General features: G+C 37.7%; 1 pseudogene; it reads left to right on the forward strand.

Annotated features, from left to right (window-relative positions):
- The first annotated feature begins 18,007 nt into the window (after positions 1 to 18,007).
- LOC114051486 lies at positions 18,008 to 41,759 on the forward strand (annotated as a pseudogene).
- Positions 41,760 to 71,332: the final 29,573 nt, after the last annotated feature.

Raw genomic sequence — 71,332 nt, forward strand, 5'->3', positions numbered from 1 at the left:
CTCTCTCTCTCTCTCTCTCTCTCTCTCTCTCTCTCTCTCTCTCTCTCTCTCTCTCTCTCTCTCGTGTGCACACACACACACACACACACTTTTCAGATATACGTGGATTCAGAAAGGAATTCATGTGAGGCTAGGAGCAGTTTGAAGGAAAGTGACTTGAGAAAGCAGAAAAGAACTCTGCCTATGGGCTTAAGAGAGAGCTTGCCCTGGCAATTGAGAGTTGAGCTTTTTGACAGTTTCACTAGGAAAGAAAGGACTTTGACATTCTGTGATACCAGAGGAGTGAGCAGTTTTGGCCACATGTTTCTTATGTGTATTTTTCACTACTATTGTTCTTTATGTTTGTGTGAGTCTTCCCACAGATTCTGTGTATGTCTGTAGTAAACCAAAGTTTATTTCTTCCTACTCTTTTTACTCTGCCATCTTGTTAAAGGGGAAATATTTTGTTGCTATTATTTTTACTATGTCTCAGTAAATATCTTTGCTATGAGCCAATTATGTCTATTGGCAGATAATTAAAGGGAAGCATAATGGCGTGGGTTCATGAGTTATAATTTTAGGAGTACAGATCCACAGAGTATCTTAGAACCAAAAATTATTGATTTTCTGGGGACCAGACAACAAAACTTTGAGTGCTGAATTGAGAAAGTAGTCCAGAGGGTTACACTTGATCTTGTTATTTTCAATGCAACCTTACTTTTCAATCTTTAAGTAGAATCCAACTGAAAAAAAAAAACCAAAAACCTGTAAGTAGTCACCTGGGCACATGGTAGGTGGTTAATATATTATTCCCAATTGCTTATTGGAGTTATATATTTTTTCTTCACAACATAGTTTATGGAACCATGATTTCATTGATGCGGCTTCTCTCTGATAGGTGCTGATTGCAGTCCAACTATACTTTCTCATTTTGTGCAGTGCTTGTGCATATCCTTTGATTTTATGATCTTTCCACAAATCTTCCATAGAAAAAGATTTTCAGAAGCCATTCTCTGGGTTCTTTGAATTATATTTTGTGGTTACATTGAGCTGATGGATTGGTTGATTGGTTTGTTGAATTGATTAAACCCCCGCAAGGTTAAAGATATAAAGGGCCACTACATACTAAAATACATTTAGCAGCAGTTTTTATGGTACCAAAGAAAAGTATTTATATATATAATATATATGTGTGTGTAGATATGTATATATGTATGTTTGAGTATACATGCATCTATGCACATGTATGTGCACATATACATACATGCTCACAATACACATGTGTATGCACATGCGTGTGTATAAATAGGTGTGTGTATTGTATGTGCATGCATGCATATGTGTATGTATATGTATAACTATATACATACACATAGACATATTGTATTTGCACATATATGCATGTGTACATATATACACATACATATATACACACCATATAGACATATACATTCAGATGTACATTTTCATATAAGCATATATGCAGATGCACCATTCATATATATACACATATACATATATACAAATATGCACATAAACACATATATACATAAACACACATATACACACATACATGCATACACATGTAATAGAATACTCTTACGTGGTAAAAAAAATTACATATATAAGGAATTCAGAGCAAAATAAGAAGACTTATGAATTGATGTAGATCAAAGTAAACAAAACCATACCTATATATTGAGTGAATACAGTAATGTAAAAACAATGCTAAAAGGTAGCCAGGCTCAGATTAATTATAATGACTGATTTTAGACTCAGATAACAAATATTTAAACACATTTCTGACTCCATGGGTTGCTATGGGTGCTCAGTGCTGTGCTCCCTATCGGATGTTGTCATTTTACTAGTCAATTTTGCTTTACTATTTTTCTTTGTTATAAGAGAAGGTTTAATGGTGGTATATCTTGAAATGATTGTGGCGTAAAACATGAAAAGATGTATAAAACAAGAAACACACACACATATCCATGTGCGTGTGCGTGTGCATTTGCATTGTATTTGTGAATTGAATTGTAGATATACATGCATATGTGGACTATATGCAAATGCACACGTGTATACTCATGTATATGTTCAGCTATGTGTGTTTATGCACATGTACATCTATGCATTGTGAATATCTACAACCCATAATATGTGTATGCATATAAGATATGCATGCATATCTATTTGTATGGATATTTGTAAACACATATACATATAAGCGCATATATACATATATACACATGCACTCACACTCTACCTACACATGTGAGAGTATGTATATGTATGTGTATACATACACACATACATATACACATCCATCCATCCATCCATACATACATACATACATACATACGTGGTTATATACATATCCCCAAACATGCATGTATGTGGATGTGTGAATGGCCACATACATATATGTATGTCTATTATGTATAAATCTATTTCTCTATATATTCTTGGTATCAGTATACTGGTTAAACACTCAGACTATCCAACTGGCATTTCTCATTTTTTATTTATGACTAGTTAGTTCACACATTTTTCTGGCTATATATAATACACACACACACATACACACACACATAATATGTGTATACACACATATGCAGGTTTGTATACACAGACAGACGTGTGTGTGTGTGTGTGTGTGTGTGTATTCATACATCTATATTGGTTGGTTTGGGGTTGTCCTTTGTTCTTGAAAAGGACCAAAATGATATCTCAATCAATCAATCTATCCAGCACTTAGCACAGTGCCTGACACATAGTAGGCATTTAATAAATGTTTATTGATTGATTGATTGATTGATTGATTGATAGGTGAAGCCATTCATGGAAAGATTCCTTCCATTGGTTCAGACCACAACCAACCCATCCTGTGTGTGTTGTTTTTCTGATGTTCTCCCATTTATCTTCCAGAGAGGATCTACTTAACATGATCCTCTAAGTATTTTTATTTTTTGTGAGTACCTGTGCAGTACCCGGACTGGCCATCTGTCCTTCCTTGTTCTACCTCTACTTCTTGATTGATGTATAACTTGGGGGTTTACAGCCATGTGGAAGCTCATGGCCTGACCTTTATTCATCAAGGTCATTTTCACTTCTCCAGGACTCAGTTTCCTCAGCTGTACAATAAAGTTGGAATAGATGATTTATGAAACCCTTTCCATTTCTAACATTCTATCATCCTATAATGAGAGTGCCGAGATTACTATTCCCTTTTTATACATAAAGAAACAGGTTCAGCCAAAGAGAAACGATTTGTCTTTTACCACAGCTAGTAAGTTTTAGAAGCAGGATTTATTTTTAAGTGAGGTTGTGGATAATACATGGTATTATTTTTTTTTCCAATTTGAGTGGACATTTATGAAGCTGTAAGACTGAACAGAGATATGATGCAAAAATGAGAGATCAATATATCGACTTATGCTGAAATAAATATAACTTTGACGATTGGTAACTTCAAGCCACCTAGAATGCTGTAAATGGAAGATGTCAGTAATAAGAGATGAGGAAAATCATATTAACCATTTAAAGTGTTACTTTAGCAAATGGAACATCTCAATTGTGTCTGGCTCTGAAAGCAAATATTCTTGTCATGAAAAAAAAATATCAAGCACATTGGATACAGAGTAATTGTCAGTAAAATGCTGCAATACTATTACGAACTGATAGACTTTCACCCAGAGCATCTCATGCCAGGAGGCATGAAGCATGGCGTTCACTTGGTAGCCATTATAAGAATGATGAACGAATGCTATTTCTCAATTGTGGAATCCACAAATGAGGGTTATGGCCTTCAGTTCTGCCTAAGACACAATCACTTAGCATCTTTCCTAAAAGACACACCCACTTAACACCCATACTACAAGTTACATTTACGCTATCTTCCTCCTCTCCGCCGTTCTAGTGCCCCCATACAGCTCCACCCAATTTCCCCTCTCTACCCTTGGTCCTCGTCCTCATTCTCCTCCTGTAACAAACACATCTAGAACCGTAAGTAGGGCAGGGTAAATGAGCTGTATCTCAGGCCACTAGACTTTAAAAGATACTTGTAACAAACATTTAGAATCCTTCAGCACTGGAGAAATACTTGAGCTTAGAGACTAGTCAGCAAAAAATAATTAAAATGGGAGGTTTCCAGATGAAACTTTTGTGTTATCGTCTGATCCTCTACAGGCCCACCTTGGTAAATTCCTCCCTGACCTTGTCCTGTACAGATCTACCCACCCAACCCTCATGGTAAACCTCATCCCCCCAAAATCACTTCATGGTATTATGAGGCCATTCCTCACTGCCCCCCTCCCCCAACACAAATTAATTTCTTTAAAAACTCTGATTAGAAAGGCCCTTGTATGTTTCCTGCCATGAATGCACTTAGTGAAGTTTGCTCTATGTACCCAAATTCCTAGTTTAAGAATTCATTAACTCATTCCCCCGGGTTTCTTCTTCCCTAGCAGCGTGACAGAAGCAGTGATCCAAACTGCTGAACATCTGGATAAATTATTTCTAAGTCTATAATCAGAGAATATGGGTTCAAATCTTGGCTCTGTTATTTGCTGTGTAACCTTGGGCACCCTTTCTGGAGATCAGTTTCCCTCATTTGTAAAATGAGGGAGTGGGACAAGATGGAGTCTAGGGCTAAATTGATGATCCTATCACTGTTTGCTCTACTTCTACAACCCCCCACCCCCACCCCAGTACCTAGAGATCAGTCAGTTTGGCCAAGTAGGGCCAAGAATCATGGTTCTGGAGTTGTTCAAAATATTAATCGGGATCAAGGTTGCCTTTTAATTAAATGGTGTCTGACTCCCTGTTACTCTTACTCTCACCTCCAGTTAGTCAGTTAGTCAGTCAGTCAACAAGCATTTATTAAGTGCTTACTATGTTCCAAGCACGATGCTAAGTGCTGTGGATACAAAGAAAAACAAAACTGGTCCCTTCCCTCAAGGAGTTTATATACCAGTGGGGGGACAACATGTAAATAAAAAGGTGCACGCAACATACGAACATAATAGGTGGAAGGTAATCTGAGAAGGAAAGATGCTAGTAGCTAGGGTGACTGTAAAAAGTCTACCGCAGAAGACTGAATGAGAGAGTGAGAAGGAGAGGGAGGGAGGCAGAAAGAAGGAGAGAGAGAGAGAAAGGGAGAGAGAGAGAGAGAGAGAGAAAGAGAGAGAGAGAGAGAGAGAGAGAGAGAGAGAGGCAAAGAGAGACAGAGACAGACAGAGACAGACAGGCAGATAGAGACAGAGAAAAACAGAGACACAGAAAGACATGGACATAGAGAGACAGAGACAGAGAGACAGAGACAGAGACAAAGAAAGACAGAGAGAGAGAAAGACAGAGCCATAGAGAGACAGAGACAGAGAGAGACAGAGACAGAGAAAAACAGAGACACAGAAAGACATAGACATAGAGAGACAGAGACAGAGACAGAGAGACAGAGACATAGAGAGACAAAGCCACAGAAAGACAGAGACAGAGAGAGACATAAAGAGAGTCAGACAGACAGAGAGTCAGACTTGCACTTTAGATAAATAACTTGGACAGCTGAAAGGAGGATGGTTTGGAGTAGGTTGAGAATAGTTGAAAAGTTAAACAGTTTCCAGCTCAAAATCTTCTGGTTCTCTCCATCCCTAAGAGAGGTATTTAGGCATTGAAACTTGGCCTTAAAGTAATTAGCTCTACCACCTTAGACAAGTAACTTCCCCTTTTGGTGCCTCGGTTTGCTCATCTGTAATATCAGAGGGTTTGACTAAATTATCTCATAGGTAACTAAAATTCAATGGTTCTACCATTGACCAGGGGAGTCTTGGTCCTAGCAAATGAGGTGGTACTATTGTAAATTCACCATGTTGAATTTTCATAGTCCAGTTTCTACAGATTTGTGATTTGTTTTTATTGGTGTAGCTACTACTCCCAGTGATGCCAATCAAAAATCTTTTACACCTTCTCATCCCATATGCTTCTGTGAGTGTTTTTTTTTCTTAAAACATCTGTGTAGGAAATACTCAGCAGGTTGGAGACAATCATGGGATCATAGATTGATAGGATTAATACAGTAGAACTAGAAAGAACCTTTGAGATCATGTACTCTAACAGACTCATTTTACAGATCAGAACACTGAGGCCAAGGGAGATTAAGTGACTTGACCATGGTCTCACATCTTGTTGGAGGTGTGATTTGAACTCAGGTGTTCCTAACTCCTAGTACAGCACTATGACCCATGTAGCCCACAACACTGAGTGTGGCCTGGACCAGATCAAAATGTAATTCTTATCTGCTTTTAGTGAGTTGATATATTAATAAAAAGGAAATATATAAATATATGTAATTTTCTAAGTCAATATGCAGCCCATAGGGATCCTTATGTACAATTTAATGGCCCCTGTTTCTGTTAGAGCTAATGCCACTGGACCCCACCATGCTCTCCATCTTCCTCTGTTATCTCCAGAGTAGCACTCAAGCTGCCTTTCTTTGATTGACCAGCCTACTTCTTTTTTTAACCATAAGAATATGTATCCTTAATAATTCTTATAGCAGTTTTCATGGGCAAATTGTCACTTATAATTTGTTTAGTCATTTTTCAGTCATGTGTTACTCTTCATGACCTCATTTGGGATTTTCTTGGCAAAGATACTGGAGTGGTTTGCCATTTCCTTCTCCAGCTCATTTGACAGATGAAGAAACTGAGGCACGCAGAGTTAAATGACTTACCCAGAGTCCACAGTCTGAGGCCAAATTTGAACTCAGGAAGATGAGTCTTCCTGACTTCAGACCTTGTTCTCTATCCACTGCACCACATAGCCCGCCACGGATTTCTCTTTTGTTGAGTTGTTTTTTTTTTTTTTAATTCTTCTGGAGAGTTAGTTAGGTGTAGTAGTAGTAGCAGTAGTAGTAGTAGTAGTAGTAACTTGTATTTATATAGTGCTTTGAGGTTTGCAAAGTGCTTTACACCTGTTATCTTATTTACAATGTAGTGCATTAAACAGAGAGCTGGCTTCAGGGGCAGAGACACCTGAATGTAAGTCTTGCCTCTGACACATACTGTCTGTATGACTATAGGTAAGTCACTTAACCTCTAAGTGCCTAAGCAATTTTCTCAGACTATAGATTTCAGAGAAAATGCCAACCTTCCTTGGCAGAGGTAGTTTTTGCAGCTTGCAATTTGCTATTCCAATAAAAAAAATCACAGATCCAGTTCTTATCTTTTTCATGTTTTTCTAATAGTAGAGTTCAACGATTGACATGCATCAAGCATCTTAGGGAAAATATTGAAAGGCAGGAAATAAGCATTTATTAAGCATCTACTATGTACTAGATATGGATTCAAATCTGACCTCAGACACTTACTAGCTGTGTGATCCTGGGCAAGTCACTTAAGCCAGTTTGCCTCAGTTTCCTTATTTGTAAAATGAGCTGGCGAAGGAAATGGCAAGCCATTCCAGTATCTTTTCCAAGAAAGTCCCAAATGGGATGACAAAGATTATATATGACTGAAACGACTGAACAACAGCAAATGTGCTAGATACTGTGCTAAATTATTTACAAATGTCTCATTCAATCCTCACAACAACTCAGGAAGGCAGGTGATATTATTATTACCATTTTTCAGTTGAGGAAACTGAGGTTAAGTGACTGGCCCAGGATCACACAGCTAGTGAGCATCTGAGAGCCATAGTTGAACTCAAGGGATTCTTGACCCCTGAGTCCAGGCCCAGTGTTCTAGCCCCCGCACCATCCGACTGCCTTTAATCTTGACTGATTAATGACAGACTACATCTCTCATCTCAGCAGAGAGGTGCTAGGCTATAGGGGTAGGGTGAGGCCTTTGTTGTCAGACATAGCCAAAGGTGTCTGTTTGTTTTGCTTAACTGTACTTCTTTATCTTAAGAGAAGGTTCTAATGGAAGGCAGTTCTTGGAAATAACATGCATGATAAAAGAAAATCCATGAATTATTTTAAATAAAAGAAAATACTAGTATTAAAGAAATAGGATTTTGTAGCAACAAGGAGTTGGTGATTATTGAAAGCACGGCAACATCTTACAAATGTAGTACAGGTTGGTCTCCTCAATTCTAGGCTCATCATCAGTGCTTGTATATACACATATACAAACACACACATACACACATGCACATAGACATACATACTCACATGCATGCACATGGATGTACATGATATATGTCTACATAATATTTGTGTTTAAATAATACACATCACATACAAACTATGCATATGTAAACTATATATTCCATAGTATATGTAAATATGCATATATGCACATATATATTCTATAGCATGTATGTACTATATATTCCATAATGTACATGTGAACATATATTATATACAATGTGAAATCATAGTCTGAGCAGTATATGTTTTTCATATGCTTTGTTCTTTCCCAATACGTGTGGTTAGAATGATCTCATTTACCACACTGTTGATTTCACTGAGGATGGCTTTGTTAAGTTCTGGAGTTTAGTAAAATTATTGTACTTATACCCACAAACAGGGGCATTTAAAGAACTTCACTATCAAGAAAGAATCCCGCCCCCCTTTTTTTGTTCTGACATTGTACAAGTCTTCTTCTATGAAACTGGAGAACCCACTGTGTGAAAAACCCTACTGGTTCCTTTGTTGTCAATATTTCAGTGAAGCAATGGTCAGAGCTATCTTCATAATCACATCTGTCATGTGGCTCCTATAATTTTACATCAGCATTGAATGTCTGGCCTGAGAAAAGACATAACATTTTGTTCTTGGAGTCAAATGTTTAAAAAACAAGAATAACAGACAATAACCCTGGTGAGATCATTTGTTTTTCTGCATTCACAGTAAGTTGTAGCATGTAAATGTTTCTTCCCTTATCTTCTTCATGGAAGGCTACACCTATCACGTATTTAAAGGACAATCTCATAAGTTGTACATCATGCCAAGCTCTCTGAAAGTTCGTTTTCTCAGCTCCTTTTCAAAGCTTGTAGTCTTTCATCATCTTATTTCCTGAAGTTTTGTAACAGAGCTTCTACCCTAAATTTATGTAGCCCTTGGCTGCCACATCTGTTTGGCAAGGAGATTAAGAACACACTGAAAGAGGTGAGTGCTCTGCAATCTTCGGCTTTTTCTTTCTTGGCCTTAGAGCCCCACCGACATTTAAAAATATCTCATAAAAATTCTCCTAAGAATGAGCTACTGTATGCAAATATTCAAGTACAAAGCATATAAATTTTCAGCACCAAATGCAAGCAAACAGAAACACAACATACACAAACCCAGTAACTATATTACGTAGCACCCATCTTATTAAATAAAGTCCACTACAGTTGGAGAAATGATGGAGCATTTTAAAAAGCTGCAAGAAAAAACTGGGATAATTTTCAGAAGATGCTGTAGTAGGACTCTCATGTTACAAATGAGATGGTTATTTTCAGAGTGAATTAAAATATCCTACGATCCTCTGATAGCTCACATTTGTCTCAGGGAATGAAAATACAGTCCACATCACCAATGTTCCACATGATAATGAGAAAGGTCCTATCTATATCACAGCATGGGAGTGGGGTGTGTGACTGGAAGGGGCCATGATTTGATCCAGAGTATTAATGTAAAGTTATATGTTATGGGGTTGCTGGCTAGAGCCCGGTGCTAATAGGCGCTTGTAACACCGCTTTATTCTATCCGTAGGCTATAGGCATTACTGTTCCTACTTAACCTTACTCAAAGTACCTGCCCAGGGTCTCAAGGGCAAGAGAGCACGTAGGGCTCATTACATTCTACCATCATCAGGGTCTACTTTAGGTAATAAGAGGTAGGGAGGCTTATCTTAGTTATCATCCCTCACTTTTTGCATCCTACCCTCCTTCCTAAAACTCTTCTCCTCCCCTCTCATGCTGTCTTCCTCCTGCTTCATCAAAACCTGTTATCAGGAGCCTTTCAATACTTCCGTGGTTGTTTCCTCTTATCACTGTGAATACTTCCTGCAGTGATACAGGTCACAACCCATCCATATTTGCCCAACCCTGAGTGATACTTGTCCATGTCCTTTTAAATACTCTCTACATGGAGTCAACCCAATGGCTGGGGGACTCTCAGGAAAGGATCTTATGAATACATTCATATTAATATGTAAATGACTGAGAGTTTACTGTAACTAAGAAAAAGAGCCATGACAGATCTGGAAAGGACATTAGAGGTCATATACTCCAACTCCTTCATTTTATAAATAAGGAAACTGAGGCCCAGAGAGAAGTGACCCACCCAAGGTCATAAGATAAAGGAGTAGGAGACCAGGATTAAAACCTTGATATGTTGCCTGACTCCTAGTGCAGTCTGCCTTACAATCTCTCTGGACATGTTTTTAACAGGGGAACAAACAGAATAAATTTCTAACAATGTGATTTCAAGCTCTAACTCCCTTCATGATTGTGGGGGAGGTTTGGGACCAGGAGCAGGAAGAGAAAGAGTGCTTCCCAATTCTTTTGAAATCATACAATCTAGACACAGTCCTCCTGATAGGACAGCCCTGATAATCATTACTGAAAACAAACAGACATAGAAGGCTAATGCACACTGCCAGCAAGCTTTGGGGACCATCTTCCCATAGAATAATAGCATGTATGTAGCTCTTTACAGTTTGAAAAGCATTTAACATGTATTGCCTCATTTGATCACAGCAGTTCTGTGAGTGAGGTGCTAGTATTATAGATATTTTACAAATGAGGAAAATGAGGCATAAAGAGAAGTTAAGTGACTTGCCCAGGGTCATATAGCTAGTAAGTATCTAAAGTCGGATTCACACTCAGGTGTTAGACTCCAAGTGCTTCACTCTATCCATGCACCGCCCAGCTACCTCTGAAAATATTGGATTTAGACCACACAATCACTAGCAGTGAAGATGGTTCCTTGAGGGTCAGGATTGTATCTTTTATTTTATTTTTATCTTCTAATAATACTCAATGCTCCTATTGAGTGGGAACTCAATAGATGCTTATTAACTAACTAGGAAAAAAAATATCCATAGAAAATTACTCTTTGAAATTCAATCATAGAATAATGGAAAAATGGTCTCACAGGTGGAAGTGACCCCAGTGGCCATCAAGTACAACTCATATCTGACCCATAATTCTGTCTACGATATTTCTCACAATGATCATGGGGAATTCATTACATCATATTAAAGAGTCCATTCCAGTCTTGGAAAATTCTGATTGTCAGAAGATTTTTCCTAGCATCTACTATGTGCCAAGCATAGTGCTAAGTGCTTTACACTCATTTGTTCCTCACAATAACCCCGGGAAGTAGGAACTATTATTATCCCATTTTACAGTTGAGGAAACCGAGGAAGACAGAGGTTAAGTGATTTGCCCAGGTTCACACAGCTAATAAATGTCTGAGGCTGGATTTGAACTGAGAATTTGACGCCAGGTCCAGCACTATCCTCTGAGTCATCTAGCTGCTGCTAGCTTGAAATTTAATTTTTTCTTTTATATCTTCTGACCATAGCTCCACTTGGGATGATAAACCTAATGTTGAAAGGAAACTCAGAGGCAGTCTAGTGCAATCTGCTAATTCAATAGATTTGGAAACTGACAACTAGGAAAAGTAAGTGATTTGCTCAAGATCATACAGGTAGAAAATGTCAGAGGCAAAATTTGAACCCAGATTCTGTAATTCCAGAGCTAGTGGCTTTTCCAGTGCCAAACTTTCATGCAATTATCACATACCCTATAAGTTTTCACTTATACGGGCTAAGTCAATCAGTCAACAATCAATTATTAAGCATTTACAATGTGCCAAGTATTGTGCTAAGTATTGAGATATAAAGGAAGGCAAAAACTGTCACTGACTCAGGCACTTAAATTTTATTGGAGAGAAGACATGTAACTCTCTCTCTCTCTCTCTCTCTCTCTCTCCATATATATATATATATATATATATATGGAGAGAGAGACACACAGAGAGACAGTGAGACAGTGAGAGACAGAGAGACAGAGAGAAAATGGAAGATAATGTCAGAAGGGAAGATACTAGTAGCTGAGGGAACTGGAAAAAGCTTTAGTTCTTTCACCTGATTCCCAGAGGACAGCTGCTACCTCCTCTCCTCACAGTTCTAGGGGATCTTGAAGGGTTGGGGATGGTGTCTTTTCTAATGCTGTAGCTTGGGAGCCCCCACTGTTGGATTTCCCTCGTGATTATTGACTGACAGCAACTTAATTAGCAGACTTAATTAGCTAGTAAAAATGGATACTTACTATGGTTTATAGTTGGTACAATTGGTATAAAACCTTTCCCATAAAATGTCTGTGATATCCTCTCCCATCATTATATGCAGGGTCCAAGAGAGGTGGGCTCAAGATTGGAAAACACAAGTGGCCAAGGGGTAATTGACAGATCCTGGTTGCTGGATGTCCTTTTATCTTCTTTGAGGCTCTATACATGAAGTCCCACTTGGACATGGGTGTAACTTTTATATTGGGTTTCCTGTGAAGTCTTAAAACTGCCTTTTTTCAGTATATCTGGTTTGTCCTCAGTTGCTAATATAGACACTCTGTTGGATATATCCCAGGGTCGCTGTGAAGACAAGGACACCAATGAAGAAGTCCAAATTCTCTGGTCCTGTAAAGTTCACAAGGTTCTCCTCTAGTTAAATGGTGGAGGCCAGGGTTCTGCTCTACTTTTCAAGGAATCTCTTCTCAAGAGAATGGCAGGAACTCATCTCTTTTGGCTTACCAATGTCATCTTACTTTTTTTTTTAATTCCAAACTAGCTTCCTGGTTTTATAAAATCTCCACAGGGCATGACCAATTCCCTCAACCAATATGAATAGACCTCCTGTTGCACTTAGTTCATACATCTGATTGATTGATTCATTTGAAATGTGTTTAAATAAAGATATCAGAGCTAAATGAGGTAAGGTGATTGATTGATTGATTGATTGACTCATTCCACCCTCATTCTGATATTACTTATCCATCTCTCCTTACCACCCTGGCTGTTGTTATTATGACACCCTCCAGCTCCTTGCTATCTGTTTGAAAACGTTCCTCCTTAAAAAGGAACAGGGTCCTTCCGATGTGGTCTGTCCAAGGCAAAGTAAAGGTGAACCACTGGGCACTCTAAGACAGTGGTTTTTGACTGTCTGGCTGTGGCCTCACTGTTAAGCTTGCCATCGGAAAGCTCTGATCTAGGCCAGTGAGTTAAAACAGTTCCTTTTCCTTCCCATTCCCAGCTATGCCTCACATCAATAAGCAAGGGCAGGATATTGTCCCTCCCACCCTTTGGAGAACGAGAATTCATTTCCTAAGAAAAATACAGAGTCCAAAAAAAAAATGATTTCAACACTGAAACACAGATCATGGCGTGCATTCGCAGGAGCCTTTGTGAACCGCTACTGTGGAGAATGGCTTGTATAATTGTATTTGGGGACTGCTCTTGTAGTAAGAGATTTATAGTTTTTTTACTTGTAAAAACCTATTTCTTTCTGTTTTAAAATATAGACTCTCAGCAAGTGTCACCCTGAAGAATTGGGCCCGGCAGAATATTTTGTTACATTTTAGAAGAAAAAAATGCGTCAGGCTGTTAGACTATTAAGGCACACCAATGGAGCTGCCACTCTCCACCTCATTATTCAAGCCTCTCTTTAGTTCAATTATACACCTCTCCAGCTAAGGAAGATAGATGAAGGTCATTTGGGAGCTGTAAACCACAATGCCTTGAATGCAGAACTCTGTTCTTAAACTGATTTACACCTTGTTCTCCACTGTTCTACAGCAGGGGCTTCGATTGAAAGGCAGGGACCATGATTGAAAAGCTCTTTTTCCGGTCTTAGCCTTCTTGCATCCGGGTGACCGGCAATTATTATGTTGATTAAATGGCTGAAGACAATGAAGGCCTCCTTCATTATCTGGGAGGCAACAAGAAAACAAGACGGTAATCTTGTGTGTGTGCCCTTCACCAACCCCAACAACAACAACAAAAAAGAGAGAAATGGGAGGGGGTCAGTAACAGTAGTTGGTCAGAATGCACTTCAGGGAGGCTCTGAGACATTTCCGTTTCCTCTAAGTTAAACCTTGATTTTGTAGATGGGTCTGGGAAGGAAAACTCGGTGTAATTGAAAGAAGCAATTTGCTTTGCCAGAATACAGACAAAGCGCTAGCATGCTGCTCAGATTTAACTCCCATATATCTCACAGTGTGAAGGATGTAATGTGGGCTAAAGAAAGTTAATTAAACAATGCAAATCCACAGGAAAATTCTCACCCAAGAAAACAAAGATCTATCTTTAAAAAAAAATGAAATAAGCTTATTTTATTACCCTTTGGCTATTCGGGCTTCAGTTTCTATAACTTGATGCCAAGCAGATGATGATTTTCCCAGTTTGGGTTTTTTTTTTTCATTCCCTTGGAATTGTTTCAGAAGGTTGTCACTGTGAGCTAACAGCAAATCATGAAGAACATAAGCAATAAAAGAAACCCTGGGGCTGAGGCAATGGGGGCCCAGGATCCTGGGTGGGGTGGGATTTCACAAAATCATATATTTATAGCTGGAAAAAAACTCAAAGGCCTTGTAGTCCAACTATCTTATTTTACAGATAAAAAAAAAATAAACCTGAGGCTGAATTTAAGTGACTTGCCCAGGGTGACAAAGCTGGTGTTTTGTTTTTTTTTTAATAGTATTTTATTTTTACCCAATTACATGTCAAGGCAATTTTTAGCATTCATTTTTACAAGATTTTGAGTTACACATTTTCTACCTCCCTGCCTCCTCTCCCCTCTTCCTAAAATAGTAGGCAATTTGATATAGGTTATACATGTGCTATCATATAAAACACATTTCCATATTGGTCACACTTGTGAAAGAAGAAACAAATCAAAAGAAAAAAAAACTCAAAAAGAGTAAAGTAAGTGAAAAAAGTCTGCTTCACTCTACAGTCAGAGTCCATCAGTTCTTTATCTAGATGTGGATAGCATGTTCTTTCATAAGTCTTTTGTATTTGTCTAGGGTCATCATGTTGCTGAGAAGAGCTGAGTTATTCACAATCATCACACAATGTTGGTGATACTGGGTGTAATGTTTTCCTGGTTCTGCTCATATCACTTTGCATCAGTCTGTACAAGTCTTTCCAGGATTTTCTGAAATCTGCTTGCTTATCATTTCTTATTGCACAATAGTGTTCCATTACATTGATATACCACAGCTTGTTCAGCCATTTCCTAACTGATGGGCGTCCCCTTAATTTTCAATATTTTGCCACCACTAAAAGGGCTGTTAAAAATATTTTTGCACATGTAGGTCCTCTTCCTTTTTTTATGATCTCTTTGGGATACAGACCTAGTAGTGGTATTGCTGGATCAAAGAGTATGTACAGTTTGGCTGCCCTTTGCACATAGTTCCAAATTGCTCTCCAGAATGGTTGTATCAGTTTGCAATTCCACCAATACTGCATTAGTGTCCAAATTTTCCCATATTCCCTCCAACATTTATCATTTTCCTTTTTTTGTCATATTAGCCAATCTGATAGGCATGAGGTGGTACTCAGAGTTGTTTTAATTTGCATTTCTCCAATCAAAAGTGATTTAGAGCACTTCTTCATATGCCTATAGATACTTTGGTTTCTTCATCTGAAAACTGCTTGTTCATATCCTTTGACCATTTCACAATTATGGAATGGCTTGTATTCTTATACATTTGACTTAGTTCTCTATAGATTTGGGAAATGAGTCTTTTATCAGAGACCATTGCTGTAAAGATTATTTCCCAGCTTTCTGCTTTGCTTCTAATCTTGGTAGCATTGCTTTTGTATGTGCAAAAACTTTTTAATTTAATATAATCAAAATTATCTATTTTGCATTTTATAATACTCTCTGCTTCTTGTTTCTTCCCCTCTCCATAAATCTGACAGGTAGACCATTCCTTTCTCTTCCTAATTTGCTTATGGTGTCACCCTTTATGTCTAAATCATGTACCTGTTTTGACCTTATCTTGGTATATGGTGTGAAATGTTAGTCTACATACCTAGTTTGTACCCTATTGTTTTCCAGTTTTCTCAGCAGTTTTTTGTCAAATAGTGAGTTGTATCTACTTCTGTTTTGTGGGAGAGTTCATCCCATTCACATTTACAGTTATGATTACTAACTGTGTATTTCCCTCCATCCTATTTTTCCTCCTCTTTGTCTTCTCTTTCCTTTCACCCTTTCCCATCTCAACAGTGTTTTGCTTCTGTCTACCAGCTCCCCTGGTTGGCCCTCTCTTATGTCAGTACCCTCACTTTGACCAATTTCCTCCCCTCCTGCTTTCCTGTTGGACAAGACAGATTTCTATATTCAATTGATTGTGTATACTGATAAGAGTAAGGTCCAAGCAATGCCCATCGACCACCCTTCCATCTTTCCCTCCACCATAATAGTGTTTTGCACCTCTTCATGTGAAATAATTTACTCCATTCTACCTCTCCCTCCCTTCTGCACCCAGTGTATTCCTCTTTCTCATCCCTTAATTATTTGTATGTCATTCCCTCAAATTCACTTTATAGCTGTACCCTCTGTCTATGTTTATTACTTCTAGCTGTACTATTAGTGGTACAATTTTTAAGAATTACAAGCATCATCTCCCCATGTAGTGATGTAAACAGTTCAGCTCCATTGAATCCTTTATGTTTTCTTTTCTCTTTTTATATTTTTAAAGGCTTCTCTTGGGTGTTGATATTAGAGATAAACTTTATTGTTCAGTTCTGGTCTTCTCCTTATGAAAACTTGAAATCCTTCTATTTCACTGAATGACCATTTTTTTTCCCTTGAAGTATTATGCTTAATTTTGTCAAGTAGGTGATTTTTGGTTGTAGTCCTAGCTCCTTTACCTTCTGGAATGTTATGTTCTATGACCTCTGATCCTTTAATGTTGCAGCTGCTAAATCCTGTGTAATCCTGATTGTAGCTCCTGATACCTGAATTGTTTCTTTCTAGCCACTTGCACTATTTTTTACTTGACCCAATAGTCTTAAATTTGACTATAATGCTCCTTGTAGTTTTTGTTTTGGTATCTCTTTCCTGAAGGGATCAGTAGATTCTTTCAATGGCCGTTTTGCCCTGGTTCCAGGATATGGTAGTTTTCCTTGATTACTTCAAAGATGTTGTCCAGGTCCTCCTTTTTTTTTTTTTTTTTTTTGGTTAGGCAATGGGGTTAAGTGACTTGCCCAGGGTCACACAGCTTTTAAGTGTTATGTGTCTGAGGCCGGATTTGAACTCAGGACCTCCTGACTCCAAGGCCAGTGCTCTATCCACTGCACCACTTAGCTGCCCCCAAAGGTCGTCCATTTGATTATGGCTTTCAGGTAGTCCAATGATTCTGACATTATCTCTTCTGTATCTATTTTTCAGGTCAATTGTTTTTCCAATGTAGTATTTTATCTTTTTTCTACTTTTCATTTTTTAAAAAAAATTTATTTGATTGATTCTTGGTATCTCATAGAGTCATTAGCTTCCACTTGCCCAATTCTAACTTTTAAGGAGTTGTTTTCCTCATTTAACTTTTGCACATTTCCTCAGTTAACTTTTGCATTTACTTTTCCACTTGGCTAATTCTGCTTTTTAAGCAGTTGTGTTTTTGTTTTTGTTTTTGTTTTTCCCCAAGCTGTTGACTCTTTTCTCATAATTCTCTTACATCACTCTTACTTCTTTTTCTGATTTTTCTTCTACCTCTCTTATATAATTTTTAAGCTCCTTTTTGAGCTCTTCCATGAGTTCTTTCTGGGCTTGAGACCATTTCTGGTTTTTCTTTGGGGCTTTGCCCATAGGTGTTTTGACATTGTTGTGCTTCTAGTTTTGTGTCTTGATCTTTCCTGTCACCGTAACTTTCTATGGTCAGATTCTTTTTTTGTTGTTTTTTTGCTCATATTTTTTGGTCTTTCTCCTTTCTTTTACATTTGAGCTATGATTCCGGGGTGGAAGGGACATTGTCTCAGGTTTCTTGTGCCAGAAGCTACAGAGCCTGGCTATTTACCTAGTGCTACACTGAGGTTACCATGAGGCCCACAAAGGGACCCTCATATCTGGTGGGATGGGGGGTGGCAGATGCTGCTGGAGGCTGGAGGGCTCTGGCAGCTTACCTGATGCTGAGCAGGTGTCCTAGTGTTGGTATTTGGCATGTGCTGAGGCTGAAGTGGTGTTTCTGCATTTCTCCAGGCTACACCAAAATACATGGAGGTCTGGCCAATGGAAGCTGCCTGTTTGCCTGGGGCTATGCTGAAACACATGGAGATCTGAGTACTGGAGGTTGTCTGTTTGGAGGGGGTCTTGATGTTGGCATTTACCTGCATTTACCTGCTCCACCACACTGGGGCTCAGGATCTCCCATTGGTTTGCTGAGGTGAGGCTTGCTGCTGGCTTGCTGGGATGCTTCCTGTCCTATCAATCCAGTCATCCTAGACTGGGGTCCCCTTTTACCCAAGTGAGACAGATCTTTCCTGCCTATCTTCCAAGTTTCTTGGGCTAAAAAATTGTTTCAGCCCATCTTTTTGCTGCTTCTGCTGCTCTAGGATTTGTTTTAGGATACTATTTTATGGTTGTTTGAAGGTGAATATGGGAGAGTTATGGTGATTAACTGCTTACTCTGTCATCTTGGCTCTTGAAAGTGGAAAACCAAAGCCAGTGTTTTGAAGTTGGGTTTGAACCCAGGTCTTCTGGACTCCAGGCTTAACTCTCTATCTACTGTGCAACTTATCTGCCTTTATTGTCATGTATATTCTTATCTATTTATCTATTTAGTTTCACTCCTAGCCTCTGGTAGAAGATGAGCTACTTGAAGTCAGTGTTTTCTATGTTGTATTTGTATCTGTGTGCCTAGCACACTATTTCATATGTATTAGATCATTAATAAATACTTGTTAGATTGGATTGGAAGAGCTAGAGGAGTCTTCCATTGCTTCCCCTACTGTGGTACTGCCTTTCCTCCACCTCCTTATATTTTGGCCTTATGCCACATGTCCCCTTCCTTATCTCCTTCAATCCACCTAATGAAAGTCACATGTCCATGTGTATAAGATGGAGTGAAGGGAGACCTCATGATCTGGTCACTCTGATTTACTGCTGTCTCTGGCTAATGTTAAGTGAGTGTGGTGGGGTCTCACAACTCAATAGTCTATCTGAAGGAACCACAGGCAATCCAGCATGCTGTCCCTTCTTCATTTCTGATTTCATTATAAATATAACATTCAATGCCAAAGAGACACCCCAGGCTTTGCCCCTGAGATGCAACTTTTGGGGGCTTTTATTTCTCCGTCAATGTTTTCATTTGGACAAAAATGTCATCCTTTTCAAGCCCTCCCAGCTGAGACTAATGCAATCCCATTTACTTTTTAAGAAGAAAATGAAGACGATATTTGAATATGTAAACCAGGTCTTTGTGCAACTGGGCCTTTCTGCCCCTCTAAATTAACACTGCAAAGTATCCTGTGGTCAGAATCCCTTTTTATTAAGTAGGATTTGAGAAGTTGCTTCAACTCTGAAGGAATGTTAAAAAAAATCACTGGACTCATTAAATATAGGGCTGAGAGATGGAGTCTTTATTAACATTTAAAGTCCTCCCAGACAGACTGCTAAGCTACAGAAGGTATTTTTAAAGACTGAATATTTTACAACTGCCCTAATTGTGGAACATAAAAGGGATCTGAAACATTTTCAGGATCAATTCAGTCTTTGGATGCCAGGCAGCTGAACTGTCTCATGGAATGTGATAAATTCATATAGATTGGAATTAGAAACCATTTCAGTATTACAAATAGGAGCTGGGGTTTTATCTTCAGGATTTTATTATTGATTAAAATAAAATACATTGAATCAATCCATTAACAAGTATTTATTGATCACCTACTGGATGCTCAGCATTATCAGAACCATCCTTTGAAAAGGGTTTAGGTAGAGCATGGGCCTGGGGCAAATCTATGGTACTAATCCTTACAAGTTTTATGTCTACCTCCATAGACTTAAAGTTGGAACAGACTTCTGAGGTCATCCAGCTCAATTCCTTTATTTTACAGATGATGATACAGAGGCTCAAAAAAAGAAAGTGATGTTCCCAAGGTCAAAAAGATAATAAACAAAAGAACCAGTATTTGAACCCAGGCCCTCTGACTTCAGATCCAGTACTCTTTCCATTGTTCTGAGCTACCTCGATTTGTCCTAGAACTTGGTCTGATTTTACCTGGCACCATCACTCCAGGCCTTATGTTATACTCCAACAATCACTGAAGTATTTTGATCTCTCCTTTTCCTTATCACTCCCTACCTTGTCTGTGTACATGTCTCATTCTTGGTCTCTAGCAATTGCCCCACACAAGAATGTAAGCTCTTTGAAGTCAGGGGTTGTGTTTAGTTGTTATTTTTAGCATCCCCTGTATCCATGATGCCATCTTGCAAACAGTAGGCACTTAAATGCTTTTAGAGTTTTCTTGAATGGAAATTTAGAAACAAACAAACAATCAAACAAACAAAAAAAACCCCCTACATTAAACACCAGAAGAGGAGTCAATGTCTGTGGAAGAAGAATAGAATAGTTATCAGATTGCTGCCCTACAGATTTGACTCACAGTACTGTGGATGAGTGTCTCATATTTTTCTTTTTTAACCATGAACTGGAAGTCTTGCCTCCATTCCTCTCTCCCCATTCCTTATCCCTTCCAACTCCCATAAACCAAAAACTACACAAAGCAAGGGGACCAAAGGAATTGTCCTAATTTACAATATTCTATGAATACTTTTGAACACTCTACTAGACTCAGTGTGGCATACATAAAAAAAACATAAGGCATTGTTGAGAAGCTTACAATCCAATTAAACAAGTGCTCTATGGTTAAGATGCCTATTAATTAATAAGGAGCCATTATTAGTAATACAATGTATGCACATGAAACAACAGTGAATAATGCAAGAAAGAATGTAATTTGAGGATCAATTATATGGTAGACACTGGAAAAGATGGAGGTGTTCATAGGACAGGAAGAGCAAGGAGGACAAGATGGCTCCAGGAAGACTCTGTATCCCAAAAAAGAACCACTGATCTCAGGCATCTAGCCCAGGTCCCCAGTTTTACAAATGAGGAAGCTGAGTGCCTGTAAAGCCAAGCTGTTTGTCCATGAACACATAACTAGTTTGTGGTGCGACAGGAACTGGAAGCCAACTCTCTTGATTCCTAATGTTCTCTGCACTATTCCATACTTCCTCCTAAATCATCAGTCTTATCCAGATCCCAGATCCAATGAACACAGAATGAATTGATTTCTGCTTGTTAGCTATTTCCATCTCTATGTAAATAGCTATATCCCTGACTCTTTACTTCTTAATTTTCAGCCTGCATAAGGGAGGGAGGAAGGGGAGCTTCTGAGCTCACAAGTTGCAATACCTTTAGCTGAGTCAGATGGGGCAATAGCCAGGCACAGAGCTATCCTACAAAGTGCTGCCTCAAGCTGGTTCTTTGAATGAGTCAAATCATCAGTAGCTGATGTTCCCAGACTTACACAGAACCCTTGCTCCTCCCCCACCTTCTAACATATAGACATTTACCTTGCTTTGGACCTATTGTTCCTGGACTCAGTTCACAGAGCACCCTGCTTCTGCCATAGTCCTACCACCATCCCCAGGGTATTTGTCAGAGATAGATAATCAGATTCAGATAGATAGATAGATAGATAGATAGATAGATAGATAGACAGACAGACAGACAGACAGACAGACAGATAGATAGATAGATAGATAGACAGATAAATAGATAGACAGACAGACATAGATGGATAGACAGAGACAGACCTATAGATAGATAGGTGGATGTATAGATACATGATAGACAAAGATAGATAGATGATAAATAGAAATAGAGATGAGACAGCTATAGAAAGATAATAGCAATATATCAACATAAATGATAGAGTAATAGAGATAGCTATAGAGATAGATATAGATAGATGTAGATAGATAGTAATTGACAGGTACAGAATAAATAGATATAGAAAATGGAAATGCAACTTTGGCATTGTGGCTAGAGAAATGATATCAAAGCCAGAAAGCTATAGGTCCAAGTCTTATCTCTGATGCATATTTGCTGTGTGTCCCCGGGCAAGTCATTTAAACTTTTGGTGCCCTAGGTGACTTTCTAAGACTTTTTAAGGTGACTTTCTAAGTTGCAGAGAAGATGTCTATGGACATTTTAGAGTGAGTTTCCTCATCCAGAAGGTCTCTGTGCTGTTGGATAATGGAATCACAGGTCCTATCCCAAGCCCTTTTGATAATTCAAGGTCATCACTTTTGACATCAGTTACTGACTGTGCTGAAAAGTGAATGAGTTGAGTATCAAAAGATTTGAAAGAACTGGAGAGTTTTATAGCTTTTGCACTTACCTCAGAGCGTTGTTGTGAAAAGCAAATGAAATTATGTATGTATACATGGTGTATGGCCAACCTTAACACAGTAGAGAAATAGAAATTATCTTTTTTCAAAGAGTAAAAAATGTCATATAAATGCTTATTCCAAACTGAAAAATAGAGAACCTTATAGTTGTCATGCTATAGTGAAAAGTATTCTGGATTCAGCATCAGAAGATTTTGGTTCAAATTCTGGTACTGCTATCTGTGTAATCTTGGGTAAATCACTTAACTTTTCCGGGATTCAATTCCTCATCTGTATGCTGAGGGGAATGGTGGGATTAGAGTGAGAGCCTCTTAGGTCCCTCCTAGCACTCAATCTCTGATTCTATGCTCTCATGACCTCTCTTCAGAGGTCATCTAGGGTAATCCATACCAGAGCAGAAATCTCTTCTTACATAGCCACAACAAGTGGTTGTTCAGCACCCATCTGATGAGCTACAGTGATTGAGATTGTTGACCTTTTTGAAAATTGTGTAAGAGAAAACAAAAAATAGAGCTGGTAATGATGTAGACTGAAGATGATTCTCTACTTGAACAATCTTGTTTTGGAAGAAAGAATGGAGTACTTCTAAGAGGAAATTCTTTCCCTCTTGAATACACAGTATTATGTGCTTCAGATAGTTAGGGTAAATAAGATAGTAGACATTCAGAGGAGCTATTGATATTCATAAAATAATGAGAGGAATCATGTTCAATCAATAGAATACTCATCCATATTTTTAGTGTAACCCAAGGCTCAGAATGCCAAAATTCTGCCCCTTCTCCCACCCTTTGTCCCCAGCTGGGCTTCCATGGCCTAAGTTCAATGTTGGAGTTTAGCCCCTAAATACAATTTCCTATTGCCCCCCTCCCCACAGTGTTGCCTTGGAAAATATTAGAATAAAGCTAAAATATTGTCTAGGTCCTCCAGAGAGATGTGAATATAAAAGGTCCCCGATCCTAATAAAGTACTCAAGGTAATGAATGAATGTATTGGTATATAGAACAGTCTCTATTCCATCCCAAAGAAAATTCAGCAAACACAAAAGTTCTTTGTATAAACATTTAATGCAATTCTCCTCTCTCCTCTCTCCTCTCTCTCTGTCTCTCTCTCTCTCTCTCTCTCTCTCTCTCTCCTCTTTCTCTCTCTCTCTCTCTTTCTGTCTCTATTTCTCTCTGTCTCTGTCTGTCTCCATACCTCTCTGTCTCTGTCTCTGTCTCTGTCTCTCTCTTTCTCTCTCTATACCTATTTTCAGAGTCCTAAAGTTCTGCAAACTTATAACACCACCCTATAGTTTGGACTCCTCTTGTAAGAGAAACAAACATGGGGTTAGAAAAGTAACCCTGTCGATAGTTAGTAACTCATACTTGTACCTCAGAGACTCATACAAGCATCCTGCCTTGTGGTATTATCCAGAGGGAATGGATTCCCACTGAAAGAAAAAAACATATTTGAGGCTACTAGACAGGCAATCTGTTTCTCCTCTCATTAGAAGGCTGACCCTCTGAACTCAAATTTGAATTTGCTGTATAAAACTCCAAGGATATCATTGCCCTGGCATTTTATTGCCCTTAAAGGAAGGATGAATTCAATATTGCGATGCTGAGGAAACACCACCCCTACCCCCACAAACACACACCTTTCCATAAGAATGGGTTTCAGGAACTCTCACCACACCTGCAGGAAGCTCATACTTACGAACTTCACAGATCTCATGATTCTCTCAATGGCTGGCATTTCTTCAGTTTAAGAGTCATGTCCCTGTTCTCTAAGGATGGGGCAAGGAACTTTGTCTTATCTCTTCTTTGTTCCTGTCACTTTCTACTTCATATGTTACATACCTATGTAGATGTCATATTCTCCCTAGTAGACTAGAAGCTCCTTGAAGTCAGGGACCTTATTGTTTGTCATGTCTGTATCCCCAATATGTACTCTAGTATCTTGCATGTAGTAGGAATTTTAAAAATGTTTTTCTTTTTTTTTCTTTTTTCTTTTATTTGTTTTAGGCAGTTGGGGTTAAGTGACTTGCCCAGGGTCACACAGCTAGTAAGTGCGTTAAGTGTTTGGTCTGAGGCCAGATTTGAATTCAGGTCCTCCTGACTCCAGGGCTGGTGCTCTATCCACTGTGCCACCTAGCTGCCCCCTAAAAATGTTTTTCAAATTAAATTTGAACATAAATTTGAAAAGCAATAAGCTGAAAGGTTGGAAATGACTTGTCCACAATCTGCTGGCTAGTAAGCATTAAGGCAGACCTCTAGCCATTGCCCTCTGATTCCAAATTTACTATTTTGTCCTATGTGTCTTGTGGGCAGCTAGGTGGTGCAGTGGATAGAGCAGGGGCCTGGAGTCAGGAAGACTCATCTCCCTGAGTTCAAATCCAACCTTAGAAACTTACTAGCTAAGTGACCCTGGGCAAGTCACTTAACTCTATTTGCCTTTGTCTCCTCATCTGTAAAATGAGCGGAAGAAGAAAATGTCTTTGCCAAAAAAACTCCAAATGGAGTCACGGAGAGTTGTACAGGAATGAGATAGCTCAACAACAACAATCTGTGTGCCCTGCGATGGGGCCTTAATGGATAGAAAGGATAAATAATAATAATAATAACAATAATGCCTTCACAGCATTCATAATCTAATAGAGATCATTCTGGGAGGGTCTGAGATTGTATTTTCTATCAAAAAAAATTTATGCAGCACATTCCTGGGCTTCATTCTGTAATTGTCAGTCCCTTCTAGGCAACTCAGAATGGCAGGGTAGTGAGCAGAGAAGCATTTAGTAGAGATAATCTACAGATAAAGAATAGTTAAATGCTACTTAATCACAATAGAATGATAAAATACGAATATTATTCAAGCCCAATGAGGCATTGTCAAATTATTGGCTTCTCCATTTAGGGTCCTACATAATTATCCTTCTTATCATTGCAAGGATTTCAGTGCCTTTTTATTAATCTGTATCATTCCATACCACTCAGGAATATTTAGCCAATCAGACTTCTCAGTTATGGTTCTTGAACAGTCCTGACCTTGGGAATATGAATAGAGGATGAACACAACAGAGTAGTGCTTTTAATGACGATGGAACTGCCATGAGAAAAGAAGGAAGCTATGGACTTAAAAAAAATAATTAAAGTTGAAATGAGAAAAATCATAATTAGCTAAGGGGTTACCCCCATTGGTTGGAATGTTTCTCATTTGCCCTTTGAACAATGAGGTATAGCTAGTCATTTCCTCTACATCTGGTTGTCCCAGCTGCTAACAGCAGGCTCAGCTTTCAATTTAAATGTTACAGGGATGTATTTAAAATATTTGGAAAATAGCTGCAGAAGGGGAAAGCTTCGAAGTGTATTTTCAGGTAGCAATAAAACTTAACGAACACCTCCTCAAAGTGTCACAGGGCCAAACAGTAATCCAAAAGATGCCTAGCCAAGCATTTGGTCCACGAAGCAATTAAAAAAAGAAATATGCAGGGGTGGAGGGAAGAGAAAATATCAAGAAACTATGATAATTTATGAAATCTGGTGTCAAGTAGGTATCCAGAGAGGTGCTGGGGAAAAGAGACAAAATGAGCAAGACCAGAATGACAGACACTGACTGATCAGTACTTTTCAGGAAAAGGTAACAGAAGGTCTTAAAATGTGAGTATAGACTTAAAGGGAATCCAGGTGAGATTTGAGTTAGGCTGGTTGTCTATCTCAAGGAACCAAAGTTTAGTCACAAACTACTCTAATCTAAGTATAGTGGATATTGATGATATACAGGTTCACACGAAACCACATGCTTCTATTACACCTTCACCCTCAGATACAACTCTTGTTCTGGCTCTATTAAATAAAGCTATATGAGTAACCACACACTCAGGATTGACTCAGTCCAAAAATACAGACTAATTTGGAGTTGCCTGAGGTTGGGTAAGGTCTATGAAGTTTTTGATACTGAGATAGACTAAGAAAGGCTGGAGCCTTTAATGAAAGCAACCATCTAGAGTGAACAATGGCGGCTAGGTGGCACAGTGGGTAGAGCACTGGGCTTGGAAACAAGAAGATTCATCCTCATGAATACAAATCTAGTCTCAGACATTTACTAGGTGTGTGAACCTAGGCAAGTCACTTAACCCTGTTTGCCTCAGTTTCCTCATCTGTAAAATGAGCTGGAGAAGGAAATGGCAAACCACTCCAGTATCTCTGCCAAGAAAACCTCAAATGGGGTCACAAAGAGTTGGACATGACTGGAATGAATCAATAACAACAATAAAGGGTGAACACATTTCAGGCAACTTTGAATTGACCTATCGTAAGTAGACCAGAATGATAAACACAGAGGTTGACATCAATCAGCCAATGAATTAAGAAGTGATTTATTCCTTTACTATATATCAAACATTATGCTTGATACTGAAGCTTCAAGACAAAAACAAACAATTCCTACCCTCAAGGAGTTTTCATTCTATCAACAGTCCCTTGGCAGAATTTTTTTTTGTCACTTTCAGATTCTGATATTATGGATTCAGCTATTTTAGCTACTTCAGTTTATGTGTTTCCCTCTTTTCCTCAAGAAAAGAGGACCTATTGAACCAGCCTGCATTAGACCCTGAGGAAGCTTGGAACGCTGACAGAATCAAAGTCAGGTTCTGTTACTAAGCAGGTAAATGGAAAATTTGAATGAGATTAAAGCCAAGTTTTCATAAAGACCACAATAGCAGGTGAGGAGGAGGGGGGAGAGAAGTGGTAGATAGGAAGTTATTAGTTGAGTCTGAGAGCAAAAGAGTCAACGTTGAAAGTCTTGGATGAGGGGAAGAGGAACATCATGGTCAAGGAAACACCAAGGTAGGAGTATGGGAAAGCATGGAACAAAAACTGATGACAAAGTTGACCTCAAGCAAAGAAGTAGTCTAAGGACATATCCTTAAAAAATAAACAAACCAAAAAAAAAAGAAAGAAAAAAAGGAAAAAACAAACAAACAAAATCATTTTGTTTTGACACAAGAGGCATTTCCTAAAGAAGAATTAAAGTAGTACACCATCAAAGGATATGAACAGTCAGTTCTCAGATGAAGAAATTAAAGCCATCTATAGTCACATGAAAAAATGCTCTAAATCACTACTGATTAGACAAATGCAAATCAAAACAACTCTGAGGTACCACATCACACCTACCAGATTGGCCAAATTGACAAAACAGGAAAATGATAAACGTTGGAGAAGATGTGGGAAAATTAAAACACTGATGCATTGTTGGTGGAGTTATGAAATGATCCAACCATTTTGGAGAGCGATTTGGAGCTATGCCCAAAGGCCTATAAAAATGTGCATACTCTTTGACCCAGCAATAGCACTTCCAGGGCTGTATCCCAGAGAGATCATACAAATGGGAAAAGGACCTACATGTACAAAAATATTTATAGCAGCTCTTTTTGTGTTGGCAAAGAATTGGAAATTGAGAGAATGCCCATCCATTGGGGAATGACTGAACAAATTGTGGTATATGAATGTAATGGAATACAATTGTTCTATAAGAAATGATGAACAGGCAGACTTCAGATAAACCTGGAAAGACTTGTATAGTCTGATGCTGAGTGAAATGAGTAGAACCAGGAGAACGTTGTACGCAGTACCAGCCACGTTGTCAGATGACTAATATTGATGGACTTAACCCTTCTCAGCAATACAAGGATCTAAGACATCTCCAAAGGCCTCATGAGGGAAAATGCTATCCACATCCAAAGAAAGAACTATGGGGTTTGAATGCAGATCGAAGCATACTATTTGCTATTTTTTTTCTTGTGTTTTGTTTCCTCTTTCTAGTGGTTCCTCCCGTTGGTTCTAATTCTTACCTACAACATGACTAATGTGAAAATATGTTTAATAGGAATGTATGTGTATAGCCTATATCAGATTGCATGCCGTCTTGGAGAGGGAGTGGAGAGGAAGGAGGAGAAAGATTTAAAACTCAAAAGTTTATGGAAGTGATTGTTGATAATTCAAAATAAATTAATTAAAAATTAAAGAAAAGTAAAGTAGTACACCATCCTTGCCTCCCAAGTGCATTTCTTAAACCCAGTTAAGTATGAATACCCAACAGGTGATAGAGATTTATAATACTTGGAAATTTCTATTATGTAAATTTGTCAATTGTTAATTGAAAGTAATGATGTATCCTTTAACTTGGAAGGGATGCTAGCAACTGATGACCCTTATATTTCATTAAAATCTTGTTTCTGCATAATGTTATCTTTACCTACTTTGTGTAGTCACTGTGCATATTGTTCTTTGGGCTCTGCTTTACTTCACACAAGTCATCTCATGTTTTTCTGAATTCTTCCTATTTGTCGTTCTTTACAATATAGTAATAATCCACTACATTCATATACCATTGTTTGGTGAGCCATTTTAATTACTGGAAACAAATTTTATTTCCAGCTTTTTTAAAATCACAAGTAATGTTGATTTGAATATTTTTATACATGTTATTTTTTCCCCACTGTCAATAACCTTGGGGGCGTAATACCAGTTGTCATATTTCTGGGCACAGGGTATAAAAATCTTAGTAACTTTTCTTGCATAATTCTAATCTATTATTCAGAGTGGTTGAACCAATTCACAAATACATTAGCAGTGAATTAACATGGTTGTCTTCCCACAGCCCCTTCAGAAATGAATCTTCTCAGCTTTTACTATCTTTGTTAATTTGATGAGTGTGATGTGATATCTCAAGGTTATTTTAATTTGCATTTCTCTGATTATTAATGATTTTTAACAATTTTTCAAATAATTGTTGAGAGCTGGCATTTCATTTTACTAAAATGCTTGTTCATATCCTTTAACTATTTGTTTATGAGGGAAAGTCTCAATTCTTATAAAATTTTGGAAGTTCCCTATAGATTTTGGATTTCAGATTCATTAGATAGCCCCCGATTTATGATGATATCCACAACTCATACATAGATAGGGCTTCAAATTTATGAAGTACTTTCCCCAAAATAGCCCTATGGTGATAGTATGATTTTCATTATCATTTACTCTTGGGGAAACTGAGCCTCAATTAACAACTTCTTACAAACTCCCTAGGAATTGGTTGCCTTTATGAATGCTTGGCTTTAAACTTAGTCCAATTTTCCATTTTCCATTTGCTTCCATTTCCATTTACCATTTAATGTTGGTTTGGAGATAAGCTTTGGAGCTGGCATTCACACCCAGGCATCCTGACATCAGAACCAGTGTTTTCACCATGTTGTTTTGGGTGGCATGTGAGGCAGACCTGATTCTCCCATAGCTGTAACCTTTAAGGCAGGTGTTCTCAAATGTAGGAGATAAAGGTCTGCCCTCTGTGCTAACTGGAATTCTAAGAGAGTAGATTAAATAGTCTTGTCTTGTCAGAAGCAAAGGAAATAGATAATAACATTATGAAGTGTGTTCCACACAGAAGATTGTGTTTATTATCAGTGCAGTATTTTGACATGGAGCCATGTGGAACATAATGAAGAGAATGTGAAAGTTAAGGGAAGGACTTGAGTAGCCACCTGAGTGGCTCATCGAGATCCGAGTTGAATAGCTACCCATGTCATAGTTTCATTCTAGCGTACTAACATCATTAAAGCAGTTTCAAATTCCAGTTCTACTATTTTCCACTTACATGAACTTAGGTAAATCATTTGCCATCTCTGGTCCATTGCTTACTTTTTTGTAAAATGAAAGGGTTATGCTTAGATATCTTTGTGACTACTTTACAACGTTAACATCTTATGAAAGAATTCTGTCATTTGCTAAATCAAATGGTTAAATATTTTGAAATATAATTGGTATTTTACTAGGTCACATGATTTACAAATAAACAGAAACTTTCCTCCCTTTTGAACAGAAAAAAATGAAAAAGAAAAAAGGAGATAAAAAGAAATTTACACAAGTTTATTATATATTTAAAAGAAATAAGTTGTACATGATTTGCTGTTTCATGTGCAATCATTTTAAAAATTATACTGTGTTGTAGAAATGCTTGTTTTATTCCATAAATTAGAAACAAAATTAATAAAAATGTAAAAAAGGAAAAAAAATAGGTAGCCTCTTTCGCTGTCTGGTTTTATAAACCAGAATGTATCTGGAGGTATTAGTTTTAAACTTCTTCATTTTATGAGGCATTGATCCTGCTTTAGGAGTTTTTACAAGTGTTTTCTTATTCAACAAATTAAATATATTTTTATTAAGCTTCTACAATATAGAGGATGCTGTACCAAGCCCTATATGAGATACAGAGAAAAATAAAACATATTCCTTGCTCTCAAGGAATTTACAATCCAGCAAGTGGAGACAATGTGTACACAAATCACAAAAATGCAAAACAGAATTTTAAAGTTCAGTAAAAGAGGTACAAAACTTTTATGGAGTTTAGAGGACAAAGAGAGGGAAAACCTGGCAGAACCACCATTAGAAGCTTCATGGAGGAGTTGGTATTTGTACTGGTACTTGTATTAATAGAGATTGGTGAAACTGAGGGCAAAGAATTAGGGGACAAAGGAGGACATTCTAGACAATGGGAACAACATAGTTAATAAATAAACACTTATTAAGCACCTACTATATGCCAGGAACTCTGGTGGGTGCTGGGGATTCACAGACAAAAATGAAACAATCCATGCCCACAGGGCACTTACACTGGAAAATTGGCATATCAGAAAGCAGCCCAACAATAACTCAATGATTATATGCTCAGGAAACACTTTCCTGTAGTATAGACATTTAGAATGGAATTAATTTGAGATAGAGTAGGCAGGAAGTAAAGAATTAAGAAGCTTCTTGATGAGGGGGGAAAGAGGAGAGTGTAAAAGCTGGCTTGAAGCCTAACATCAAAAAAACCTAAAATCTTGGCAACTGGTCTCATCACTTCCTGGCAAATAGAGGGAGAAGAAATGGAAGCAGTGACAGATTTTATATTCTTGGGCTCAAAGATCACTGCAGATGCAATGTAGCCACTGTAGCCATGGAACTAAAGATGCTTGCTCCTTGGAAGGAAAGCCATGGCAAATCTGGATGGTACACTAAAAAAACAAAGACATCACCTTGCTAAAAAAAAAAAAAGGTCTATATAGTCAAAACTATGTTTATTTCTAGTAGCAATGTATGGCTGTGATAATTTGACTGTAAGGAAAGCTTAGTGCTGCCAAATCAATGCTTTTGAGTTGTGGTGCTGGAGAAGACTTTGGAGAGTCCCTTGGAGAGCAAGGAGGTCAAATCAGTCAATACTTAAAGAAATTAATCCAAGCTATTCATTGGAAGGTCAAATACTGAAGCTGAAGTTTACTTTGGCCACATAATGAGAAGATGGGACTCATTGGAAAAGATGCTGATCATGGGAAAGATTGAAGTCAAAAGGAAAAGGGGACAGCAGAGGATGAGATGTATGGACAATGTCATGGAAACAATGAACATGAACTTAGACTTTAGAGATAATGGAGGATACAAGGGCCTGGCATGCCATGGTCCATGGGGTCGCAAAGAGTCGGACACCACTGAACAGCAATGACAAAAGTGTGGGCAAGTTGAATTGGGATCAAATTGTGAAAGGTCTTGAATATTGGGTGAAGGAGTTTGAACTTTATTTTGCATAAGAAGGTGGGAATTACTAAAAGTTTTTGAGGAGTCGTATGCTATAATCAGAGCTGATTTAGGACACATAAACTTTCAGTATTGTATATGTATATAGATTAGTGAAGAGAGTCTGCAAGCAGGCAGACTGGTAAGGACGTTCTTAAACACAGGATGTCCCAAAAGTATTAGTGCAGTTTTGAGCTATTAAAGCTCCCTAATTGCCTCCTTGTAATCTTATAGAAATTTTATTATTTTATAATATGAAATAAGATTTTGTTAATTTATCATATTATTATTGCATTCCAGATGAGAGGTTAACAATCGCAGTGAAAATAGAATTGATTCAGTCATCATAGCCATATCATTTATGCTCTTTATTTCTACCACACACTTTGAAGATAAATGACTGTTTTTACAAAATCTAAGGATAAGATGATTTTCATTTAAGAAATTTTATTTATTTAACAGATAATTAATGTGTTAAAAGAAAGCTAATGTGGGCATAATACAAAAAGTGATGAGCTGGAGTGTGCTTTTGTAGGTTTTTCACATCAGTCATGCTTCAGACATGCTTTTGGACAAAAGATATTAATCTTCTCTTCACTGAGATGCTATCAAACACCTGGGTCTGAGATTTACTACTGCTAATATGTCCTTCAGTTATGCTAAACTCAAGAATGAAAGGCTTAGGAGACTCTCTGTGACAGAAAACTCTGATATGTTCCTGTGGATATCATCATAAATATCTCTTGTTAGGGGGGAGCTGAACCAGCAGGTCCCTGAGTGGGTGCTCCTGCCATGAAGCAAAAAGCTTTCTCTTTTATTGTGATGTTAAGAGAAGAGTGCTCTCAATGCAGATCTCATTCTTCATTGGGGCTTTCATCCTTGAGCATCTGAGTCTGTGAAGGATAAGAGCACTGGTGTCCGTGGGGTTCTTTGTAGTCATCCTGCAGATGACTTGCAATTATCTAACAGGAAAGTGAGAAATACCCCCCTTTTGTGGAACATTTGCTGGGTCAATTAATTAATCCAGTGCAGATGCCTTAGAGTGAGAGACTCAGAGGAAAGTATGACAGTCTTTTGAGAGCAAATTCTTCAAGTAACTTAAGTTCACAATTTCCCCCCCCCAGGCAGGTGGCCCAGGAAAGAGCAAAGTCTTATCTTTAATGAGGAAAAAAGAAAAGTAAAGGCGATTACCATGGGCGAGGGAAAAAAGAATAAAATTTTCGGCTTTATTCTGCTTTACACACACACACACACACACACACACACACACACACACACAGAGCAAAAAAGTTGTTCTAAAACCAAACTAGTCTGGTCAAGCTGAACCTTAGTGCTGTCCTTCCTCAATCTCCATATCCAATCAGGTATAAAGTTTTTATTGATTTTACTTCTACTACATCTCTTGAATCCGTCCTATCTCCAGAGTCATGAAACCTCTACCCTAGCTCAAATTCTTTTTACTCCTCTCCTGGGCTAAAGTGATTGCCTCCTGAATGGTCTCAAATTTCTTCCTATTCCCATCTGACTTAATATTCTAAAACATAAATTTGCCCTTATTAAAAATCTTTAATGAATTTCTTTTTCCTCTAGGATATAATGCAAACACCTCAACCTGACACAATCTTGCTCTCACTTGTCTTTCTAGGATTATCTCCTATTACTGACTCGCTAGCTGTTTCTTTTCTCCAGAACCTCTAAATTGCTTACCAGAATGGATGGACTAAATCAATGCTCCTCTAATAATATATTAGTGTACTTGTATTCCCATGCCCCCTCAAACAAGAGAGTGTTTCCATTTTTGTCATCTTTCTCAACTTGTTGGGTGGGAGGTGAAACCTCAGCATTGTTTTTTTTTTGTTTGTTTGTTTCTTTTTTTTTTGTTTTTTTTTTGTTTTGTTTTGTTTTGTTTTGTTTTGTTTTGTTTTTTGGCAAGGCAATGGGTTAAGTAACTTGCCCAGAGTCACACAGCTAGTAAGTATTATGTGTCTGAGACTGGATTTGAAGTCAGGTCCTCCTGAATCCAGGGCCAGTGCTCTATGCACTGCCCCACCTAACTGCCCCCTTATCATTGTTTTGATCTGCATTTCTCATACTATTAGTGACTTGGAATAGTTTTTCATATAGTTGATACTAGTCAATAATTCTTTTAGGAACTATTTGTTCATATCTCTTGGCTACTTATTGATTGGAGGATGATTCTTGATCTTGTATATTTGTATCAATTCCTTACATATGTAGAATATCAGACATTTAGAAATATTTAATACAAAGGGTTTCCACCCCCCTATTGACAGTTTCTCATCTTATCCTAGCTGCATTGATTTTATTTATACAAAAAGTTTTCAATTAAATGTAACTGAAATTTCCTACTTTATCATTTTGTGATCTTTTATCTCTTGTTTGATTAAGAATTAGTTGTTATGGAAATATGTTTAACATGATTGTTCATGTATAACCCATATCACATTGCTTGCTGAATTGGGGAGGGGAGGGGGGAGGGAGAGAGAGAAAAAAAAGTTAAAACTCAAAATTTTACGAAAAAAGAGTGTTGAAAATTATTTTTATATGTAATTGGAAAAAATCAAATATTTTAAAATTAAAATCATTATTATTAAGAAAAAATAATTAGTTGTGAAAAGCACCTAATCTCTATCATTTTTTCTAATGTTTTAAATGCTGTAATGTTTAATATTGATGCCACCTGTCCTTTATGAGCCCATGCTAGAATGAAAGACAGAACACACAACAACCTGTGAGATATAAAGTGATGCTCTAAATCTGATTTCTGTCAGACTGCTTTCAGGTTTTCTCACAAGTTCTTGTCAAATAGGAAGTTCTCACTTAAGTAACTTATGTTCTTGGGTTTATCAAACTTTATTTAAATTGTTTCTGATTCTCCCATATCTAGTATGCTGATTGTTCAACTTTTGTGTTTTTAATCAGCACCAAATAGTTTTAATGATCACTGTTTTATAGTATAATTTGATACCTAGGAATTCAATTTTCACTTCATTACTATTTTTTTCCATTATTTTCCTTGAGATTATAGAGAGTTTGGTGCTTCAAATGAATTTTGTTATTATTTTGTCTAACTTTATAAAATAGTATGTTAGTAGTTTAGTATGACAATAAATCTGTATATTAGTATCTGTAGTGTCATTGCTATTATATTTATGGGGATTTCATAGCAATGAATATCATTCTAATTACTGTTATTCTTTATTTCTTTAAAAGGATGCTTATAATTATAGTTATCAAAGTATGGAGTATGTCTAAGTAGATCAACTCCCAGTTGTTTGAACTCATTTTGTAGTTATTTTGAATAAGATTTTCCTTTCTGTTTTTCTCTCTGGATTTTGTTATTGCTGTTGCAGAAACACTGAAAAGTTTGGGGATTTAGTTTGTACTTTAATGAAGTTGGTAATTATTTCATCAGTTTCTTTACTGATTCTCTAGGTTTTTTTTAAGTAAACCACCACATCCTATGCAAATAGGGATAATTTCATCTGTTCTTTGGCAATGTGCATGTCTATAATTTCTTTGTCTTGTCTTATGACTGCTACCAGCATTTCCAGAATTATACCAAATAATCCTAGGGTAAAAGGAAATTCTTGCTTTACCCCTTGCATTTATTGAAAAAGCTTCTAGTGTTTCACCATCATAAATGATATGAATTTGATTTAAAATTTTTATGATATTTTAAAAATGGCCCTTCTGTATTTATATTTTTGAGGTCCATTTGATTTAGCATAAATTAGTGTTGCACCTTGCCAGGCAATAAGTATTCATTAAGTGCTTACTATGTGCTAGGGTTACGAAGAAAAGCAAAAGCAATTCCTGCTATTTAGGAGTTCATATTCCCATGGAGGAGATAACATGGGTACCACTATGTACAAACAAAATTTATGCAGGGTAAGTTGGAGGTCATCTCAGAGGCAAAACACTAGTATTAAGGGGGACTGGGAAAGGATTCTTGCAGGAAGTGGAGTTTTAGCTGAGCCTAGAAGGGAGCCAGATAAGCAAGGAGGAAGAGTTGAGGAGGGGGGACATCCAGGTAGGGGGGATAGCCAATGAAAATCCATGGATTTGGGAGCTAGAGTATCTTGTGCCGGGAATGGCAAGAAGGACAGTGTTGCTGGATTGTAGAGTAAAGAGAGGGGAATAAAGCATTAGAGGATTGTAAAGGCAGGAAAGGGTGAGGTTCTACAGGGTTTTAAAAACCAAACAGGATTTTATGTTTGATCCTGAAGGGAATAGGTGGCCATTGGAATTTATTGAATAGGAAGATGACATGATCAGACATATGCTTTTGAAAAATCACTTAGTAGCCGAGTTGAGGATGGACCAGAGTAGGAAGAGTCAGTCTTTTCCCACGTTTATCGGTATAATCATGGGGTTTTGGTTGTTTTTGTTTTGAATATAATGTTCATCATTTTCCAAATGTTGAAGCATCACTGAATCCCTGGTCAATATCTAGCTTGGTCATCATGAATGTTTTGAATCTTTTGTTGTAATCTTTTTTTTTTACGATTTTATGAAACTTTCATCAATATTCATTACTGATATTGATCAATAGTTATTTTTCTCTAATTTATCCCTACTTTGGATATTAAGAACATATTTTTCCCTAAACTGAATTTAGCAAAGTGTCTTTTCTTATTTTTTTTGAAAATAACTTTTGTATCACATATTCTAATTACTCTTTAAATATTAGATCTAATTCACCTATTATTCTATCTGAACAAGTTTTTAACTCTTTTGATTGTTCCCTTATGGTCAGTTTAAATTCATGAAGTGTTATTGGAGTTGTACCAAATTCAAATGTTAAAAAACACACTTAAATAGGATATATAATTTTTAACCTAAAGATAGAACTTTTTAACACAGACTTGTTGCCAAGTTGTGTGCGGGGATAGGAGTGGAGGTAGGGGTAGATAGCAAAAGGTACAACCCTCCAACTATGAGTCTTATAGCTCCTATGTGAACATTTCCTCCCTTCATTCAGTGCTTCAAGGCCACATTTAACACCTTGAATAAACCAAGTCTGCTAAAAAAAGTTACTGGAAACAAATTATAAGACTGTTCAGCCAATTCTTTCCTATAGCTAAGTATAAACCAGAGAGGAGAGAATCAAACAAAGGAATAAACAAGGGATTTATTCTCTTTGTGCTTATGAAATAGGCATTCCTTGAAAAGGTAAATAGGGAAAATGAAGTGCTATGAATAACTTGATATAGGACTTAAGTGGTGAACAATTTTTTTTCTATAATTGGTATATAGAGGACAATTCAAAGACTCACAAACACATATATTGATCATTTGACTTTTTTTTTCTCCTTTACTCCCAGTTTTTATGATTTCCCAGAAAGGACCAATGGAAATATAAGCATTGAAATCAATGCTTAATCAATTTTTATTCTTTCTAATTAAAGAACTACATTTAACAGTTCTTCCTGAAATACTAGAAATTAATTTCAATAAAGGAAATAAATATATCTGACCCCTCTTGGAATATTTTTTCCTCTTTCTCTCTAAGAAATATTGAAAACACTAACCTTAAGAGCTTTTCACCATTATGTTGCTGGATTATGCTGGGAAGGTGAGCAATCCCTTTTCATCTTCACTTGCCAGTTTCTGAAGAGTTATCTAATGCAGACTGGGGTAACTCGGAAGACATTAGCTAGTCAAGAGCAAAGGTGAATTCTTTCTGGGATCATATCATCTCAGTGTAATAGGGGTTTGAAGACTGACTAGAGTTCTGAGATTTTGGGACAAGTCTCCCCTCTCATTCCTGAGAACAATTTGTACTATTATAACGAGAAGGTAGATTTGATCCATGCCCCAGAGTTTCTTAGGGGAAAAAAAGATGCACCCTTCTAAACACAGTTGGGAAAGGGTGAGTATGGGGAGAAAAATAGGAGAAATAATGTCCTTGTCGTAGATTATAATTTTGCATTACAGAATGAAATGCTTTCCCATAAATAAAAACAATAACTACAGTTGGCTCTTCTGTTCTCTACATTTTTAATCAAATTTTGAAATAGTAAAAATATGGCCCCTGGTTGACTTTTACTTGCAAATGTCTAATTGTTCCTTACTAATATTCTCATGAAAATGTGTTATTTTCCCTTCCTCCAGACACCTTGTATATTGATCTCTCATTGGCTTCACGATTATGTCGAGTACAGCAAAATCTCCTCTGTGTACACTTGGTTCAATATGATTACTTTTCTGATCTCTGTCCTGTTTAGTGCTATTTCTGCTTTCTCTATAAGCACAACTAAAATTGGAATGCTAGGTTCCAATTGTTGTGGTTCTACTGTCCTTGAAGGAAAAAAAAAGTTTGTCATAATATGTTTTACAGATCTTTTCCTTTTTTTCTTCTGTTTGTTGTCCTCATTCCATTTTCATCTTTAAGTGCCCTTGAGATGACTTTGCTTGGTTGAATGTCTTGCCAAACTTTCTTTAAGTATTTTTACCACTTCTCTGTTCTATGAGACAATACTACTCATAATCACCTATTACACTTCTTCATGGGGTTTTACAAATGACTTCATATTCTAATATGATCTAATCTTTGACAGCTGCCTCTCTTTGGCAAGTATGTTAGAAGTTTGATGACCATGCTGTTTTCTTGATTTTTTTGTTCTCCTTTTGGGACAATTAATTTTCATTGGTTAAAATAGAATATGAAATAATTACAATCAGTGTCAATTTCTTTCTATTGTCCATTTCCCATTTTTGATAGATAATTATTTGTTTAAATAGTCCAGGATTGAGTTGTTTCAATTGCATTCCATACTTTTTAATCATTGTTATTCTTTCTTCTTGGTTTTTATTTATTCTAACCTTAGCTCTGATAAGTAGATGGTTTGATTGCACAGTCAGATGATTTAGATATGACTACTATATCAAAAGCAAATCTTTTCTTGTCTATTATAACTTAATCTATTTTTTATGATGTTATTTGGATTTTTGTCACCTCCACTGTCTATAAACTTTTTTTTCAAATATAGTGCTCATAACAGTGTTCTGTGTAATATAAAAGACTTTGATGACTCTCATTCCATCTTTCTGGTCCATCAACACCTGCAGAACCATGGCAGGCAATTATACAATGACTAGTTAAAAGTAGACGTATTGCTGAAAGTCATGTAGTCCTGGAGATCAGGTAGTCCGTTTTCTCATATTTTATAGAAGAGAAAACTGAAACTTAATGATATGAAGTGATTGGTTCATGGTCACATAGGTAGCAAAGTCATGAACTTAAGACTTCTGACTCTATTGCACTAGAGTTGCTCTGTGCAAAATCATGAAGCCTATTTAAAAACTGAGTCTGTGTTTGATACATGTTTATACATATGCAATACATATGCATACTCATATTTATACACATATACATATATATTCATAGAGACACTATCCATACAGATAGACACACTATGTATATGCATATAGGTGCATATATATATATATATACACACATACATACACAAACACACATGTGTATGTATATTCAGAATTGTGATTTCACTGGTTTAGAGAGTTCCAGTGAGGACACTTCCTCAATTGGTACAGATTCACACTTCCTGAGCAACATAGAGCTGTAGAGAGTTGCCTTGGGCACTGAGAGATTAAATTATTTTCCTATTGCTACTTCATCATGTGCATCAAAGTCAGGAACTCAAAGTTAAGGTTTTTTTTGTTAAAATTTTTATTTTCAGCTAACAAATATTTTCAAAATTAATCTGTCCCTACCCCTAAGCAATTTGGCCTTCTATTGAGCTTGTAATGGATGCTTTATAGGTCTACATTGGGCTGGCATAACCTTCAAGAACCTGGGTCTCTTCCCTTGAGAGATGCTCAGAGCTGGACTTTAGTGGAGGTGATAAAGGGCATATTGAATGTCAATAGTGATTAAAAAAATACACACACATACAAGATTGATCTTATTCTTCAGATGCAGATATTGAAATATCTATCCAATTCTCCTCCTGACCTTAAACCAGCCTTGAATAATGACTTCTTAAGATAAAAGCAAAATAAGAAATAATTTATATTTCCCTTTAGGTTATGATAGAAGTATTCAACAGATCTTTTTGCCTCAGTACACTTTTTGACTGCATCACTTCAGACTTAGTAAACAGCAAAGGCCTTGATTATTTTTTGAGAAGCAACTTAGCTATTATAGGATTGGTCAAATGATAATAATAATAACTCATATTTATGTAGCACTTCAGGATTTATAAGGCACTTTTCTTATAATAAACCTTTGAGGTAGGTAGGATATTATTAACCTCACTTTACAGATGAGAAGAAAGAGGTTCTAAGAGGTAACATTACCGTGATCACATACTAAGTGCCTGAAATCTGCTTTAGTTTTCCCAATTGCAAGTTTTGTGCTCTAGGCACTATGAAATAGTATCTTTCAGTATTTACCTCTCTGGGATGTTCTACTAGTCTGAGAATTTAGTCAGTATTTAGCTACCATAACTAGCCTTGGCATTCAGTCAAGAGTACACAGTCTACCTTGGCAGCTCTGAAAAGAACATCATATTTGGAATTGAGGATATTTAAATCTCAGTTCTACTATTTTGTTTCCTGTGTGAACTTAAGCAAGGCAATTCCCCTCTCTGGACCTCAGTTTCTTCCCCTGTGAAAGGATAAAATTGGATGAGGTGATCTCTAACTCCTTTGAACAGTGAGCCGTAGACTACCTGACTCATTTCCACCATCTTGGCTATAGTTCACTTGACACTCACTAACCCCTTCCTGGAACCTCACTTCTGGCTTACACAAAGATGACCTTGTAAGCCCCAACCCCAGGCTCAACCTATCAGGTCCTAGGTCTTCCTCTTCTCCTCCAGTAAAAGAATATGGTTGTCAATATGGCTCTATGAACTTTTTTACTCACTCTATGGTGTGGGTCAGGTTGTGACCTGACACACACCATAGTGCCCCTGGACTTAGCAAAATGCAAAGTGCAGGAGATCCCTGAGAAACACAAGAACAACTTTAATGAATTCTCCATCGTACTTAAACAAGATGGTGTTGGCGATCTGGCTAAAATATGAATTCCAACTTTTATTGGCTACTCTATGCAAGAGTTCTGCAAATTTGGTTTTTATTGTCTTCAAAGTCTTGTATAATGACATTCCTTGAGGAGGAAAGCAGCCATGTCTGGCCTGTTTTACTTTATTTACTTTATTTAGCTTGCTCTGCCACGGTTGAAGTCTTTGCTGTTACTTCCCTGGCTCTTATGAAAATTACTAAGGTTAGAATTCAAGCCCAGCCAGAATATGCCAACAATCTGAGGGAAGCTGTTCCCAAAGAATTATGCCTAAATGCATTCTACAGAGGAGTTGCTCCTTTATGTGTGATGCTTGCTTGCTTTGAACATTCTATTGAAGTGCTGGACAAATCGGTAGTTCCAAAGATCAGAAGTGAATGGTCAAAGAAAGAGTAGCCATTTGTGACATCAGTGGAAGGCTACATACCTGGTAACTTCTGTGTCCTTGTCTCACTTTGTTGGGTACCTGGTATCTGTGTTGAACAAGGAAAAGGGCAGCTGTATTTCACACTTCACCAGAGGCTTGGATTCAAATATAAAGATATATGGAAGATTCTCTTTGCCTATATCATAATGATTGGTTCCCTAACTACACTACAGTAGTTCATCTATGACTCAGGGAAAATTTATTTCAAATTTCCCTATCTTCTTCCACCTGAGATACTAGAGTCTCTGCAGAAGAAATTTGGATTCAAACAGTTGATAAATCAAGACAAAATCTAGTCTAAATTTTATTGCTTACTTGTGTTGAGCAAAATACGAAATAAACTTTTACATTTAAAAGAAGTTTTTATGTATTTGACTGTGAAGATTTTCTATTCTTGACATAATTATTAGTTGTATACTTGCTTAATGCAAGAGCTTCAAAATTTAATTGTTGTAATAAATCATCTATTCTTGGGGAAAAGTAGACTCTATGAAGCTCTATAGGTTCTATTATGCTGGAAGATGATGAGGGGAGTTCCCTGATCAACTTGATGCATTTATAGAGTGATAAAGATTTATGTGGGTCATTGATTTTATCTCATTAATTGGGAATTATGTGATTATATCAGCTATTTTAGAAGAGAATTTCCTTTTTGTGTATACAGTATAAAGGAAGTCTTCCTTGTAATCCCAGCCTCCCTCTCACTCCCCCTTTTGCCTTTTCTGAGAACAGAAATGAGATTGGGAAAGTAACTTTGGTCCCCTGCACTTTGGCATAGCTCTGCTAGTATGTGGTGTTAGAAAGAAAACACGCAGCCATAAATATAAACAAAAAACTTAGCCTGGGGTGATATGTGAGTTAATGGTAAAGGAATAAAATTAGTATAATTAGGATCAGGCAGATAGATCATGAGAACCATACCAAGGACAGGAAATAGGGGACTTTGTCTCGATGTCTTGACATCTGAAAGAGGGAAGAGGGCATGACACAATTTCTCCCTCCATAGCTTTACTTTCTCCAGTATATGGCTGTCATGACCATCCTCAGCTCACAATTGTTCAGCCTAAAGTGGCACATGGACTGATTGCCCCCAGGCCACTGCCCGTAGGTCTTATGCCACCCTTGTCTTGCGAAAGAAAGCAGGACTTTCTAGGAGATGGGCCATTCCACTTCTAGAATAACTCCATCTACAGGAAAATCATACTCTGCACCTCCTCCCCGTTACCCAACTGAATTTGTCCAGGGCAAGAATTCCTAATTATGCCTTTGCAGATAATTAATATTCTCAATAATAATGCCTATTTCTATTCAGAAAGCCTTGATGCTGCCACAGACAAACATCTGTCCTCTTCTCCACTCCCTCTTTGCTTCTTACTTGCTGGACAGAATGAGGGCAGTGAGCCACTGCAGCTCCTTTCCTCTGCTGAGGCTGCTATAATTTTTTCTTGACATGGCAGTTACTTTTTAATCTGGTTAAGACAGATCCTAATGGAGCCCAAGTTGTAAAACATCCCTTCTTGTTTACTCTTTTATTTAGTTTTTAATTTATGGCTTTGATTTTAATCCCTTTTATAGGTCCATTAAAGCTCAATTACTCACTTTGAAGTCAATCAGTAATCAATGCCTCTTTTTTGTGGTCATTGTCTCTCATGGTGGGGGTGGGGGGCGGGAGGAGGGCATGATACACTGCAGGCCTTTCTTTCCAAAAGGCTGAGGCCAAGATGAGTTGTCCCTGATCTGAAATGTTTTGAGGAAAAAGAAAAGAGGTTGTCCTGGTCTGAAATGTTTTGAGGAAAAATGATAGTCAGTGCAAAAAATTAAGGAAAGATAAACTTAGGAGAAGTTACACCTGCCATACTCCCCTCCAAAATAAAAGCGAATTCACTACTAGATAATTTTGTGTGTACACCTGTGCATGTGCACATGTTATGAGGATGGTGATGTGGTACACACCACTATTTAAAATCCCACCCCCAGTCCCCCAATTCTTTAGGTTTAGCCCATCAGAGAATGTCAAGGAAGTGCTGGCATCCTTAACCCACACTGGAGTTCTTCTTGAACTGCTGAAGCAGAGAAAATAGGAATAAAATATTTTAAATCCTTGATTCTTAGAATAAGGCTTTTGAACTCCATTGGGCCCTTTCATGTATAATCAGTAGCTCTTCCTGACTTTTAATTCACATGGAATATTATGGTAGGCTCTACAGGGCCTAGAGTAACCATAGGGCTCTCTGCTTTATAAGAGATCACGAATAGGGCTCTAGAGTGACATCACCAGCCTAAGGTCACTTGAAGAAGAAAGTCAAGCATTGCCACATAGCTGTACAAAAACAATCAAAGAGAGGTCACCCTGGCATATACCTATCATGGATGGAATGGAACTTCTAGAGAAAAATTATCCTGGAACTCATTTGAGCTACAAAAAGCCACAGACTACAACTCAATCTAAGTTTGCATGCTGAAAGATGGCCTTGTTTTGGGCTAGGTAAAGAAATACCTATCATTTCTATGTTGGTAATCAGGAAGTTATGATTATTTCTCTATGGTCCTTCTTGGCAGAGGCCATAGGAATAACCTAATCCTGACAACTAGCATCAGTTTTCTAAAAAGAATTAAAGGGAATTTTTACATGCATATAAGAATGAATGAATGAATCAAGTGGGAAAAAAAAAACCCAACATTTTTTAAATGCTTATTGTTTTGAGCAAAATAAAAAAAAGAAACTTTAATACAGAATAGAATCTTTTATGTATTTGACTGAAGATTATCTTTTCTTAATATATGCTAGGCAGATAGACAAAGAAAACAACCGTATAGAAAGAGAGTCAAAACAGAAGAGGGAAGGAAAAAAAGTAGGGAGAGAGTGTTGAGAAAAACATGAGGAATGTGGATCTGGCTTGCTAAAAGTCTGTCACCTTTGTGCTGAACCTAATAGTCTTCCTCTAGTCTAGGCCTTTGCACGCCCTCTGCCCTCCTTCCTCCTGACATCTTCATTTTGATTAGAAAAACTATCACTTGAAAACTTATTGTGTCCCAGATCCTGGCTGAAATTGTTTAGCCAGCATGACACATACACTCATTTTAGCACAAATTTTAAACCAAAGACTAAAAGCAGGAAGTAGACATTTTGATATATCCCAGAATCTGATCATTGGAAGCAAGCTGGGAAGTCATGTAGTCCGATGTATACCTGAATAGAAATCCTTGCTCCAACATCTCCAACTCCAGCGGTCTTTCAGCCTCTGACTAAATACTTCCAATGATGGAGAGTTCAATATCACATTTCATTTTTGGACTATTTTATTTGTTAGAATGTTTTCCTTTGTATTAAAATCTGCCTCTGGGCAATTTTTATACAATGGCAACTACTTCATCCTCATTCATTGAAAATGGATCAATAATAGCATTTCTTCTTTATCATTTATTCTACATTTCAAAGAATGAAATTATTATGAAAACAAATCCATATTCTCTTGGTTGCTCTTACTCTAGCAGAGTGCTCCCGTATATGTACACATAGGCAAAGTCTCCCTTCGATTTATCCTTTCTCTATAGCCAATTTGTAATGTTGCCCAGACTCATCATCCATTTCTGCCCTCTGGCTGAATGATGAAGTATACTTCCACCCTGATATGATGTCTGTTTCTCCCTCAATTGTTCCTTGTATGAATAATCTCTTTCTCAAAGACTCCTTCCATTCGTGAGTTTTCTCACTTGAGTATGTTATCTTAATATGCAATGCTAATCTACCTATCTATTTATCTAATCTGTTCCTTTTTTTTTTCAGCCAAAGACAAAGTTTATTAGAACATCCGTCATATTGGGCAGACTTTTAAGGAGTCTGAACATTAGTAATTTGTTCCATTTGAAAAAAAAATAGACCTTTTTATACCTGTTAGCAACTCATGAGTAATATCCCAAAGTCTTAGTGAGACCTATAGGGTCAAATTTACCTTCTTGCATAAAGATATCTAGTTCATCTTGTTATTACTCATATGTTTAAGGTTTATTACATATATATATATAATATATATTAGGTATTTAAAGCATATAACTATATATAATCTAATTCTTCATATATCTGTATATTATATATGTATGTATATATGCATGCACACACACACATATATATATATATATGTATGTATGTATATGGAGACAGACAGAGACACATATACAGAAAGGCAGGGTATGATGGCGCACACCCGTAATCCCTACTACTAGGAAAGTGTTTGAGCTCAGGAGTTCTGAACTGCAAAAGGACTTGACTGAATGTCCACATGGGTCTAGCACCCAATGGTGAGCCCCAAAGAGAGGAGACCACCACACTGCACAAACCAAACCAGATCAGAAACACAGTAGATCAAAGCTTCTGTGTAGAGGAGTAGCAGGAATGGGCCTGAGTGGTCACTCAACTTCCAGCCTGGGTAAAACAGGAAAATCCAGCCTAAAAAAAGGTATATATAAGCAAAATTATGTAAATAAAAATTCTCTCTCTCTCTCAGATCTACCTACCTATCTATCTATCTATCTGTCTGTCTGTCTGTCGTCTAACTATCTATCCCTCTTCCACCTCTCTATATCTTCAGGTAGAGATGCATACTGTCTCTAGTATATGTGCCATTTTCCCCCAAGGCATCTCTTCCTCTTCCATTTTGAATATTTATATATTCTGTAATGAAGCAAACAGTGTAAAGGCAGAAAGGGCGTCTATTTTATGCTGATTCATTTCAGGATTTGTTAGATCTCCATGATGAAATTCAGAAAACTGTGTGCAATAAAATTTTAGGTCAGAGGCAGAAGACACAGAGAGAATAGCAAGAAGGCATACCTGGAAGGAAACAGTAGATCCAAAATGGGAAATGCCAAATGGGGCACTTTGGAAGGTGTCTGCTTGAGATCTATTTTTCCCTCATTGATTTTGTATTTTCAGAAAAAATCCCCCATGCTACTGTTACAATAGGATAACAAACAATCAAAATCAAACTTCACCAGATCCATGACTTTTCCTACTTGACCTAGGAAGGGCATTTACCTGGAGATACTTTTGAACATTCCACTCACTGAGAAAGAAAAAAATGTTTACAACATCCTCAGGCCACTTATCTCTTTTGAGTCCTCGAGATTCAACAAACAAGAGACTGTTCTTAATCCAAGAAGAGAAAGGGACACTTTAGTAAGAGGAAAAGAGAACTTTAGGAGAACTTCCTAAATAAACCTCTGGAGGACTCCCTTTCATAGGTATACATACAAGAGACCCACTTCCAATCCTGGACTCTCTTCACTCTATTTCCTCCCAAGTTCTATCTATTCTGACTTCAGAATGTCTCAGATTTGCCGCTTTTCTCCACTTGTAATCCCACCATCAGTCTTAATCCACAGTCTCCTACTCACTCTCAAATCTAATCTATTGTGAATTCCTCTGTTCCTTTCATCATGTACTCCCAAATAAGAAACCTTCAATTCCGCCGCCACACCTGCTTACTGCAATATGCCAAAATTCCTCCACTTAGTTTTCAAACCACTTCATTATTTGATTCCATCCTAGCAATCCTGACTTCCCTTTTTTCAAAATTTCTAGGCTATAACCACTCTCAAATCAGAAAGATTGAAAAATCTAATTCTCAATATACACCCAATGAAACGCCTTCTTTCATCTCTACTTGGAAGTGCCTTTGTAAAATAGACATAACATTGGATTTGAGATTTGAAAAGCCTGTGTTCAAATTTTACTTCTGATACTTACAGTTACTTTATCTGGAAAGCGGAACTAATGTTGCCTCATAGGCTGTTGTGAGAATCAGTGAAGATGATGTTTTTAAAGTGTTTTGTAAACCTTAAACTATTTATCAATGTCAGCTATTCTTAATACTCTATTAAAATAAGTTACAAAGTCAACTCCACAAAACCTTCCTTGATCACCAAAACTACTACTAATTGAATTCTCCTTCTCTGAACTCCTATAGCATACACACACACACACACACACACACACACATACATACATATACTTATACTGGATATGGTATATTATATCCTATATATTTATATATACACACTATATATAATATTAAAACATATATACAAATGTATATTCCAGTAAATGTGTATATAATACTGTTTATATATTATATTTTACATATAAAATAATATATAATTATATGGAGTATTTAACTATATAATATATATTATCTATATATAATTTATTGCTTTCTAATTGTTTTATATCTTGGTTCTTTCATTGCAAACTCCTTTGAGGCAAGTTCCATGTCTATTACAAAGCTTATATACACCACAATACCTAACACGGGGGTAAATATACGGCAGAAACTAAAAATTTTGTTGCTCGCTTGATGGTTCATGGGTTAAAGAATTGGAGGCATGAAATTGATGCTTCTCTATACCATAAAGATTATGATTTTGAAAAGTCACATTCTGTAATAATTTCTGCTCATAATTATGAGGATAAATAGTGCTCTTCCCCTTACCTGGAATTAAGGTTCTCCTATGGTTTCCTCAGTCAAGTGACCCTGAAATGGGCTGAGGCCTTTGGGAAAAGTTGTCACACTTACATAATGACAGAAATGCAGAGCTGTTCTTGTATTCTTGAGGATCTATGGCACAGTTGTAAGTGCCTGGGTTGACACCCTTGAATAATAACATCATAGCCAAACCATGATATAACATTGTAAAATCCCACTGCAAAATCATTTCATGACTCATTCATAACCTTCTGCCTAAGAAACTAAGTGCCCTGAGGATTGTGGTCTACCATCAGGTTTTCACAGAATCAGTCAAGGGGCCCTTTATTAAGTGCCTACTATGTTCCAGGCTCTAGGAATATCAATACAAAAGTAAAACTCCCTTGTCCCATAGAAAGTTAATTTTTTTAAAGCTTACATTCTAATAGGCACTTATAATACATTTAGGGAAGTGATGTCTGGGAAGGGGCATTTGGGCCTCAGGAGTCTTATGGATAGCTAGTGGAGCTACGAGGTATCTTTTTTGTTATATCCTTTCCAGAAGCCAACGGTAGTGTTAATTTGATTATGGTTCATAGAACAAGAAGGGGTAAAGGTGACTGGGTGAAGGAGGACAGGGGCATGCCCAATGTCAGAAAAAAAAAGGCAAAATGATGAAACAAAAAATCTTGATGTTTATTCTGTGATACATGCCTACATATATATGTATATATACATATGTATATGTGTGTATACATGTGTATATGTGTGTATACATGTGTATGTGCATGTATGTATACACATGCATGTATGTATACATGTGCATACACATACACATATATGCCTATATACACACATATACACATGCATATATATATATATATATACATATGCACATGCATAAGCATTTATAGAGTACCACTTATGGTTGTCCTTAGTTCTCGAAGAGGACCAAAATGATATTGCTATGCTAGAATCAAATCACAGTGTATCCAGCTGTGGCTGAGCAGACCAGTATGAGCTCAGAATGTTATACCACAATTCAGGCACAAATAATTCATGTGAACATTTGGGGCTGATTCTCTAAATTTGTGCATTTTGCATTTCTTTTGAGCTATTTTCATTCTGCTTTGCTCATAGAGCACAGCACCTTCTCTGAGGTGGGCATGTCACACTGAGTGGTCCTGTGCCAGTGTCTCCCATGTCACACAATCAATTCCAAAGTTCTTAAGAGAGACCATGAGAGTGTCCTTGTATCACTTCTTCTGACCACCTTGTGAACACTTGCCCTGTGTGAGTTCTCCATAAAATGGTCATATATATATATATACACACACACACACACATATGTGTGTGATATATATTCTGTGATATATATATATAATACATATATACATATATACATATAGATACATATACCAATAGGTAGACCTGAAGAGTAGGAATAGGTATACCAGAGAGGGCCACTTCAAAATGAAAGATACAATTAATCTGGGGAGATCATTCATGGAATGAGAAATCAATTTGAGTTCAGAGAGGCTTGACATGAGTCAGGCCACACAGGTCACTCACTGCATTGTGTTGATAGGAAAGGATATTATGCTTTTTTTAGGCAATTGGGGTTAAGTGACTTGCCCAGGGTCACACAACTAGTAAGTATCAAGTGTTTAGTCTAAGGACAGATTTGAACTCAGGTCCTCCTGACTTCAGGGCCAGTGCTTTATCTATTGAACCACCTAGCTGCCCTGATATTATCCTTTCAAGGGGAGAATTGATTATAAAAGATTCTCCTAGTAGAGCTTGCTTGAAGGGACCAACCAGAACAGAAATGTGTGAAGGGAGAAGCCAAGTGGTTTCCCAAGTACCTGAGTACAGAGACCTCCAGATCAAGATGAACGAGATATCAAGCTCTACAATGTGGATGGAGATACTGTGGGGTTGGTATGGAATGGAGAAGAGGAGAGAAGAAGAAAAGATGGACGAGGAGAGGAGAGGGAAAGGAAAAGGGAGAAGAGACTTTCTCAGGCCATGTCCAGTGAATTGAGAGTGTTATTCCAAGTGGATTGAGTGAAATAGAGAGTAAACTGGAGGTGAAAGGTCCCTGCCTAGACTTTAGACTCTTATATTGGAAGGTCACATGGGGGGCTTAAGAAAAGACTCTGGAAAGCTAGAAATAGTGGGATAGGTCAGCCAAATCATAAAATTTAATCCAGCTTCTCAGAGTCACATAATTTTTGAGTTAGAAAAAATCACAAAGGTCATCTAATCATCCTATTCCTGAATGAGAATCCCCTCTACATAATACCTAATAACTAGTCAGCCAGCCTTTGTTTAAAGACCTCCAGTGAGGCATTACTTCCAGAGACATCCAATTTTACTCCTGGAGATTCAAGGAAATGGAACATCTGAGTTAAAGTCAAAGCCAAGGTACAGAGATAGTTTATGCTCAATAAATACTTGTTGACTAAAATGTTTTGAGAATGGAGGATAGCAGGATGTGTATTGCAGTATGATGAGCTCAACTGGAGATGGGGACCACGGAGAGAAGTGGAGACTGGGAACTAGATTGGGGTTGGGTGACAGGTGGTCCTAGCCATAACTATAGGAGGGAGGAAAGGAGGGAAACAGCTAAGAGAATCTAGACCCAGGGAAGGAAGGAGAGTTCCTGTGGTAGCTCTAGACCTTCCTAGGTGTCCATTCATATGTAAACATTGTAGGTGGGTTCCTTGAATAGCCTTTCTTCCTTTTGGCTATGGGGAATCTTTGTGTCTTGACAGATGCAAAAGTGATTATCTTATCCATAGAGTTTGACTGAGAATGAGAACGGACAAAAGCTCTCCTCTGCTTTTCCACATTCCTTTAGAGCTCCTCTTATATTTAAATAAACAAATTAGGTCTTCTGAAATTCAGAGCCTTATACTGTGGAGGGGGCTGTAGTTCATGATGGATTAGTCTGAAGTTTAAGAATAAGGCAAAAAATGCGAAGCAAGCAGCCACCCCTGGTTACACGAGAAATACATCACAGGTGACACAGGCTTCTGTTTCATCTGTGGGAGGTTAAAAGGAAATAAATTAGCAACAGAATAGGCTTCCCTCCAGGTGTAACTGGCGGGAGGTTTAGATGGGTTGTGTTTATGTATGATCCTTTTATAAACATATATACAATCCTAAAAAGGGCCTGCCTTGGAGGATTTTTTTTTATATAGGCAAATCAAAGACTTGCTTAGGCGATGAGAAAACCCCCTCACTTCTTCTGTACTGTATTTTCTAATTCTAATTCTTGTACCTGAATTTAATTTTAGATTACTTTGCTAATGAAAGTCATTACAGATCAAATAGTTTCAGAGGAGAGAATTCTGGGCCTGTATTTTTCACTCACTAGATATGAGCCTGCCACTCTCTAGTAAGGCACCAAGCAGGTGAAGATCTAACAGATATCTAGTTCTGTTTTACCAGAGTCTCTAGAAATTATGCAATGCTGGAGATACAATTCCCACCCTCAAAGGCGTCCCCCTCTTGTTACCCTAACCTCTTTATGTCACTGATATCTCCCCCACACACAGGACACAGACCCTTAGAAACCATGCCCCATCATGCTCTCCCCACCCAATTCTCTAGGTAATCCACTTTGCTTTGGATCTCTGCTCTGGTGCTGAACTCTCCTGATTGGTGAATGACGATAAATTTATCTAATCTACTGTATGTAGTTGGCTCTCAAACCAGCTACCTTTTCATATTCCATCTCTTCCCCTCTCCCCATGCTCTGTCCATGTCCCTTCTACCCCCTTCCATCTTTTTTTTTCTTCTAGGAATGATAATAAATCAATGCCACCATTGTTTCAGGAAAGGGCATAACAAGTGATTACCTTGATCACTACTTGCAACATCATCGCCATCTTCATCATCATCATCATCATCATCATCATCACCATCACAGAGATGAGAGATAGAGTACTATGTATAAGGACCAGCAAGAAGACCAGTTTAACTGGATTACAGATTATTTGACAGGAAGTTGTGAAGGACTCTGAGGGTCAAGGAGTTGGTTTTGGTCCAAGACATAAGAGGGGCCATTGGACTTCACCAAGGAAGGGGGGTGGGTGACATGGGAAAGTCTGGATTTTAAGAGCAAAGGATCCTAGATAGAGAGTCAAAAGAGACCCTAAAGATAATCCAATCCAACCTTCCACATTTCACAGGTGAGGAAGGTGAGGAAACTGAAGCTAATTTGACCTGAGTCACACACGTAATAAGTTGCTTAGCGATGTAAGACTACTAAGGAGGTGGCCACATGAATAGAGAAAAGAAAATGGAGAAAGAGTGTTGTGGGAGGAGGAAAACCAGATCCAAAGAAGGCCATGCTGAGGCAAGTCCAGCTACCTCCAGAAGGTCACTGAGATTCTTAATGGTAGAGTCCATTATGGCAGAGTTGATGGTGGTACCCTCTCTAACACATCATCCCCAGTTCAGTGAAATAGGGCCAACATAAATGATACAGTCTGGTTAATCTAGCCTTTTCAGATTTCACACAATGCTTAGTTTAAACCTCTTTTAGGCAATTACATATTATTTTATACTATACTTACTTATGTTTGGAGGGAGGCCAGACCTTTGATTTCATTGGTATGTGTAACTCAAGGTGAAGAAACTTCTGCCAATGCAGGTGAACAACTGCTTTGCAATGTACTGTGCAGGGTTGTCTGAGATCACCAAGGACAGGTTAAGCCAGCTTAATACACACACATACATACACATACATATATATATATACACACACACACACACAGATATGCATGTATAAAAATATGAAACACACACACGTATATACATATATAAAAATATGAAAACTGGTTTAACCTTTAATATAATATTAAATTATATATTAAAATAATATATAATACAAATGATAATATATGATAATCTAATATAAATAAAATATAAACTAAAATGATTATATAACATACATATATAGATAGATGGATCTAGATATGTGTATACACACACACACATACACACACACACCTATATATACTGAATTTAACAGCAAATAAAACAAATATTTCCATTTATATAGAGGAGGAGAAGATGATTGCACATAAAATTGTAGATTTCAGTTATGTACAGCTTGCTAGGTAGTAGATAGAGCACCAGGCCTGGAGTTAGGAAGAACGGAGTTCAAATTCTGCCTCAGACACTTCCTTGCTGTCTGGTGACTTACTGGGCAAGTCATTTAACCTCTGCCTCAGTTTCCTCATCTGTAAAATAGGGATAATAATAGGACCTACCTTCCAGGGTTGTTGAGATAATAATTGTAAAGCACTTAGGACAGTGCTTGGCACATAGTAGATACTATATAAATGTTAACTATTATTATTATTATGTAAGTTAAGCCTGTATTTTCAAAGCTATTCTCTTTGGGTTTTTTTGGCTTTCCTCTGTTCTCTTCTGTACATTTTTTTTTATAGAATACCTCAGTGATGCTCTTTTCTTTTCTTTTGTTGTTGTTAAGTCATATTTGATTCTTTGTGACCCTATTTGGGGTTTTCTTGGCGAAGATACTGAAGTGGTTTGCCATTTCCTTCTCCAGCTCAATTTACAGATGAGGCAACTGAGGCAAACAGGGTTAAATGACTTGCCTAAGATCACACAGCTAGTAAGTGTCTGATTCCATATCTGAACTCAAGTCTCCCTGACTCCAGGCCTGGTGCTCCATCCACTGTGTCACCCGGCTGCCCCTAAATACAAACGTATACAAAATTAACCACAACTAATATTGGCATGGTCAGGGTCCGGTAATAAGTAGGAGATCAGTTTCTTGAAGTAGGTAGCACATTTTAGGTGAACTTTGGAGGGATTCTAGGCATGGGGAATGGGCAGGAGACAGAATATCATGTACAGATAAGATCCAGAAGGTGGGCTTGATTGGACCTTAGAGTATGTGAAGGGAAGAAATAGGAAATCAGTCAGGTGAGATGGATCCAGGCTGGATTGTGAAGGGCTTAAAATGGGGAACAAAGAAATTTGTGCTTTACAGTTATCCATTCCACATCATGACTTTTCCCATTGTTGTTTTGATATATTGCAGGTCGGCATAAGAAATTAAATGGGAATTTTTACAGAGTTTTGCAGAAGCCACAGACAACATGCGAAGGCCAGCAGATAGAGAAAAAGTTAAGAAACTCAGAAATTCACAAAATATATGTACAGTATTGCACAATATCAACATATTTTATCTTTTAATACCATAAGAATTCAGTCTTCTCTGATGTGAAGGAGGGCCAAAAAAATTCTATGTGGATTTTCCAGATGGGGGGAAGGGGCATCCCTAACCCCTACAATGTGGAAGGGATAACTGTATTTTAGAGGCAATAAGGAACTTTTGAAACTGAATGGAGGTACCAAATCCTCCAACTAGATTGCAAACTGCATGAAGGCAGAGGCTATGTCTTATCTAAACTTTGTATTTCCCCAGCATGTAGCACAGTGCTCAGCACACAATAGGAGGTTACTAAGTAGGAGAGACAGTGTGATAGAGTGGAAAGAGCCCTGGATTTATAGGCAGAGCACTTGAATTGAATCACAGTCTGTTATTTAGTGTGTGGCTATGCAGGGGCAATTGACTACATCCCTCTGGGCCTCAGTTTCCTCAACTGTAACACGATGGTATTGGACTAAGTGTTCTCCAAGGCCCTTTCTAACACTAAGCCCTATGCATGTGTAAATGTTCATTTAATTGAATCAAATGAATATGAACTGAGCAGTTTGTGCTGTAATGAGCTTCTGGTCCCATGGCAAAGTCTCCCAACCCTAGTGTGAGAACACTGCCAAAAGTCTGAGCACCACTGCCACTGATGGAGTGCACACTGTGGGGGGGGGGGGCCTGTAAACAAGGAGCCGCTGCTAGGGATGATCTGAAGAGAGCCACCGAATGTCAAGAAACCTGAAAAAGACTGGAAATTATATAGTATCTGTCCCTATCAGAGAAGCCCTTCTATACAGAAACAGCATGGTATGATGGTAACACATAATTAACAAGCTAGGTGGCGCAATAGTGCATAGAGCTCCGGGCCTGCAGTTGGGAAGACTCATCTTCATACACTTACTAGCTGTGTGACCCTGGGCAAGTCACTTAACCCAGTTTGCCTCAGTTTCCTCATCTGTCTTTTGAACTGGAGAAGGAAATGGCAAACCATTCCAGTATCTTTGTCAAGAAAACTCCAAATGGGGTCATGAAAAGTTGGACAATTGAAACAACTGAACAACAATGATTAACAAACAGAATGGGTTAGGGTTAGGGTTAAAGTCAGAGTCAAGGTTAGGGCTTGGAGTCAGGAAGATCTAGATTCAACTCCCACTTGGGACATTTAATATCTGTGTGCCTATGGGCAACTCATTTATGTTTTCTGAGCCTCAGTTTCTTTATCTGTAAAATTGGAATAGTAATACTTTGTTTCACAGTGTTGTTATGAGAACCAAATGAGAAAATTCATGTAAAGCACTTGGCAAATCTTAAAGTGTTATATGACTCAACTATGTTAATAATAAGAAGAAGAAGAATTATTATGTAGTCAACTATTTTCACCAGCAATACAACAAATAATTATTAAGTACTATGGTTCTAGGCTTTTGGGGAGAGACAGGGTAATGCAGAACTGAGAGCAATTCTGCAGCCTAGACAGGCCCATGGGACCCAATAAATTAAAACAAAACAAAACAAAACAAAACAAAAAACAAAGCTAAAAGGCCAATATGCCTTTGGGAGACTCCATAAATCAAATGAAGACCTGCTCTGTTCAAAGGACCAAGGTGCCTTGGAGTACTTGGGACCCCTTCTAGGAGTGTAGTAGGCACTGAATAGGTCCTTATGATGAACAGATGGAGTGATAACTTTAGAGAAAACAGGATTTGATGAGTAGCAAACAATGTTCTGTGAACTGGATTTGGATGATCGTTAAGACCTGAAGTGGCAAAAACAAGCCTTGAGAGATTCCCTGCCCCACAGCTCCAAGTAGCATGAGGCAGTTATGGGCTAGTGGGAAAGGATGCTCTGGGGTCTGAAGTGTGGAAAACCAGCAGACTCAGAATCAGTAGTCCAAGTTGTCATCCTAGCTCCACTACTGACTAGTGGTAAGACCTCTGGCAATCCTGAGAATTCACAAGATCCAGAATCAGAAGGGACTTTAGAGAGTTATCTAATACAATACTCATTTCAAAAATGAGGAAACTCAAGGGGTGTGGGTCATATTTATAGTAAAAGCTTGTGATTTGAATCCAAGGCCTTTGTTCCAAATTCACTGCCACAAATCAACTAAATTCAATGACTAGCTAAGATTCCATAAGGGAAAAAAGACACATTCCCCATCTTGCATCTGCAATTCACTTTGTGATTCTTGTAGCTCAACAGGTAACTCTATATCACTATGTTAATAGAGTTCATTGCAAAGCGAATGGTTTACAAAGAACAAGTGGAAGGGAGGCATTTCTCATTCCCCAGATAGTTTAGTCTAGGTTGGATTGAATTCAATTCAATAAGCATCTATTTAGCCAGCACTGTGCCAGGCCCAGGCTCTGTTCTAGGCTCAGGACTTTTCCTTTTCCTTTTTCAGCAACTTGTGCTTTCCTCTCCCTCACTTTTCTTTTCACTATTCTTCTTCCTTCCTAAGAAAGTTCTTCTATTAGTTGGTAGTTCAGGTTCATAAATTTATTGACTTAAGACTTGTTGCTGCCTAGACACTCCTGGGACTGGAACTAATCTGAAGCCCGTGAGCAGTAAACTGAGTCTACGTGTTTGCTCTGTCTATTTCATTACGGGCCATGAAGATAATCAATATGAAGGGAGTTCATTTGGAAGCCTGGCTCCCACTGTGTCGGGCCAAGCAGCGCCTATGTGACATGAGTGATTTCACCCCAGTCTGAGTCAAATTGATTCAATATTTGTGACTGCGTTAACCATGAGCCACATAGCAATTGATCTGGTTGATGGTACAAGGATTCAAGTCACACATTAAGGCACCTGAAAATACCACGTTGAGTATGAGACGGTCTGGGGAGGGGAGAGGGGGGTTGAGTCATCTCTGCCATCTCAGCTGTTGGATAGCACTGACTCATAGAGGAGAGGGAAGCGTGAGTGAGCAAGGGAGTTGAGAGAGCAGAGTAAAGCCTCATAACTGTAAATAACTCAGCATGAGTTTTGCTGACAGTGGGAAGTCCAGCTCTGGAAGCAACACTGTCAGCAATGCTATCTATTCATGTGGAGGTTTTTGGCTTGAAAATGCTTATTCTTGCTGTTATTTTTAGTCACTTACCAGAATTGGGAAACTGGAATCTGCCTTCCACGGGCTCGTTTTCCAGCTTAGGTCTGAATATCCACACCAATCAAACAGAATCTTTTAATTGGTTTGGGATTGATGGTCAGTCATCAAATGGATAAACAATTCCAGCAGGGGGAGGATGTCAGAGCTCCTTCATCTTTGCCCACAATGGCAGGATTGACATCTTGTGAATGACCATTCAATTGAAGACTGTCTTCCATCATTACTTGATGACATTTGCTTTAGTTAATTAAAAGCAACAGTTTAGCCAGGTGTTTTGGCTAGAGAGCTGGCCTCAGAGTCACCCAGATAACGTAGGTTCCTCATTCTGATACACTGTGTAGCCCTGGCCAAGTCCTTAATATTTCATTGTCCCAGGCAAATTTCTAATATTATATTTTATTATATGATATTAATATTATATTCTATTATTGATATATTATTATATATAATATTCTATATTGATATATTATCATATTATAATGTAACATTAATATTACATTCTAATACTTTAAATTGAAGATCAGGTGGCACTCTGGTAAGAATCTCTCTTACTGAACCCCTAAACTGCTGAAATTATAGGACCAGTTAAAAAGAATAATAGAAAGGGAGCAGGGAAAAGAAATGGTCTAAATCCAGACCTGTCAATTTTTAAGATGCTTCTTGAAAGGGTCCAATTCATTTCAACAAGTACCATTCATGGTGAGAAAATACTTATCTGGTCAATGTCCATCAATCGATGAATGGTAAAGCACATTTGTAGAGTGCTTCCCTGATGACAACTCTGTGAATTAGTTACTGCTAGTATACTCATTTCATAGATGAGCAACCCAAGCCCCAGAGAGGTTAAATTATTTGACCATGGTTACACAGCCAGTGACTGTCAGAGCCCAGCTTTTGAGCCTAGTTCTCCAGATTTCTAGGCTATTGCCCTTTCCAATAGGCTCTGTTATTCCAGTATCTCTCAATCCAAAATAATTCATTTGGAATGTGTTTACTTTTTTGTCTCTAAAGCTAGTTTTGTTATGGTTGTATGTTTGTTCATTTTCAGGGAGAATGGGATTTTTTTTTGTATACTCTAAGGGCTAAGATGATAACAGAAATATTAACGCATGCATAAACACGTTAATGTATTAACCCCCTTGCTGCTAGGGGTTGGATGCCATTCTTGGGTAATGGAAATAATTAGAGAGTTGAATTCCTAAATAAGAAATGCGGTGCTAGGAAATGTTAATGTTTTATATAAACACATAGAGTAGAGAAAGACAAATGTCTATATGGAAATGATAGCCCTGAATGGAACCCAGAAGTTCAGTTTGTGCACTCCTTGATGTAAAAGTAGGAAGGACCTTAAAAGTTGAGTCCAAACTCCTCATTTTACACATAAGGAAACTGAGGCTCAGAGAAAGTATGACTTGCTTAGAGTCATAGAGCTTGCAAACCAGGTTTTCCCAATTCAAAGTTCAACACTCTATCCACTATACCTTAATGCTTCCAAACTGTTCTTATGAGCTCTAGGTTTCTTTCCAGCTCTAAAGACATGACTCTGTGATTTCTGAAAGCTTGTTTAAATGGCTCTCCCCTCCTTGCATGGAATGTGTAGAAGGACCACTGAGAAAACAAGAAATAAATCTGAAAATTGCATCTCACTGGGCTACACCTATCTGGAATGACTTAATCAGTGGGATACCTGTTGAGTGGCATATCTCTGACTATCTCATCCTTTTCATGTTCATATGTGTTATGATAAAGGATTTCCATCAGACCAACAAGGTTCAGTTACAATTTTGTTGATGAATAAGGTGCTGCCTTCTACTAATTTTCATTGATTGGATTCAGATCTTGTTTGTCAGGGGAAAAAAAAAGAAAACCTTATTATTTAGTGTCATGATTACCTATGTGATCCGAAAGGGAAAAAAAAAATGAAATCTCTTCAAAATTGATGAGGCTGTAGTCACATATGTGATCTTTTATGTTCACAGCCAATTTAGTTTTTAAAATGGCATCCCCAGCCATAAAGTGGCATAAGGCAGTGTCATGCAGTGGGACCAGCATTGGAGCAGAGGTTAAAAGACCAAAGTTTTCATCCTGGTTTTGCTATTAACTAGCTGCATGTGTGACTTCAGACAAATCTTTTGGGCCTCAATTTCTTCATCTATAAAATGAAAGGGTTAGAATGTGGTTTCATGGAAAGAACACCAGATTTGAAGTCTGAGGAACTGGGTTCATATTTCACCTCTGATGCTTACTCCATGAGTGAGACCTTTGAAAAGTCCCTTAACTCACTTGGGCCTCAGTTTCTATTAAACAAAACTATTAAATTAGATGGCCTCTAGGGTCATTTCTGACTCTAGACCAATGATTCTATGATTCCCCAGGTCTTTTCCAAGTTCTAAATGTTATGACTCAAGGTCTCTACTTAGCTTTACAGTCATATGAGTCTAAATAGCCAGGGACTGCCCACGAATATTTTCAGCCCAATATTCCAGGTTTGGGTTTGAAAAGACAACCTATCATAAACATAGGGAGATATAATCTGAGATCCCCTTTCCAGGAAGCAGTTATTCTTTGACTAGCCATCTTCTAGGCTAATCATGCCAACCATTCCTGACTCAGAGGGATTTTCCAGAGAGTGGTGGAGTGACAGTCCCTAATGGTTCTTTATTCAACTTTCCTGTGTGCTAGTCCATGTCAATAGATAGGGAGCCAGCCATGCACAAAGAATTGCCTTTTTTTTTTTACCCAGATATTCTTCTGTAGGACTTAAGGCCAGGCTCAATTCCAAGACTCAGCCCCCATGGGAGACTAGGGGAAGCATTTTGAGTGGCACACAGGGGAGAATTAGGTTCCGTACTAGTAAGGTTTTTCTTTTTTAATGGAGGCATTTTATTTTTAATCACATGAAATTTCATTACCTTATGAATTCAAACAATTCACTACATGGGGTTCATGAGGAAATGATGTAAGGATCATTGCTAAAATAAAACCTAATACAAATTATGGGTGTTATTGCTATCAGAAAGATTATTCTCTCAGGCAACTGAAAGTGCTGCTTTTATATTAACTCATTTGCCCTTACAATGTCTTAAGGAAGTTAGTTAGAACAGGAACAGATAATAAAACCATTTGGAGACAAGATTTAAATGAAAATGTATTTTCTTAAATACAACAGTTCCTTTCTGTTGCTCCTGGGTCAATAACTGGGCTTGGGGTTCAAAATTACATGCAGCAATGCTCTGGATCCCCCATCTGCTGGCTCTCCCCTCTTTTAGACCATCCCTTCCAACAGGAGTGAGAACAACAGCAGTTGACTTAGAATAGATGGTATGGTGATATCAAGAACATATATTACCAGCAGATCATCTACAAACCCTGGCCTCTAGGAAAACCACCTTGTTTTTTTATGAAACCCTCAGTGACAGAAGGTTGTAGGTCTTACCTCGTCCTTGGCCCAGCCCTAATGTCACCATAAAGAAGCCATAACCACCAGGAGAATAATTTGTTGTCTATTTGACTAAAAGTGGTGTTAGGTCACTAGTCCTCTTCAGCTCTTACCCAGCTGAGAGATCAAGAATTGGTCACCTCTGACCTGGATGGGGCAAAGGGCTGCCAAGAATCTAAAAACATATGAGAAATCAAGGCACAGGGACAAAACTCATGCCTGGACCATATTGTTGGCTCCCCAGAAAGAGGATTGGCACCCCTTAAATGCCTTAACCCCTCTAGGATGTTACACGAAACAATAGAGGGAGCAATCTCCTAGCATGAGCTGACATTTTCTCTCCTCTACCACTGCCATCTTCTTCCTCAGATCTCTTATCAAACTTCCATTTTCAAATAACCTCATTGCACACCTGTATAAATGGGCAGGCAGCATCTCTCTGGTCCCAAAGACTTGTGGGAAGCGCTTTATAGTAGCAGTTGATTAAAAGTTCCACCTGATTCTAAACTACCTTGTATTTCTTTATCTGTGTAAACAGATGGATGGATGTAGCCATATAGTAAAATATAAGTTTTTTGAGGTCAGGGAGTGTTTTGTTTTTGTCTTTACAATCTAAAAACCTAGCACAGCATCTTCTCCTTAATAATATTTACTTATTTAGGGTTAAGGAGTCATCGTTAGTCATCCTGATTTTTGTCGTGCCACTGGACTCTGAAAGAGAGAGGCCGGTGACTTTGCACAATTCTGCCTCACTTAAATCCTACTCATAAGCAAATGAAGACATCACTCATGATGTCATTGGTCCTCTTTGAAAACAAAGGATGAACAACAGCAACATTTGTTTATCTGAATTTGTTTGAATTGAATTAGAAGAAAAGAGACATCCATTGGATAGAGCCAGAAGGGACCTTCAAGACATCCAATCCAACTCCCTCATTTTGCAGCAATGTTAAGTGACTTGCCCAAGGTTCAAAAGATAGAAGGTATCAAAGATGGGATTTGGACTGAGGACCTCTGACCCAAGAACCGCTGCCCTTTCTATTTCATGCTAAGCTGCCAGAATTAAATTATACTGAGTCCTTAGAGCTCACAGGTAATAATTTCATAATGCCAGGTTATGGGTCATGGTTTTAAGAAGTCATTAGGATAAACATAGAATTTTTATAGTTTTAATGAATTTCAAGGTTCTCTAATAGGGTGCCTCTTCACTGCCTCATTGTGGAATGGAGGTAACCCAATGTTTTCAAATGCTATGTCACCAGAATATCAAATCTCATAGGCTTAAGAATAAGCCTAGTAATGAATTGTGCATCTCTTGTCTAAGATACACACACACACACACACACACACACACACACACACACACACACATACACACACACTTCCTGTATTAATACAGATCATCACCTTCTCTGATATTTAGAGTCTTATCAAGTTGATTGGGCCACTGAAACATTATGAGACTTGCCCAGGGTAACAGAGCTAGTCTGTGGCAGAGGTAGGCTTACCTGAACCTAGATCCTCCTAAGAGGCCATGTTTCCATGCACTATATCACCTTACTTACTTCTGCTGTATGAAATCACAAGTCCAGACCCTATCTCCACTTCTCATTCTGAGTCATAAAGATATAATGGCTTGGTACCAGTGACCTAACCAATCAGTATCCCTTGGTAACTATCTAAGACAGTAAATTGGTCAACCATTCCCAAGCTGTATTAGTAAAGGGAGTTTCCTTACACTGAGTTTCTTCTACTGATGAAATCACAGAATTAGCACCCTGTGCATTCATATGTATGTGTATGTATGTACGTGTATGTGTGTGTGAGGGGTGTTCCTATCTTTATATTCCTCTATACCAAAGCATCTTTGATACCTTCTATCTTTTGAACCTTGGGCAAGTCACTTAACATTGCTGCAAAATGAGGGGGTTGGATTGGATGTCTTGAAGGTCCCTTCTGGCTCTGTCCAATGAATGCCTATTTTCTTCTAATTCAATTCAAACAAATTCAAATAAACAACCAAACAACCAAACAACCAAAGTTGTTGCTAAATAAATACTTTCTGTACTCACTAATTAGTGAGATTCTTTACCCTCTCTACAAGCACCACCATCATTCAGATTCTCAAGGCTTCCACCTCCAAACCAGTCAAAGGCTTTCTTTAATGCCCAGAGAGTCTCCAGCCTCTTCCCTTTCACCCAGTCCCACCTTCCCACCATCATTAATCAAAACAGTCTGCACTAGTAGCTATTACATTTCATATGGAGCAAATGTTTAAAGTAAAGAAACCACAGAAACCAAATGAAGTCAATTTGTTTGGAATGCTTCATTCTATTAGGAACAGAATGACTTCTGGTATATCAGCAGGGTATCATGCCCAGCCATTTGTCAGTTCCCTGCATGGACAGTCTGGGATGAAGTCTCGGAATGGCCAGACTAGCAGCCTTACTCTGGCTCCTCTTTCCTTGTCTCACTGCTTCATGAGATCCCCTCACATTTGTGGAAGGCCTGCTCAAATTCAGTGTCATGGACATTTGACAACCATGGGCAAAAATGGCTGCTAGGCTGCCATACTCACTTCTCACATCCTCAATCTCCATGGCAACGAGGCAACAAAGCCAGAAGGTGAAAAGGGGGTTATAACAGCATCCACCTCACAGGGTGATTGTTAAACTTAAATAAGATAAAGCATATAAAGTGCTTTGAAGACCTTAAAGCACTATGTAAAGAGGACCTGCTTTGTTATTGATTCCTCATTTAGCCTGGCCCTGGAAAATGCCAGGTGACAGCTGCTTCTTACTCTTACTGTGTGTGCTTCTTGTTTTTTGCCATAGAATATAGCATGATATCTTTATTTGAACTAAAGTTCCCATCTCCATGGGACCATGACACATCCATGACTCTCATTCTCCAGCTGTTGATGGCTGTATTAATGGCTCCTCATTCAATTTCTATAGCATTGAGAGATTTTCTTCCAGTCCATGTTCTACTTAACTGCCTTCTTTCAGCCCTCAAGAAGGTACTAGCTTTGATATCTTGGGAGCCATTTTTAGCATGTGACTGACCCATCTAAACACTGAGAATGGCCTCAATGCCTGATGACTGGCTGGGGTCCAGGATTCCTTTGTTGGAACTTTTGTCCTGTCACTTTAATGTGAATAATCAGTGGTAAAAGAGAGAGGGGAGGGTGTCATTCTAGGACTTTCCAGTCCAAATCAAATGCAATGCAAATCATGTAACAGTCTTTGGTACAACCTCAATTATTCAAAGTAAATGGGACTTTTACAGTAATAAACCTGGATAACAAGTAACTACAGACTTTTTTTTTAAAAAGCAGTTACATTCTGTGGATTATTTTAAGGGACACCATATATGGTGTTATCATTTTAAGATACTATTTATTGACGTAATTATCACTATCCAAAAGCAGTATTTATTGAGTGTACATTTGGCATAAGATATTATATAAGACAACAGAATCCTAATAGTTCCCCGCTTTTCTAGCTCAAATAAGTTACATGACCTACCCAGAATCACACAGCGTCAGGGCTGAGAATCAGATTCTTATGTTCTGACTCTGAATTCAGTGTTTTCTTTACAAGGCTTCACTGAATTTTGATTGAGAAATCATCGTTATGGGAGTCCACACTTCCCACCCATTTTCACACCATGCTGCCTTCACTTTAGCTATCATTTTCATTTTCCTTCTCCCTCCTCATTCTTCAACTTAACCTCAGAATCAGCCTCTGGGAAGTCTGGCTTGGATAGGGGCAATTTCAGTTTGTCTTGTTTGGAACCAAGCCTCCATGTCACTTCTTAACTGTCTACACCGTACTCTCTAAGTTCCCCATATTCTAGCTCTCCCCTTTAACATCTTCCTCATTAGAATTTAAGCTTTGAGGTAGGCACTGTCTTTTTTGCATGTATTTGTACCACTAGATACATATGTCTAGTACCTAGTAATCATATTAATTACTTAATAATTTTCTCTCTCTCTCTCTCTTTCTCTCTCTCCCTCCTCTTTCCCCTAATCTTTCTCCACCCCCTCTCTCTGTCTCTCTGTCTCTGTCTCTCTGTCTCTCTCTCTTTTATAAGTAGAATCATGTCATTAATACAAAACAAAAATATTGCTTTTTTTTTATACTGCCATTAAGTGTAAATCACTCTCTGCAAGCATTTCTAACTCTTTGGGACTCCCACATGTGAATTAGAGTTAATGTGATTGATTACTTTTGAGTATAAAAGGATACCGATGAAATGGAAATAAATATCCCATATAAGACAAAATATTCATAGGAGCATTAACAATAGCAAAAAAAACCAAAACAAAACAAAACTCAAAACAAAGCAGGTGCCCATCAGTTGAGGAATAGCTGAATAAAATGTGGTATGTGAATGTAATAGAATGTTCTTACACTCTAAGAAATGATGACTATAAAGAATTCATAGAAATGGAAGAAGGTTTCTATAAACTGATGCAGCATAAATACCTCATACATATTTTTATTTACTCATATAGGTATGTGTTCTATCTTTCCTGTAACGTGAGCTTCTTAAGAACAAGGACTATTTCATTCTTTCTTTGTATCCCCAGTACCTGGCCCATAGTAGCACCTAATAAGTACTTGTTGAACACAACTGAATTGTTAAATAATGTTTTATTGAATTGAATTGAACTCCATTTGCTAGTCCTTGGTACATTAAAAGAAAGTTCTAATGTAAAAGGTCACACCCTCTGCCCATCTGCTACCCCCAGTTAGTTGCACTTTTGTTATCAACATTTACATAGAGATTTGGGTGGTGGGATTTGGGAAACTGCTTCTATAAAAAAATAATTGTCTTACTACCCTCAATTACTATAATAACATCAGTGACTCACTCAGGTTCTTTGGCATATAAAATTCTGAAGTACTGGGAAGGATTACAGATCTTATTTTATTGTATTATATAAATTTATGTATTCTTATAATACCTATCATTTTCCAACAGACATTATGGGTCATAGTTGCCTACAATGCACTGAAGTCATCTGTTTTCCCAAATACTACTGGGACCCAGTACTAAATAACTGAATAATGTAGAAATATTTAGAGAAAAATCTACTTTCATGGGTTGCAGATAAACTCTTCTAATTATAAAAGCTTGGGCATCCTTTAAAAATGGTCATAAGGACTGTATAGATATTTCTGTTTTATTAAGGAACTGCTATAAATGAATCTGTATGGTATGGCTGACAGCCCAGAAAGGCATACTTCTGGGCACACAGGAATAATAGAGGCAGGAAATGGGTGGTGGTGGTGGGGTGGTCGTGGAAGAGTTGAATAGACTGTGATGTCTTGAAATGGTTCCATGTATGAATTTTTGTTCCTTTGACTTTTTCCTTCGTGTTGATTTTCATGGGAAGCCAAGAAAGAATCTCTGAGTTGAGAAAAATAGATGTGTCTCAAATCCAGGCAGCCTTTTATAGCAGTTTGTTGAAAATAACAACAGCAATAATAGTGGCTAATATTTCTATGGAACCTATTATGTAATAGGCACTGTGCTGAGCTCCTTACAATTATTATCACATTCAACCCTCATAACAGTCCTCCGAGGTAAGCATTATTATTATTCCCATTTTACAGTTAAGGAAACTGAGGTAAACAGAAAATAGAAGCTCTTAATATGTGTCTGAAGGTTTAGGGCATGGTGGTTCATAACTGCAATCTCTGCTATTGAGGCTGAGGCTGGCAGATGTTTGAGCTTAGGAGTTCTGAGTTGTAAGGCTATACTGATCAGATGTTTACACTATGACATTAATTTATGATAACCCTAACTCCAACCCCAACCCATCCTCCCCACCAGAAATGGGGAGTCATTAGATTGTTCAAAAAGGGGTCAACTATCGAAGCAAACCTTTGTTGCTGATCAAAGTGCAATCGGACCTGCAAGTAGCTCCTGCACTTCCAGCCTAGGTAAGATAAAAAGATCGAGTTTTAAAAAAAATAAAATAAATAAGATGAAGTTTCTGGAGGGGTGCAATCTGGCAATCAGATATTCAGTGGGAGTTACAAGAGTATTCCAACCCTAAGTCAGATTCAGGCTTGGAACAGAGACATTGCCTTTGGTCAACTGGAAGTTAAAGTTAAAAAAAAAATAGATTACCTATGAGCAAGATATTTGTTCCGAAAGAGCCTGGTTCTTGTAGGGTAAGTATTTTCTTTTTTTTTTTTTTTAATAATTAATTTATTTATTTTCAATTTTCAACATTCACTTCCACAAGATTTTGAGTTTTAAATTTTCTCCCCTTCTCACTTTTTCCCCACCCCCCCACCCCAAGCCAGCATACAATCTGATATAGGCTCTATATATACATTCTTGTTAAGCATATTTTCCCTTTAGTCATGATATAATGAACAATTAAAACTAATGGGAGGAATCATGAGAATGAAGCAATAAAACAAAACAACAAAGGAAAAGGAGAGCAAAAAGTATGCTTTCATATGCATTTAGACCCCATAGCTCTTTCTCTGGATGTGGATAGCAATTTCCATCATTAGTCTTTTAGAGTTGTCTTAGATTCTTGCATTGCTGTGAAGAGCCAAGTCTATCAAAGTCAGTCATCCCACAATGTGGCTGTTACTTTATACAAAGTTCTCCTGGATCTGTTCATTTCACTCTGCATCAGTTCATAGAAGTCTTCCCAGGTTTTTTTGAAGTCTGCCTGCTCATCATTTCTTATAGCACAATAGTATTCCATTACATTCATATACCATACCTTATTTAGCCATTCCCCAATGGATGGACATCCCCTCAATTTCCAATTCTTTGCCGCCACAAAAAGAGCCGTTATAAATATTTTTGTACATATGGGTTCTTTTCCAGTTTTTATGATCTCTTTGGGATACAGACCTAGAAGTGGTATTGCTGGGTCAAAGGGTATGAATAATTTTATAACCCTTTGGGCATAGTTCCAAATTGCTCTCCAAAATGGTTGGATCATTTCACAACTCCACTAACAATGTATTAGTGTTCCAATTTTCCCACATCTTCTCCAATATTTATAATTGTCCTGTTTTGTCATGTTAGCCAATCTGATAGGTATGATGTGGCACCACAGAGTTGTTTTGATTTGCATTTCTCTAATCAATAGTGATATAGACTATAGATTTGTATGACTATAGATAGCTTTAGTTTCTTCCTCTGAAAACTTCCTGTTTATATCCTTTGACCATTTATCAATTTTTGGAGAGAAAATATCTATTAGAACTGAAACAAAGGATGAAAGTATTCCCCCCATGAGTGTGAAAAAGCAGCTAAGATTTTTTTTCCCTAGGTCTGATAAGTGGGTATGTAAGATCCCTACCTTTGTAAAAGAGCTAAAGTCTGTGGTGACAGAGGTGAAAGAGCCTCAAATAAAGGTGACAGAGACTACTCTTCCTCCTTTATGGGACGAGGTAGGACAACAGCTAAAACCAGAAACTAGAAAGAGAGAGAAACTTTACAACCTTATGCCCAGTGTTACCATGCTTGGCAGTGGTGATCAAGGAACAAGCAAAGTCCTGAAGCTGTTATCACAGGAGACCAGCAGCAATGTTCAGCAGGAACTATACAACTGGCAGAGACTGTATCCCACAAAAGACTAGTGGGAGACAGTTTCTCCTGGAGCAGAAAAATGACATTAATGGCCCTGCAGTGTTGGAGACATGAAATGCTCTAAATATTTACTTCTCCACATATGCAATTTAGGTTTTTTGACTCTTTCCACTGATGGTGTGTATATTGGTGAGAGAGTATACTCCAAGTTTAGGGGGAAATATCTTATTCTATTGCACTTTTCACAGTATACTGTATAGTATATACTACATAATATATAGTATATACATAGTGTACTGTGTAATGCCTTTGTTTTCATTGTGTCTTCAGTTTGATAGGTAAAAATAAACACACGGGGGTCAGCTAGGTGGTACAGTGGATAGAGCACTGGCCCTGGATTCAGGGGTAGGTGAGTTCAAATCCGGCCTCAGACACATAACACTTACTAGCTGTGTGACCCTGGACAAGTCACTTCACCCCATTGCCTAACCAAAAAACAAATAAATTAACAAACAAACAAATAAATAAATAAATAAACACACTGAAAGGGGCTCATGAGCTATGGTTTTCAATAGTTATGGACCCAAAGAACATGTTGAACCAAGGATATCTTGTCTAGAAGGATCCACATGTGTCTTTGCAGGGAAGATGGAAGGCTGTTGTTTGACTCACACATGCATTTGGCATGTTACCATCAATTATAATAATAGCAGTAGTGACTCACTCAAGTTCTATGACATATAAAATTCAGTGGTACTAGGAGTATAACCAAATGTTTTATTATATTTAAATATATACATTTTTATGATGTCTATTATTTTTAAGAAGTACTATGGTCCATATTGGCATGCAATGCACTGAAGTCATCTGTTCTCCTAAGTGTCACTGGAATTTAGTGTGGAATAAAATCATTACTAAAAGAAGAATCTAGTTTTATGGGTAGCAGGAAAACTTTTCAAATGTTAAAATCTTGGGCAGAATAGTTACCCTTGAAAAAGAGATCATAAAACTGCATTGCAACTTTGGTCTTTTCAAAGTGTTACTTAATATTAATGGAAAACAGTTAAAAATTAAACCTGTTTATTCACACAGGCTAATATCCATATAAGTAATGGTCATTGCATGAGAATGATGAGACATTAAGAAATAGTAAAATGTCTCTAAACAGAAATTTATGTGTGTATGTGTATATATATATATACATCCATATGTATATATATATACACATACATACATACACACATATCAATGGTATAGACTTTATTCTTTTTCCACAGGGTTGTTTGTTGTTGTTGTTTTTATAAGGAAAAAGAGAATTGATCATCTTCTCATATCCATTTCATTTCCTACCATTTAGTAGTTAATGCTTTTCCAAATTAGTGATTTTTATGGTAAATCAGTGACCACAACTGAGAATGGAGGGACCATACCAGACTTACATATCCTAATGAAGTTTATTGTAGACTATTCATTACATGTAGCTAAGTCCTCAGGAAGACTGGGAGTGTTGGGTGGGGGCAGGGAGGAAGAGCAACTCCAGATCTTTGGGTCTTGCATCTTAAGTTGAATCTTCACCAGTTAACCAGGCAACAATCTGTTGTGTCAGATAAGTTTGTAGAGGTTGAAGAACCCCAGATGACTTATGAGGATGATAGCTCCTCTGCAATGGCTCATGGGTATAACAATGTCACAAAAATGGTTTCCTAACTTTCTTTTTTATATATACAGGAAAAGTCCCACTTATGACATGCCAGGGATATTTCACTAGATGTTCCTCAATTCCCAAGTGTTCCAGATTAGTGACTGATAGGAAATCAAGGTGTAACCTATTACTTCCTCTCCTCCATTCACTCTTTGGGACCTTTAAAAATTGTCCTTTTTTGAGGCGGCAAAAGAGAGAGAAAAGGAAGTGCGGAGAGAGTCTGAATCTTTGACATCACTGACTTTGCAAATTTATTGAGTTCATTCTCATGACCTGAGCTGAGGTCTAAGAAACTTTTCCAAGGGCTCGCTCCATCACTTGACAACTGCAGCTTCTTCAATTAGAATCTTCAGAACTCAGGGAATGCAAATTTGGGGATACATAAAAAACAAGGTTTCCATTGAGTTTGTTCATGACCTGAATTCTTGGTTTAACTTTTCTGAGTCATCCTCCAAATTCTAAATCATTATAAAGGCACAACAAACAGATGAAGATTCATTTTATTCAGTACCTCATATATTAAGGTGTCTTGAATCTCTGGGACAGAGCAAGCAAAGTCTAGAAAAAGGTCCTATAATTTGAACAAACTGATATCTATGTAGGCAATATACCTGGCCTCTCATTTAGATTCCCCAATTTATTTCACTAGATAGATGCTAGCAGTTCCCATGTATGACAGCCCATCTCTAGCTGCCCTGATTTTGCACTTCTTCCCCAAGTCTGAAATGTACCCCCTCATCACCTTTTGCCTTGTAGAATCCCTAGCTTATTTATTTTTATTTATTGAAATATCATATTTAAGCTGCCTCCTCCTGTATGAGTCATCTCCTGATCTTCTCTTCCTATCCCCACCCCCACCCCTGACCTAGTTATTGGGCTTTCTTCTTCTTAAAATTGCCTTTAAATTTTATTTTGTATTTACTTACTTGTGTATATGTTGTATCATCCCAGTAGAAGGTAAACTACTTGAGAGCAAGGATTATTTTATTGTGTCTTTTTAATGCCCACACCTGGCACAGAGCTTTACATTTTGTAGACACCTAATAAATGTTTGATTAATTCAATTGTTGAATTGATTTATAAGCACACATTTGCCTTCTTCTATCCTAAAATTATTGTTTTCTTTTCAGTCTTTCAAGAATGTAGAGTTAGGCATGCCTGGGTGTTCAGCAATATCTTTTGCTATCAGAAAGATGACCCTGAATTATGAGAGAACATAAGAATTTTACAATGTGTTTTGAGCCTCAGATCAGCACACACAGTGCCATCACACTATCATTAGTAACATCAGACCACATTGGACATTTTGAAACTGAGGTTTCCAAATTCTCCTTTCTTTCTTTCTTTCTTTCTTTCTTTCTTTCTTTCTTTCTTTCTT

Source organism: Vombatus ursinus, unplaced genomic scaffold (genome assembly GCF_900497805.2).
Source record: "Vombatus ursinus unplaced genomic scaffold, bare-nosed wombat genome assembly UNPS02014802.1, whole genome shotgun sequence".
Taxonomy (NCBI): Eukaryota; Metazoa; Chordata; class Mammalia; order Diprotodontia; family Vombatidae; genus Vombatus; species Vombatus ursinus.